This window comes from Numida meleagris, chromosome 2 (assembly GCF_002078875.1).
Source record: "Numida meleagris isolate 19003 breed g44 Domestic line chromosome 2, NumMel1.0, whole genome shotgun sequence".
NCBI lineage: Eukaryota > Metazoa > Chordata > Aves > Galliformes > Numididae > Numida > Numida meleagris.
The window spans coordinates 76,321,348-76,390,987 of record NC_034410.1 but is presented as its reverse complement, the minus strand read 5'-3'; the positions used below and the strand labels follow the sequence as shown (position 1 = coordinate 76,390,987).

Genomic DNA, 69,640 nt, shown 5'->3' with positions numbered 1-69,640 from the left:
TGCCTCTGATGTAAAACAAGATCGGCTTTTGACCCAACTTTTTCTGACTGTTGTGCAGACAAGACTTACGAGCAGCCATTAGGGCTTTCTCTGGTCTGCCAAGAAGTGCGTAATTTAAAAAGAAACTGATTTGGTGTGAGCCTCCTTCAGTGCCTCCTCAGTTTCTCAGAAGAGGCTTTCCTGGTCGTTCAGAGTCTCTGTTTTCAACACCTTCCTGAGCACCAGGTAATCGGTCTGTCCATCACATGCAAACATATCTACTTACTTTCTTAGAACTGCTGGTATAGATACTAGAATGTTTTAAGTTTCTTTTATTGTTGTTGTTTTGTGTTGTTGTTTTGATTCTGAAACGTCACTGCAGTCATTATGGGGTAAAAGTTGGTGTTTTCTTAAAAAAACAACAACACAAAATGACCAAGCCCCCAGTCCCACTCTTTGCTGTTATCAGTGGCTCTGATGTGATGCAGCAGCAGTATATATCCCACAGAGCATGGTGTACAGAAAATAAAATAGATTCCAAGTAGCACGAAGAAAAGGTTTTACTGAATGGACAAAGTATCCAAACTATCCCTTGCTGCAGCAATCCTGGAGGCTCTTTTGAGGCTTTTTATTCAGAGATGGCTTTGGACATAGAATTGCTAAAGACTTGATTTGGAAAAAAAAGGTTAATTTTAATCGGTGGTTAAATCGATATTTAGATGAAGCCATGCTTTATAATGCTACATATTCTGAATAAGGACATCCCAAGCATGGCAAACTGAATGCCCCAAATCAGTGAACAACTTAATTCCCTGCCTGTGTAATGATATTAATTATGCAGAGTATTAAAATAACCATACCCATAAAACTAACTATAGGAAACACAGCCATACATCATTAACATATATAGTAGCAGATTATTTAGCACTTATATATTCATATGCATTTACATGTCTATAAAATATACACATATGAAAGGCCTCTCACCTCTCAGTGATGATGTAGAGTACTCAGATATGCTAACGATGACCGCTGTAGGAAAGCCAGCAGTAAGTAATTGTTCTCTAATAGCCTTTCATTCAGGCTATAAAACAGAGGCTACAAAGAGAAACCAGACCAGCTGCCTTCTCACTGAACTCCACGGAGCTCTTGCATGGAAAAAGGCAGGGCGTTCTGTGAAAAATTGTACTTCATCGGGTAATTAAAGTTACTGTGCATATTAATTTTGCCTAGTCAGGTTTAAATCTGGCATTCTCTCTGCACATTTGAATTCACAATGTTCTCACCATTCTTTCATGGCTACAGAATCGTGGCTATTGAGCAGGCCAAATGCTCCCGTTTTGGCCCACTCTGAGGAAAGCAGAAGAGGCTGGGGAAACGGATTTGGGTGGTTCCTTTTCCCATTGCAGCAGCTTCCAACACAAATGGCATTTGCTGCTTTACAAAGCCATTCTTCCCAAGCCGTTAAAGAGGCAGATGAGCAGAGCCCATGCTAGGAGGCTCCATCCTGAGTGCATTTATCTCATAAAATCGTGTCATCATAGAATCATTAGTGCTGGAAAAGACCACTGAGATCATCCAGTCCAACCATGAGCCCATCCCCCTCGTGCCCACTAACCATGTTGCTCAGGGCCACATCCACACATTTCTTGAAGACCTCCAGGGACGATGGTGCCTCTATCACCTCCCTGGGCAGCCTGTTCCAGTGCCTCACCGATAACCAGTATTCCAATATCTCAGAAGGCTTCAGTCCAACTGGGAGTTCTTGTAAATGCGGATCAAGAGACGGGCACAGGAACTGCCACCAGCTTCTGCGTCTAGTGGGCACACATGTACATACATATGGCATTTTCACAATCGGTGCCATAGTAACCAAGACCTGATGAGGGCAATGCTGGCCATCAAAGGTGTTTTCTGAGTATCTGTATTCAAGGTGATAAAATATTTACATTCCAATCACATCCGGAAGTGGGAGCTAAGGTTTCCTAGTGCTTGTTGCCATTGTGTTGCAGCCAGCTTCCTGCAGGAGCTGGTGGCATTGGGATGTTCTACATCATTGTGTGGCTATGTTAATGTGACACAAATCAATATATGATTCAGTTAAGTAATCGCCCCAATAAAAGCCCTGGTCCAGCATTTCAAAAGCATATACAAATGCAGTTGTATTGAAAATAGACATGCTTTATTGCCAGCTTGGCTGCTTTCCCAGGAAAGGGCAGTGAAATACTTGTCGCTCAGGATTTGCCCAGTTTCCATGGTCTTACATGGAAAGATAAGATATAATCTCAGCCTCCCCAGATGTATCATTATAAGCAAAATAAAACAACTCGCTTTTGCTGAGCAGCAGAACTGAACAGAATGATTGTGCCAGATTAAGCGTACTTTGTTTTGCTCTTGAAAATCTGTTTTGAAAACTCAAGTTCTAGCAGCATGCCCATTTTAGAAAGTACTTTGTGGATATGTTTGACACGTCATTTTTTTCACTTGTGGTTTGTGAAAACGATGGGGTTTTATTCTGCATATAATGGGTTGCATTAGCTTCTATTCTCAGGTCCATGGGCACAATGAGCAGCGTTTGCCTGTGGTTTCCCAGCCACCATGAAGCAGCCTTCTGCAAGAGCTTTCTTGGGCCTATGTGAGGTTTTCAGCACCACAGGAGGAGTGCCCCTTCTCTTCTCTGGAACAAACTGTCTTAGCGGCTGCAGAACCACAGGGAGCAGCCCTACAGGGTGCCAGCAGCCATCCCACCCACAGGCACTGCTTTGTGGTTACAAGCTCATGTTGAGCCCTTCATAGTCTTGGGTAACAACGTCCCCAGCCACCTGCCCATTTATGAACCTTCAGTTGAGCTGTCGTAAGGTTTCTATGACAGACACCTACTGTGCTCTGAAAAAGCCAAGAGTAATGTGCTGGAGTTACACTGCACATCAGCTGTCCACACCACCAGGTCTCTTGGTAAGGTCTGCTCTGAATTTAAACAAACAAACAAACAAATAAATAAAAAAGAGCAAAGAGGTACAATAAGCAGTGCAGTCTTGGTTGGCTGAAAGCTGGCTAATACTCACTTGGCTTAATCAGTCAGAACCAGTTTGAGATTAGAGCGGTAGAAATTATTCATTCTGAACTCAGAGTTTCTGGCCAGAGAGTAGTAGCAATTTAACTAAACTGTTGACCTTTTTTTTTAGTGGGGAGCGTTGCCTTTCCATGGAGATAGGACCTTCCCCTTTCTTCCTGACGGGGCTCTGGCTTGAGTCCTACCCCATCCATTCTGTTTTCACTGCAGCTTCCATTTTTCCAGCAGGAAAGAGAAGTCCTTGCTCCTCATCCACAGCACACTGTCAATGAGTTTTTACCTACACCGCAGAGCCAGTGGCAGCTCCAGCAGCAGCCTCATACTTCCAGCTAATTACCAGTCTCCCTTTTCATTGCCATGGCTTGCAGTTGCCCCTTGCACAGACTCTGGCACCATGTTGCAGCATTGTGTTATGGTTTGGGTTTGGATAACTTTAAGCACCGGCAGTGGTGGGTAAAGAGCCGTATCCGAACAGTCCTCTTTCTCCATCAAGTAAGACACGGGTCTCATCTTTAATTCAAGGCCGTCTTTTGAGGATCACAGCCCCAGCTCAGGAACAAAGTGAGCCTCACAACAGTCAGAGGCAGATGATGAAATATTAATCCACATTTTTGTGACATCCAAGCTGGATTATAGTAATTCCCTGTTTGCAGGTCTTCCCGAGGCCTCCTCCTACAAAACACAGTGTGTGGAGAAGCCAGCTGTGGGATTTATATTTATAGCCACTAAAAAACAAACCTCAGGAACCTCTATAAGAAAGAAATAATGAAGAAAACCTGTAAACGTGGTAGGGAAGCTCTGGCTCTTTCCTTCCAAAGCTCATCACCCCAGGACACAGAATGGACACTATGTTGGCCATCCTCCTTCTAAGGGGTTGAGGGGTTTGCTTAGGGCAAGAACTGGTTAAACTGAAAATCTAACACAATGAGGCAGCAGTGAGGAGCCAAGGGCTGCGTACCAGGCAGCTGGGAAGCAACGGTAGCAAGGAGAACAGGAGGCTGGGTGAGAACAAGGGAAACCATCAGCACAGGGACAAGGCTGAGAGAAGCACCGAGAAGCAAACAGACTGAAGCCAACATCACTGTCCAGATATGTGCAGAAACTTCAGAGCTTCTTGTCACCTCTGTCCCTCAGTTTGCTCATGAATTACACAGAAATATTTTCCTAAATCCTTAGTCATCTCATAACGGCAGTTCTTGTTTACCAGGTAATGAGGGAAAAGGATGGATAGGAAAACCCATAGGAACAAAGCTACACAATGGAAACGTTGTCAATCGAGCCATCAGAGCACATAATCTATCTGCTTCAGAAAAACATGCAAAGCCCTTTGCAGATGGTGGAGGCAGCTCAGACAGCAGTGGAGCCTGGGGCGATCCTACTGGTATTCTGCAGATGCCAAATGACGTTGAGGCCTGACACATTCTGAATGACGGCCATCTGCTGCTCATGGCTGAGAGGTGACCAAACCTGGACAACTGCTGAAAACCAAAAAAGAGTGGGAATACATAAACAGTGTACGGACATTGAAGTTACCATCCTCTCAAACTCATGAGAAAAAATACAGATACTTTCCTCAGAATAGCAATAAGCTGATTGTGTCTTCGTCCTGTTCTTCCCACTGATTCCTTTCCCAGATAAATGACACTGAAAACTTTTTGTTTAGAAATGCGAGGCTAAAAATGTTCTGCCTCATATACCACCATCATACCCTACCACTCCGAACAGCTCCAGATTTTGGGGATTCTAGCGGGCCATTGACCGGATTTATGGAGTCATGAAAGCAAAAGGCAGGTCACCACAGTCCAAATGCCATTAAATCCCTGTGTTGCCATTTCCCATTAGCTAGACTCTTCTGAAAGCCTCGTGCCAGCCAAGAAGACACATCAGAGATGACACTTAGAAGGGATTTAAGTGAGTCGGAGGAAGAATGACACAATGCATGGAGACAAGAGGGGAAAGATGGAGGCAGTGATCCAGCTGCAGCAGTACGTGAGATGAAGCCAAATCCTAATTTAACAGCGGTCATTTCCCACCAGAGTTATTTGAAAAGCACATTAGTGTATGGACAGAACTTTGACTGTTCTTATGCAATTTGGGTTTGCACCCACCTCAACAGCCTTCATATTTCTAGGCTGAAAGCAGAGAAGAAGCAAGGAGCATCGCCTGCTCCCATAGCCGAAGCCCCCTCCACTGCAGCAGGCACATCAGTCTTGCCAGTTATCAAAACCAATCCAGCCATCCAGTGATATGGCTTGTGAAACAAGTACAGGGTGCTCTGAGCACTCACTGATTCACACTTTAGGACAAGAACTGATATTTCACTCCTTCTAGTCTGGGTAAGATCACTTTTTAGGATCCATGCAATATTCAAGCATCATCTTGCCTCAGCTCCTCTGAGATTTTTTATAAGCACAGCTGAGGCAGGTGGTGTTTGGATGAGGCTGAGCAAACTTCCTGAGCAGTGCTGGAGAGTCACAGGTGAGGATGAGGCAGAAGGTGGTGAGCTTGACCCCAGGGACAGCCCGACCAGTTGGGCCCAGCCCTGTCACAAGCCAGAGGAAATGCACCATCTTCTCATCTGGTTTATCAGAAGGTATTTAATTAAATGAGAAAACAAAAGTTGCAGAAAGAATAGGAGCTGGAGATCTTATTTTGATACTTCTTACCCTCCCTTCAGCTTCAATTTTAACGATGCTTTGGCTTTCGGAGTCAACAATGCCACTGAGATGCATGAAGAGTCTCTCTTTTCTCTCAGAAATGGTGTTCAGGCAGCCCACAAGCTCTTATCTCAAGGTGCTGATGACACTGTTCACAATTGCAAGACAACATCATGAAATACACCATCTTGGAAAGGAGGGGAAGCTGCACTTCTTTCCCACTGAGCTGCACCCACACTTCTGGAGCAAGGTCTGTACCTGCACAGTCACTCAGGAGCTGCTCACACCTTTCCTAGGACGGCTTGCAAAGTGTTTCTGCTAGCGTTAATTATACAGGCATTTTTCCCTTGAGAAAACACTTACTGAGTTAGGCAGCAAATGCTGGGATGCTGTCAGGGCATGTAGCTATTTAAAGGCATTTCCACATCTGTTTTCACAGGCAAATTCTATCAAATTGTAACAACAACTGCGTGCGTTTTACTGGTAAGCAACCAGCTTTCATGAAAGACAGCAAAAGCTTCCTCCAAAATGGGCTAGGAATTCAGACCCCTTAAAATCCGCTTCCATACCCCTAAATCATGCCCCAGGCATTGCAGCCAACACTGCCTATTGAGGGGCATGTGTGCTTTTACTTACGGTTACTCAAAGCATCCCCAGAAGACAGAGTCACAGTGGGTGTGTAACCCACAGACTGAGGTCCGGAGCCTAGCACTTGTGTCCCCCTATCCTGTCAGCTGCTCACATGAAGCCTGGACAGCCTCTGCGCTCAGTGCGTCACCAGCACCCCACACCTGAAGGCACCTTTTCGGCATCACTGCTTCTGCTCTTGCCAGAGACTCTCACCCAGGATGCTAGAGTGATGGCGTGGCCCCAAGATGTGCCCGCAGATGGGACAGGTGCTCGTGTCGTGCACTGCAGCCTGCCTGACCCTCAGGGGCTGCGGGCCCAGCAGGTTTGGCTCAGAAGTGAAGTCAGTCTCTCAGGAAGGATCTGCTTAGATGCTGCTCTAATGTTTTCAGCTTCAGAGGCTGGCAGAGGATTGTACCTTTCACCCTGCTCCGGTTGAACAGAGTCACGCCTGTCACAAAGCGCTGACCACCAGAGAACAACATGCGTGGTGCAGAATGGCAGCCGGGAAAGGGCTGCATTCCGTAAACAACTACATGTGTAAATCTAGGAGAGAGGAATATTATGAGGCACAATGAACAGTCAGATCAAGCTCTATACTTGCCATAAATATTTATCTTGGAAACAATTGGCTAACGGCGAACCGGCTATTAGTATGTGAAGTAGAGCTCTTGTACTACAAAGTGTAAGTTTCCAGTGTGTGCGTTTTAGGAGCTATTTGGCACAGTGAAAAGCAAGGCTATGTGCTTAACAAATGTCCTCATAATAAGCTGAACTGAAAGGCTTGTTTAAGGTTTCAGCCTTCCATACCCAGCACCTCCAGCTGTCACAGTTGCCACATCAGCAGTGGACTGATGTTTATTCTGTTCTGGGTGATAAATCAGGTCCTAGAAAAGACTTCTTGCATCTGATCTTCCTTATATTTTATCCAGAGAATAGGAATTAGGTAAGGAATCAGCTTCCAGTGTAACTCACGTTTAAAGCAGTGAAAAGATACCCGCAAGAAGGATGTTAAAGGTGTTCATCCAAACTATGTGTTCCAAGAAATCTGATCTCACATTGCTTAATGCCTCTCGGATGAATAAAACATGAGATCTTCGGTTCTAAAACTGACTACTGTCTTTCTTTGTAGGTACACACACATACTAGAATATTAACTAGATCTCACAACAACTGAAGTAAGTCTCAATTCCACAGCTGATACACAAACACACCCAGTGCTGGCTTTTGCAGCAAAGAGAGAATTTGTTTTGCATTTGTAGATATTCTTCATTCAGAGTTCTCCCATGCAAAAAGATTCAAGGCCACGTAGATTAACAGATCAATGAATTGTGCACTCTAAAATTAAAGCAGTGGAAACTGAGGTATTTGAGCACTATAGGCAATGCTCACCGGTTCTGAAAGGTGATACCTCTGTTTCTTTTCTCTAATGATCTTCTAAGGGCAGTTTCATGGAACACCATCAAATCCACTGCTAGATCTGAAGCCAGGTTAGTTGCTGTGCTTTCCAAAGCATTTGTTCCTCTGAGTGTAAGAAAGTGACGTTGTTGTCCTTTTGAACACAGCAATATGAATCCACTGGCACCTGAGGCAATCTCTACCAAAAATGTCTGGACGTTATTTTACCCACTTACTTTCACAACATGCCGTGTGTCAGACAGACTGAAGGACAAAACCCACCTTACTGAACCAGCTTTAGACACAACAAGGTGAGAACCCAACGAAGGTAATACACGTCTCCTTACTATTGGCTAGAGAAAGCTCTCAGCTCATTATCAGCTAAACAATTTTTACAATCCTTGAAACCACTGTGGATTACAAATGCTTTTCTTTATTAAAGCTGAGAATGACCTGTAGAACACAGGCCACCAGAATTTTCTAAAAATAGCTCCACCATAAGCTGGGCAGCAGAGATTACATTGCGAGAGTCCTTTCAAGGTCACTTGCAAGATTTATGCTTGCAATGGGCTTAGTGTCGGCATTTGAGAGTTGTCCCAGCCTGGCTGGATTGGGAGCGCATTTTCAAAAAAAATTGCCAGCATCCATGCATGCCTGCCAGCTCCAAGCAGTATGTTCTCAGAAAATTGTATTCCTGTTGTCACCTGAGATCAGCAGCCTGAAAGGAAAGGGAACAGTCTTTGTAACAAAACTCAGTCTTCATTCATGGAGTGCTTTGTAAAATATAATGCATTCCATCTCTCTCTGGAGGTTTCCTGTGTAAATATGTGTGCTAAGATTTTATGAAAAGACTCAAAGAGACATTTTGTGAATACTGTTTTTCCAGTGCAGAATGAGGAAAACCAACAAACACATAATCTTGAAGGAGACTGAAGAACACAGCAACAAGCAAAATACAACCTTCCATCTTCCTAAGACAGAACATGTGCATGCCAGAGGTGTGACAGAGAAATTTTGAAAAAAGGAATTCATTAGGCCTCAAGTTGCACCAGGGGAGGTTTAGGTTGGATATCAGGAAGAACTTCTTTACAGAAAGGGTTGTTAAGCACTGGAACAGGCTCCCCAGGCAGGTGGTTGAGTCACCATCCCTGAATGTGTTTAAAAACCGTTTGGATGTGGTGCTCGGGGACATGATTTAGCGGTGGGTTGTTAGAGTAGTATAGTTAGGTTGCAGTTGGACTTGATGATCTTGAAGGTCCTTTCCAACCTGAGAAATTCTATGATTCTATGATTCTGTGATTAGGGTATCAAGTTAAGGATCTTTAATATTTATACATAATACAAACACACACAGCGCTTACCAAGGCTGCAGTGACAATGTGTATTATTTTACCCCTCTGTTGAGGACGTCTGATGATGGTTTACCACTGTAGACTTGACTCACTCTCTTTTCTTCTAGCCTCCTCCAGTCAACGCAGCATGGATTCCTCTTTTACTGAAAGAGTACACAATGCTAGCTGTGACCCCTTGTGCGTAAAGCACATTTCAACGTCTTTCTCTTTCGAGGGAGGAGGTTTGTGTGCAAATAAAGTTAACTCAAACTGAAATTCTCTTCTTTATGTAATTGGAGCATCTGACCTTCAACATCTTTTCCTGCTATAACAGTAACTGTGCCCTTATGGTCATCCCCACATTTTCACAAATGCAATTAACATATCCTAATTCTAAAGGGCATTGGCCTAGACTTAAGTCTCATTTTAAATTTGATATTCTGAAATCTGAAGGGGACACGAGAAGTTATTGGCAATACTCATACACATTCCTTCTCTGTGAAGATGGTGGAAGTTCAGAATGTGTTATTCTAAAATTACAAAAAATTATGTCCAAAGCAACCCCTTCACCTTTCTATGAAACAGATTGTTGTGAATATTTTCACTAAAGAGCCAGCAGCACGCAGTGATCATACTACCACAAATAAAAGCACAAGACTTCTGTTTCAGGCCATCCAGTGAGAAACAGATAAATCATGTTGTTGAAAGGAGAAGTAAATAAACTAATTACTAATAACTGCACGTAGCAGAAATGCTAAGTCATGGCTTGAAACAGTGATTGAGCACCTGATGGGAAGGCGCATTCATGCAGCTGTACGTAATATTGCCTACCTGATGGATACAGAGTAGGGAGACAGAAACCTACCATTGTGTCTTAGACTTGCCAAATGCATTCTTCATTATTCCATCTATGAAGAATCATTAGACCAGTTTGCATTTATGTGGGAGGCAGGCAGTGGACCTTTCAGGTCCTGCCACAAGGGTATATGTGTTTGCCCACCTATTGCCATAACTTAGTGGTGTGTGATCTAGCAGATTGGAATAACATGATTAATCAACACCAAACTGTACTCCTATACTGATGATATCAGGTTGATGTCTGACTCACTGGAGGCATTAGGAAGGGCAGTAGATTCACTGACTACTAACTTACAAGGGAAAGGGTGGGCTATAAACCCACAGAAGGTGCAAGGGCCAGGCTTGTTGGTGAAATTCCTGGGTGTAGTTTGGTCAAGAAAGACTGAAGTACTACCCAGTGCAATAACAGACAAGGTTCAGACATTGCCAGTCCCTACCATGCCAAGGCAGCTGCAGGAATTTTTGGGTATACTGGGATGCTGGCATTCCTTTATACCCCACCTAGTGCAGCTGCTGAGGCCTTTATACCAACTCACAAAGAAAGCTCAGAAATGGGACTGGGGCAGAACAGGAGGCCTTCCAGCAAGCAAAACTAGCTGTTAAACAGGCCCAGGCACTGGGTATATTTGATTCCCACCCTTCCAGCCAAACGAGACGTCTGTGTAACTCAGGATGGGTTTGTCTGGGGGCCTACGGCAGCGCCGGAATTCTGTTTGAATCCCAGCTGGGCTCTGGTCTCAGGTCTGGCATGGACGGAAGAGAAGTACAGTATGACTGAGAAAGTTATTGGCTGCCTACGCTGCGTTACAGGCAGTAGAGTCAATAACCCAAATGTCTGAAGTCATAATTAAGACCACCTTGCCAATTCAGGGGTGGGTGGAAGATCTGACCCACCTTCCTAAGATGGGGTGGCCCAAGCACAGACAGTGGCATGATGGGTCGCCTATCTCAGCCAGAGGAGTAGCCTGTCTTCATAATCACAGAATGAAGAAGTCTAGAAGATCCTAGGCCTGGTGACATATCACAGTGATGTGCCAGAAGAGACAACGGTTGCTCCGCCGGAGTCGAGTCCTGTTCAGGAAGAGAAATATCCTATTCCTGAAGATGCCTGGTATATGGATGGGTCCAGTAAGGGCAACCCGAGCAAGTGGAGAGCAGTGGCATATCATACAGACAACATGGGCCTCCCCTCTTAGGATCCAAATTGCAGGCACTGACAATCGGGTAAGACCCCAAACTGGTAATGAAAATAACCGTCTGCTCCCTGCTCCTGAAAACGTAGAACCCTGTACCCATAGAATAGAAAGGCCTTGGAAGGTGCAAGTAGGACCAAAGTGGTGTGGCCTACTTGCACCTTGGGGGAAATGACTGGAGGATGGGGGATCAGTAGTCCGCTGGTAATAGGTACATGGCCTGCAGACATTGTGGTCAACACTCTGGTTTTCATTGCTAAGGGGACCTTAATTATGCTCCTATGGCAGATCAGGACACCCCCCCCCTTTGATACCTGATATAGTTATGCATCTTCAGATACTGGGCCAAAGGGTGTGGTACAGATGCCCAGGTTATGCCCCAGTGCAAGGTGATGTCTTGACTCAGGACAGGAACATGGCCTGTATCTTGCCATGGAGGGCGGACCTACCCCTTCTTGTACCTCTGAAACATCTGTGCTACTCCCTGTGAGTCTTTGATTCCACAGAATCACTGGGAGGATTAACATGGCATCAAGATGCTCCAGTGTCACTGTAAGATCAGTGTGATGCCCAGTGGTGGACTATATGGGACTGATGGAATGCAAGCCAAACCTTCCCTGGTCCAAGCAACTTTGTCCCTCCAGAAGAACTGTAGAGTACTGGTCCACAAAGGAACATGAGCCTCAACCATGAACCAATCATCAGTTGTTCCATATTCTATCTATCTACACTGCAACAGACAAATTGTACCAAGTGTCGTGGTGTACTGATCGCTGTAATGGAATACCTTCAACCTGCTCAGTCCCTGGTTCATGCTGTGAAGGGGTGGGGTGTAGCAGAAACGCTAAGCCACAGCCTGAACCAGTGATTGAGCACTTGGTGGGAAGGCAGGGCCAACCCAGGGGAGCTCAGGTGCATGCAATGTGCCTGAGTGACTGGAAGGGGTGGAGCCAGGATCCACCCCTTCCCAATCCTCATTTAAGGGTTGGCAGTGGAGGCAAGGGTATCTTGCTAGAGATCCCTGCCTACTGGAGGCCTTCCAAAGGTAAGCAGTTTTTCTTCTTTTGTTTCTGTGTCTGCGACTGCTGCACTGGGGGTTGTTCTAATTTGCTGTAGCCTAGGATTGTACCACTCTGCTACTTCTCCTGTGCTTTGCTTTCCATAACGTTATAGCATTACACTGCAGAAAACAGGGCTTAGAATAATTATAGACAACTCAATCAACAGCATGCCAGACACCATGCTCATGTATTTTCCCAAAATTTTAATGAAAGAGAACAGTTTTTAAATAATGTAGTGTATCATTACATGACTGCGAGTCTAAGGATAAAACACTGCAATACTCACAGGGCCGTAAATCTGTTGTATTTGTACTGAGGCATCACATATGTTTACTGCATACACATTATGTATATACAAAACATAGAATGCCAAAAGTATCAGCTTCCAAGAACTCTGTGGTCACTTATTTCAAGTCTTCTGTGAATCATCCGTGTTATGCAATTCTACCAAATGTTATGCAATGTTGTGCTATGAGATGCTTGTCAACTCTTCCGGTTATAAAATTTTCTTTTCTAAAAGACTAGAACAGTCATCAGAAAATGTAAAATCTTATTTCATTTACTGTACAGACTTACTACCAGACTTGGATTTTATACCTTCACCAAGACCTAGTGGGGCTCTCCAGTTTTAGTGGAAAAGGGCAACTCACCTTCCAATAGAACCCAGGAAACTTCATCACGTGAAACTTCCTAATCATTTTCCCTAGCTATAAATTGTGGCATTCTGCAATAAAATCCCATCGACCCCACCCTGCTTATTTATTTTGTACTTATGGAAAAACTAGCCCAATATACAACCTCAGGTTTTATTGTTGTGTTACTGCCGCACGGGCAATTTCAGGACACTTCTTTTGCAATAATTTCATGTAACATCTGAACATATGCTGTGCTTGTATGTTACTGTGACATACTTAATTACTTAAAGTATTAATAATCATCAGCAGCCATTCCAGATCACCAATTATGATTCTTTATTTTCGGCAAGCTATGCATAAGCATGGATATCTTCCAACCATATATAATATGCTTTCATACAGAGACACTTTCTAATCATATAGGAAATCCTGCACTCTGAAAGTGACTAAAGACATCTTGAAAATCATACTTCATTGTACAAACTTATATACCTATCTAAGGAATCAGAGACAAAATTGTGATACTGTCTATATATGCTGTGTATATCGCATTAACAACCAAGAGTGGTTGTTTCTAACTCAAAAGCTGGAAATGTGGTGTTGCTTGCATAAGGTAGAAACACACAGAGTAGAGCTGTCCAAACCCCCCAAATGGTGTGCAGCTACTCTGAAGTACTTTTAATTTTCCACTACAGCCAATGAATGGAGGCGAGAGCAATTCAGGTCATCTTGAAACATTAGCCAGAAGTGTCATACCTCTCCTCTACTGCCTGTTTTGACTACAGTTAGAGTCAACACACTACTTCAGTTGTAGACATAAAAATAGGAGAGCTGAATGCCACCATTCTTAAGCCAGCAGCTACCAGCATCAAGTGACCATGACCATCTGCTGAGGCACTGATGCAGCACACTGACAACTAACTACTGGCTGCGTCAATGAGATGATAGTCTCACTGGCCTGAACCTGCTGGTGAATTAGCTCATAAATACGTTCCATGAGGTTCAACAGTTCTACCTTTAAGGATAAATTACTCATGTGTGAATCACTTGTACACTCATGAGTGGCTAAGAACAAGGCCTCAGAAGTACCGACATCAGAAAGCGTATTTTAAAAAAATATGCATTTTGTAATGCAGATTAATTCTTATAAACAACACTCACTCCTTAAGGCAAGTACAGTTATCTAATTAAACTGAAAATAAGGACTTCATACCCAGATCATAGGTCCCTTCCTTGGTGCAGAATAAATACATCCATGCCTATCTTTTGTAATATACCCTTTGCATTTCAAGCCTTCTAATAGATGGACATACCAGGTCCCTTTCACTCATGGGACATGAGTTATTCCATCTGTGAAATGGGCCGTATTTCTCAGCATTTTGCTCCTGTACTCACTTTTTTTGAGACTGTTCGAAGTTTTATAAACTCACAGGGCATTAAGACCTGTACTGTATTTATAGTCAGTCAAAAACAAAAGTACATTTTTAAAATGTAGGTGGAATATTTAAAAAATTACTTTCCTGGGTTTTACAGAGATGAAGAAAGAACTGGACAGGGTTTGTGCTTTTTTCATTTCAAACCGTGTAATGGGAATATTTAATTATGTGGCCTAACTTAATCCAACTGCTCTACCTGAAAGGTAACTTTTATTCCCTATAATAATTTTTAAAAAGAAGCGTAAGAGAGCTTGGCTCCTGAAGTTAAACACAATAATAGCGTCATTTAAAAAAAGAAAACAAATTTTCCTCCAGTTTAAGTTCAATTCTTGAAGGTCCTGAATTCCTTCAACTTGTTATTGGAATTGAGAAATCATCACCTCACCACCTGGCCTGTCAGGTCAGAGCAGCAGCATGCTTATTACTCTTGACTACTATTTCGTACCCATAGACCTCCACATGTGGAGAGCCTGCACAAAAGAACTTCATCTAGATTGGGAGTGCAAGTAAAAAAAAGATTCAGCTGGATTTCTGCCCACTTGAGATCTAACATCTCAGGCTACTAAAGACTGCAATACTGGTTCTGGGTATTCAAGACAATCACTAATTTCTGTCTCAACACAACAAGCTCCCTCCAGATAGTAAGAGTACCAGTATAAAGGGGCTGTTCTCAACTGGTTTAGCATAAAAACTACATTAACTATCTGCTATTGCAATGCCAGAACTAAAAGCACAAGTTTTAAGCTCACTGGTCATAATCATAATTTTCATCTTATCAGACAGTCTTATAAAAAAACACCCTTGATCAGCACTTAACATACTTAACAGAAAAGGTAAAATTTTCCATTTGGTGTATCAACTCAATACTGTATTTGTTCTTATTAACCCTTGGGAATTAAAGTAAGAGAACAGGACAGGATATGATTTTAGAGGTCAATATTACTGATTTGATAGCGTGAACCATGAAGGGTCAATGTCTTCTCTCGAAAACATATTCACTGATGGCAGTTTGGTTGAGATTTCAGTGGCGAGCTCACTTGCGAGGTTGGTGGATATGCTGCTTGACATGTTGAGGGTGAGGGAGCTTCTCCACTGAAGGATGTGGTTTCTGATGAGCCACTTGAGCAGCTGCTGGAGGGAAGTCCTTATCACCCTGTTTGAAAAATACATCAGGAAAAACTTAAGAAATATTAAAAGCATATGTTCCGGTTCAAGTGGATATAAGGTTTTTCAAGTGTGAAGAGAATATTCAAAACAGTGCTGCATACTCCTCTGAAGTCCCCCATACATGTACTATTTTGCCATTCTTGCAGGCAACTTCAAAATTGCATGTGCACAAATCTAACTTCTTCCCATAACACACAGCACCTAAGAATGCAGTATCTTAGAGCGATTCGAGGAGAAAAAACCAAACATTTTATCTTCAGCACTGAATAGCTCCTTGCGTTATGTCACTTCCACTGGCTCCATATGGTCAGATCTACTTGATGTATTAGTTTCCACAAGGCAATAAAATAGAGGAACTATTTTACAAATAATCCAAGGCAGCATGAAAAACTACCCGCACAGGAAAACCAACTGCAGAAACACTAGTTCTGCAGGAAGAAAGGCAGTACCTGAAACTTTTCTTGACTCAAATCTTCAAGCTGCCTACCTTTTAACTTCCTCTTATACAAGGTCTGCTAGTCCCTTGCTACTGTTCTAAAGTATCAGTTCACGTGTAATACCTACGCCACTGACAGAACTATCTTTTCTAAGGTTAGTGCCATGTGGTTTTCAAGAAGTAGTGGGAAACTATCAGTCCTCAATGACTGAGAACAGCACCACAACTTCCCCACTTAGAAGGTGGGACAGACACAAGCCAGAACTACCTGTATTCCAACTGGTTCAGAGGGAGACAATGTTACAGAGATATTCTGTACAAAGCAGATGCCTCAGACTGCTTGTTTCACACCCCATCCCACTTCAACCTACTCCAAATTCTTCCTTTCCATTCTGACAGCATTTTTTTTTAAATCATCTTGATCACTAGGTTAGCACTTTACATGTTTTTCACTTTGTACACTATTCCAATCTGCTTCTAATTTTCAAAGATCTTTTCTTCTCAGACTTGACATTTTCTGCCTTCTTTCTCCTTGATGCTGATGTTTTTCTTCTGCATATTTCTCTGGGACCTTGCACCCTGTTTCCTTAGACAGATGATGGAACAGCTGCTCTTTCTGCAATTTGAGTAGATGGGTGAACCACACCATGCACCCCAGTGATAACCATCATGACTAAAGCCCTGTCACAATGCACAAGGAAGGAATTGCAGATCAGACAATTAGTAGTTAGTTAATACTAGTGATTCAGCTTATGGATTTCCAGGTGTTGCAGGCATTTTTCCCCTGGATTTTAACAACAAGCAATTCTACGTACCCCAAGGCACACGTGGCAGCTCGGTGCCTTCAAACACATACCATCGCTGGCAGAAGTGCTGTTCACAGATCAAGGTATAGCAGCAAACTTAAATGCAACTACTTTCAAAGAAAATCAATGCTGTAATATCTAGCTTAGATATGAAAAGAAGATCAAATAAGCTTTAAGTGCTAAAATTCAAAGTAAAATGGTAGAAGCCTTTTCAATAAATGATCTCAATTTCACACACACACAAAAAAAAACCAAGAATGCTCAAAGGGACTTAAACAAATATACAAAACATAAGGACTTTTGTCATAAAAGAGAATGGGGAACGAAAAAGATTAATTTTGCTCTGATCAGTGATAATTCTGAAAAGCCGAAAATCATATTTCCATGGTTAAAAGAAATTTAATGGTAATCTTACCCTTGCTATGACACCGGAGATGAACACTGTTGGTTTAGGTGGGCTGAAAAAAAATAAGAGGGATTAATTGTACAAAATATTTATAAGGTAAAAATGAAAAGCACATCACATGTACAATGGAAAAAAAAAAAGGCATTCTTGGCAATTAATGTTTCAAATAAACAAGATACATTTCCTCTTCAAATGACTTTTACCTTAGTACCGCTTACTACAGCCAAGAACACTGATACAGACTTGCAGGTTTGGGCTGCTATTACTTAATGTTAATTGACAGACAACAGTAAAGGGCTAGTCCAAAAGCTCTACGTTCCTTTCTTAATCTTGAGAGTCATGGTTTGTTTGCATTGGCTTATTAATCCTCAAGTTTTATATGTAAGCTGGCAGCAGTAGACTTTAGACTTTGTTTCTTATGGTACAATATACTATGAAAACTGTAGTTGGAGTAAACCCACTTCTGTCACAGAAAATAAAATAAGATTCTGAGTCTTAAAAAAAAACAAAACCCAATACTTTAAATCACAGACTTTCAAGCAGGTATTTATCTACTCTATTACACAGAAGGAGAACCGTGTCTGCAATAAAAATAAACGTTAAGAATAAATAAATAAAGCCTGCCCCCCTTTTTCATTTGCATTTCATTTCCACATCAGTGGAATCAGACCCAACAGTACAGAATTCGACTCTGAAACTTGGTCAACACATGGGACGCATTCCCTGGTCCACGGATCTACTGACTAAGTCACGGCACGGCCAGAGTCTCTGAGCATCCTAGTTCCCTATCAATATTCATCGCTCTTCTTGAAATTTTTAAAAAGCAAGACATGATTAGAAAAAGAGAAAACAGAGAGGAATTTCTGCTTTAAAATACTTCCATTTAAGAGCATCAGTAGCATTTCCTGCAATGAGAAAAAGTATTTTGATAGCTGTATTAGCACTTCTTTGATCTAATTTTCTGCCTGTATAAACTAATAACAAGCAAAGATCAATAGCAAAACGCTTTCATTTTATCCTGATTTTGCTGAGCCAATTAGGACATTAGTCTGGATGAGAAACACTGTAAGATGAGTAACAAACTCGAAGAAAACTCAGAGAAAATACTGACGTACTGCAGTGGCTGCTGGTTCCATTCATAAACTAACACAATGATATTATAATGGAAATGAACAAGAAACGGAGAAAAAACATGTAGCAAGTTGTTTTTCAATTATACACGGGATCTGGCTTTAATCACACTCAGAGAAATAGCTATTTGTTTGGCATCACATTATTAACAATACTGGATAGTGAGAAATTCAAATCAGATGGATTTTTTTCTTATAGTCTTACAATAATCTTTGAGTGTTCACTATGCCCACACGATGCATGAAATTCAAATCAACATTTCCTGGAAAAAAGCCTGCGTATGCTGAACGCGTTATGGCTCGTCTGTCTACCACCAGACTGTATTATCTGCTCTAAGTTCCGTACAAATTAAATGTTCCATGGTTTTGGCCAAAAAATAAAACCCAAAAGCATAACAGGTGTAGCATTATGGGTGTTTCAAGGAGCTTCTCCCACTGCAAATTTTAGGTCTTCTCAGGAACTCTGGTCTCCTATTCAGAAATGTCAAGCTATTAATATTCAAAGGAACTGAGCTTACAAGTGCTAAGTTCCCTGGGTACGCAAAGTTGGATAGAGTTAAAATACTTGGTATGTTTCTGTACTTAGTTTTTACCAGGAAAATAGCATTACTGATTTTTGTGGTCTTTATAGAGATAGGCCAACTACATCTGCTGTACTACCTGAAACATAGAACTCTGACAGGCTTTTATTTGTACTTACTATGAAAATGATCCCTGAAGGGCCTTCAGCCTAGTGCCTTAGACAACAGAATATACAAGTAAATGAAAACTATTTCCCTCTGATATAAAGAATTTAACTAGAACTCTAGCACAAAATTACAAATTTAAACTTGTTTGTATGCAGTTGGTTCTGGGACTTAATTGCACTGTCTTAGGAATAACATACTAACTAGATCCACCAAAATGCCTCACACTAACTTGCCCTAAGTTAACACAGAACATTTCAGGACAGCACAGGGCAATTCACTGGCACGAAAGGAACAATCAACTTACTTGGAAACCAGAGTTGTAAAAATCTATGTCCAGACTCCTCTGGGACAGACGTGACCCCCATTTCCTAATGAAGTTCAACAAAGCAAAGTGCTGGGTTATGGAATCGAGTCAAGGCAATCCCAGATACGAGTACAAACTGTGAGAAGAACTCAGGCAGTCCTGGTTGATGAAAAACTTAATGTAAGCCAGCAGTGTATGCTTGCTGTTTGGAAGGCCAATGGTATCCTGGGTTCCATCAGAAGATGAGTGGCCAGCAGGGACAGGGAGGTGATTGTCCCCCTCTACTCTGCACTCATGAGGCCCCCTCTAGAGTACTGTGTCCAGGCCTGGGGCCTCCAGCATAGGAAAGATGTCAAGCTTTTGGAGAAGGTCAAGAGAAGGGCCACGAAGATGATCCAAGGGCTAGAGCACCTCCCCTACGAAGACAGGCTGAAGAAACCGGGCTTGTGCAGCCTGGAAAAGAGAAGGCTGGGGGGAGACCTCACTGTGGCCTCTCAATATTTAAAGGGAGTTTATAAACAGGAGGAAATCAAATTTTTACACAGACAAATAGCAACAGAACAAGGGGGAATGGTTTTAAACGAAAGGAAGGGAAATCTAGATTAGATGTCGGGGAAGGTTTTTTACTGAGAGAGTGGTGAGATACTGGAACAGGCTGCCCAGAACGGTTGTGGATGCTCCATCCCTGGAGGTGTTTAAGACCAGGCTGGATGGGACCCTGGGCAATCTGATCACGTGCTTGGCTGGCAATCCTGTCTGTGGCACTGGGGTTGGAACTTGGTGATCGTTGAGGTCCCTTCCAACCCAGGACATTGTATGATTTCCACCCTTGTTTGTCCTTTTCCTGGCTTTTTGATCAGAACTTTCCAACTTTCAGACTGGAGAACTAATGGGAATGCTGATCTGACTTCCACCTCAAGCACTTCCATTATTTTTTCTGGTTGATCTGAGTAACCATGCTCAATAAATACTGCAATAAGGCCTCATCTCTTGGAGAACTGATCACAAAGGCAAACAGCTGAACACTTTACTCCTATGGAAGAAACATAATCTGACCAGTAGGTTTATTTTTGTATGTTAATAACATGTTAAGGTAAAAAGATAGCAAGCTGGCCAGAAACATCAATGATTGAGTGTATCTCTATTTATGTTCTATGCTAAAGCCACTGGCATTTTCCTTATTTCAATCAGATTACAATGTCCCACAAAAATCTTTAAAACATTAATATTATCAATTATCTTGGATGATCTATAGAACCAGAATCAGGCCACAGCATATATAACCATACGTCTATGCTAATGAGGAATCCAACTGATTAAAGAATGGCCTGGATAATCAGTCATCGATTCAAGCTTCAATTTCATTTTTAATGAGAGAAATCTTTTTACAGATGAACTTCTTCACAATAAATTCAATCTCTACTGCCAGACTCTCAGATCATTGGCTTTGTCAGACACAGATTAGCTGCCAGGACCATAATTTTGTAATCACACTCCAGGACATCTAGTGCAGTTGTGGCATTCCAGCATCACTCACTATCATTCCAAACAACCTACCAAAAATAGACACAAAAACTGAGAATCTACACAAGCCATTATTGCTACATTTGTAAAATATTATCAAGTACTTCAAGTTCTGTTGGTGTTTTAAATAAAGCACAACCTACATTTCTATTATTTCATAAGCTGCAGTGGTTGCTTTGAGGATCTACTTAATCTGATGAAAAGCGGTTTGACAGATGTTGTTTTGAAGATACAGCATTCCTTTGTCTAGGCATCAGTAAGCAAGAAAGCAAGAAAACATTACTTTGGGATAAAAAATGCGTTTGTTTACAAACATATATGTTTTTAAGATATTTAATGCACACATTTATTTGTAGTTTAATAATAGCCACAGCTGATATTGTACAAGGAATACAACAGTAGATTTGCCAAGACAGCTTGTGTGTCAGTACTTTCAGAGTCAACACTTCCTTGTTATAATATAACACAGAGAGAAAAGGAACGCATCTGTCAAGATTTCAGCATTTAAAGATCTTACCCTGATTTTACATGTGTGATGCTGTTAAGAACTGCACCTGTTCAACATCAGAATCTTGACTAGATTCATTTATCCTGACTGTATTCTAATAAAATTAAGATTTTTATTATTTCACGTTAAGCTTAAATAAGACCTTTATTTGACATTGCAAGTAAATCACCAAGAAGATGGAATACTTGAAAATATCATTAACTAGATGAAATAAGGCATTAATAATACTAGAATCTTACATCTTCTCCTTAGAGAGATTGGTTGAGCCCAAGTCTGACAGAAATATTGTAAAAACAAACACAACGGCATTAGAATTACAGCAAAATCTCCTACAGACCACAGAAAATACACACAGATTATGATCGTTTATCCAATTCCTTTTAAATATAGAAACTGAATAAAGCAGTTTTCCAAGTTACTATTTTTATAGCCCTTAACTAATTTGTTATACACATACCTCTATATGTGTATGTATATGTATGTATATATATGACATATTTAATATACTATATACATATACAGAATACACATATTCTCAGCTTTTTAAGAGTGGTCCGAAGTGTAGGAAAGAGCATAGCACATTCCCACATCCCCTCTCCTGTTTGCAGTACCTAGACTACCCAGCCCAGTGTTACCTGATGAGATGGATGTGAAGCCGAGGCCACTTTCCATGGCTGGCTGAGTGGCAGTTCTAATCTGGATGAAGGACTGTGAGCATCACTCAACTTGCGATTCAGAACAGGAGCCTACATTTAGAGTCGACTACCTGGGAAGCAGAACCACGTGTATCCTCCACAGGAACCATAAGAGCTCGTGAAGGGGAACCAGCTCTTACTGCGGTCAGAGTACAAGCTTAGTGCTCAGTGTCCACTATTGATCAGAAAAATCAAAACAACATGCTAAGACAAATGAAGAACAGAAAAAAGCAACCACAAAAATAGTAACTCACAGAATACCTTGTTTAAAATACTGTATGCAATCCAGGAAAATCAGAGAATAAAGATGGAAGAAATAGCTGGGAGAGCATGGAAAAACCTCTATGTGAGGAAAGAGTTAAGACATATTTCCATACAGCGTATGGAAGAGTGGAGAATATTGTTCCTATTTCCTTTTTTGTAATGTATGTAGGAAGTGCCACAAAACAGAAGACAAACATTAAAAACTAGTAACAGTAGACACCTTCAAAATGTCACAGAATGAAACACAGAACCTCCTGAATATAAGGCAACATTAAGATCAAGAGTTTAGGGAGATTCAAAATCAGAATTAAGCATTTCTGTGACTTAAACACATTCACATCAGGATAAAAAGGTGTGGAAGTTGTTAGACAAATGCTGATGCTCTGTGGCTGAAGTTAACCTCAAAGTGACAAGGCCTACAAAGAAACCTCTTCTGTGCAGAGGTTAAACTGTCATAATTCACTTTCCTTTCTGCCTTCAATTAAACAGCACAAGAGATTATTTTCCTGATTCATCTGATTAATCTAAAATTAATCTGAGAGCTATAAATCAGAGTACAAGCATAGACACAAGATTCCCAGTATGGAAACACTTAAACAGGCTAGCCTGCTTTAAAAAGGATAGAGCCATACCGATACAAGTCTTTTGCTAGGCTAGAAGACTTTCCTGTGTCAAAACAGGTTAAAAAAATTCCAAGTAAACATATCATACATTAATAAATTGCTTAGGCAAGCAAAGTGAAAAACATTGAACAGTATGATCCACTCCAACCGTTCCCTCATTAGAGACAAATTTTGCTTTTTCATACCTTGTCTCACCAAAGTAGTCACTCTATCAACAGAAATTCCTCCAAATATTCTGATCATCTTCAGTCAATGAAACTTCTGAATTTAATCCTACCCTTCTCTTCCTGGAGCTAATAACATTATGGCGAGCTGCTCAAACCATCCAGCTTAATCTTCAGCGTTACTTGGGAACTCATCTATTCTGATTACGAAACATTAAAGGCAACTGTTCTTAGTTTCAGTTAAATTCCTTTTTAAAAATGTTCAGATACTTCTTCATAGCGGAGCTTATCTGAATTTACACGGCTGCTTTTAATTTTGGCATTGTCTGTGAAAATGAAGTCTGAGATGATTAAAAACACACCGAGATGATTAAAAACACATTTCTCAGCAACAGAGAAAGACTAACAAGCACAGCGCTCATCAGCTTGCCTGAGATACTTTCCAATTGGTTATTATGCATTTAGGTTATTAATTTTCTGGACAGAAAAGTAATAATTAGCCTGACTGACTACCACAGGGAAATATGCTAGTTGATTGCACTGGGACATGCAGTATCTGATATTCTATGATAATTTATCCTGCTGAGGTCATTTATTTATCTGCCGTAACTTTCACACCTTTAGGTTCATCCACAGGATGGCACTGTTGAACCTCTGCTTACTGCGTACGTACAGTAAGGACAGAACCTCAAAAAATTCCAAGTGCTGTGGCAAATACTAAAACAAGTAGAAGCAACGCTTACTCGATGAAATGAGGTATATACATTTATAACATGTATATATCCACATACAGACACTACAACGTTCTTTTCTCCATGTATTAGTCTGTGTTCCAATATATTCCATGAGATGGCTTTCACTCTACTGAATGGTTCTTCCTATACAGGCAAATGAATGCAAGTTTTAAGGTAGCTCTTAATACCCTATGAGGGCATTTTAATGACTACTTGTTTGGCTATTCATATACAAGCAAATTGGGTGTCCTGATCTTTTAATGAGATAGCAAATCACTATTCATTACATTTAATAGACACTGATTGACTTTCATTGTTCTTACATCCACCGTCAACTCACTGCAGCACGTGGCCTGATTAATCTCACCAGCATCTCATTCGTCTTTCTTTTTAGAGCACGCGTTAGTCACAAAAGAAAATTATTTAAGAAAGCTATCTCTCATCTCTTATCTGCATTGTTGCACAGGCTGTACAGAGAGTGCATTTCTCCTTCTTGCCTTCTTCTGACCACAGAATGAAGGTTTAAGTATTTCAGCTTTCCTACAGACTCAGAGGATTTAGAAATAGTCCATAATTCCCCAGCTGCTGGTTCATTTATTAGGGTTCAGAGCTATCATCCCAGTAACTACATAGCACTTAGTAAACACCAGTGACAAACTTCACACAGGCAGTAGTAACTGCAGCATTAACCCACTTAGTAGCCCTTTAACTGGAAAAATGAGAGCTGTGAAAACAGACACAAAGCAAATTTCAATAGTGGCACAACTCAAAGGAAACCCTAAAACAAAGAATTAAGCAGAGTGGACTCCAAGCATTTGCAAGGTAGCCAAAGGTTGTCGTGCAAAGGAGAGGATCAAGTCATCCATACTAATCAAATGCTGACGTGTATTTCAGTGTACGTTCTCATGACAGTAACATGCTTCCACACTGAGAATATGACGACTCTGGGCCTGCACTGCATCACCTCAGCTTCCAGCTGTGGCCCTGCTGTAGCTTCTCCTTCTCCCAACACATGAAAGATGGAGTGGAATACACCATGTCAGTGCAATGAAGGAGATGTAGAGATTAGAAGCTAGTGAGAAGGCTAAAATCACTCTGGTGAATTTGTGTTTGTCTCAGACACACAGTGGTGCCTTAGAACATTCCAGCTACTGCTACTGGAATCCACACCTGACTCTTACCTTTATATATCTCAGGACATTAACCAGTTCAGTAGACGTTCATGTTTCACTTTCCTATTGCTTTCAACAACTGCAATACCATTTCTTGTTAATCCAAACTACACAACAGACACGTTTGTGTCTCCATTTGTGTAAATACATCCTCTTCCTCATCCCCAGCACTAATACAAGAAGCCTCCTTAACCCTGCTTTACACCTCACATTCTGCAATTTTCAATCTGCAGTAGTACCCCACCGTTGCATGAAGCTCTCCAAACCAAATGCAGATGAAAATCAGCCATTTTGTTACTTCCCCTGCAGAAAAACTGATCATGACAAATTTTCTGTCCATTTCTGTACCTGGAAAAGCTCCCAGCACTACCAAGGGCATTTTGGAAAGTTACTAACACACTCTTACAGTATCAGATCCCATGCTGAAGATTATGTGAGCTGGGTGTACCGGCCAGGAACATGCTTTAGTTCAAATCCTTCCAAAGTTATTTAAACAGTTCTCCTTACCCTCCAGTGGCAAGTAGAATTTCTAGAGGAATACATCTTGTCACAGGAATAAGAAACTAGCAAATCTTGGAACCTAAAACTCCTCTTAATTCAGCCACAGAAAGCAAAGGAATCATTCTTTAAGTATCTGATCTTGCATTTAGAGCTCATAAAGGAGCAAGAGAAGTCTGAATTCAAACATGTTTTCATCATAATAGCACACTTCTAATAGTAAAAAAACAAAAAACAAAAAACGCCCACAAAACCCAACACCCTATCCTCTTAGACCAGAGAGGGTTTTATTCTGACAAAAGACAAGGAACAAAGTTCTCTAGAAGGGATTCAGACAAGAGCATCTCTCTGTTTAAGTGAACTCTGAGAAACTGAATCTCCACAGATCAAGCGACGACCTTCACTGACCTGCCAGGATGCAACTGCCTTGCTCCTCTACTACCATTACTATGTCTGCCCTAAGCTGCAGTAGTTGGTAAGGCAGAATCTTCATTTTTTGTCCAGAAACATCCAGTCACCTGAACACAGAACAGATTGTTCCTCCCTTCTGTGTTTATCTTAAGGGTTTAATCCAGCAGGTCAACATTTATTACTAAAATAAACTGCAAACATTCTACTAATGTCAACAGGACTGGAACTTCATACTGAGGAAAGACACGGGAAATGACCCCGAAGAAATCAATAGCAATGGGATTTAAAGCATTACAGTCTGAGGATTTCAGGAGTAGTTCTTAGATGGTAAACTTTCACTCTGCGCAAAATAGATGTTCAGGTTTTTAAGTGATAATAAAATCTGTGACAGTGCAAATGGATAACAGATCAGCGTGCTGTTTAATCTGAATATAGTTCTGTAATAGTATTCATTCATTTAAATGGGGTGCACAAATCGTAAAGCAACTAAAATCTCCTGAATGTCAATACCACCAGTGATTTTTCTGTTAATCTAACAAAAATGCATGTTAATTTTCTAGTTCAGTCTGTTAGGTCTGTCACACCCTGGTGCTCCACATGTTTGAATGACATTTAATTGCTTCAATTAAAATAGTTAAAGCAGTTCATTTCCTCAAACAAGTACTACAGAACCTGCAAGATGGCAGATAACCACCTGGCTAAGTTGGTTTCTACATACATTATTAAACAGTCATTATAACATAGTCAGATCACTTCTTCTTCTGTTTGTGATGCATACATAGCTCTGCTTCTTCCGTCTGCTTTTACAGGACAAATAGATCAGTCTGAGGAAAGGAAACAAAACAAGCATCCACAGTCTCAGCTGAATTTACACTTATTAAGCAACAGCAATAAAGCTGGTACTTTATACTAGTAGTTTGTAATAGTACTTTATTCTGCTTGAATGAACAGTTTTTCCACATGGAGGACAAGAGAAATAAAAAGACTGTAAAAAATGACTCCTCCTACCTTACCCACTACCCGGCAGCACAGTTCTGGCTACAGCACTGTCTGCAGTTACGTTTCTGTGACTGTAGCTGAAGGGCGTCCACAGCAAGAACAAAGCATCAGCCTAGTGGTAGTACCTCTGGCTACTGTCTGCATAGTATAAAAAGTGACAATATAATAATGGGAGTTGACTTAGTAAGTTATCAGCTTTCTCACCTTTGAAATCGGGGACAATTGACCTAAGTAGAATGTACTACTTATTTAAAAAATAAATTGCACCTACCTGAGCATCAATGTAGATTAAATTAGCAAGAAAAAATGTTTTTCAGAAGATCCCTTGACTCTTCTGTACACTTCAAAGGGTCACCTCTATCATATTGTGTTTAATTGGACGTACAGACATTTTATAGTTTTACTTGCTAATGAGATGGGATATAGCTTTTATAGAAATCCATCAACATCCAGAGGCAGAGATCCCTCCTGATTCAGAATGTCATTTTACTCTGGATGCGTCAACAGATTAATGGAGTCCCAAGACATCACTGTGAAAATTAATGGAAATGTATGACACTGGAATGAGATTTTCAACCAATTAAAAAGCAGAAATAGTGATTAACAGAGTAAGTGCACCTTCTACCATACAAGCAACCACATGTGCCCATTTGTAAATACTACAGTGCAGGATTTTTCATAATGTGTCATGACTGACAGCTTATTCTTTTCAACTTCCACATTTTGAAGAAGTACTTTCTAAATATGAGACATTTCTACTGCAAAAATACACTTTTTATTTCTTGGGTCTGTTACATTTTCTTGGGCCCCCTTCCACCGAGACTCTTCAGGCTATTGCAACTTACAGTGAAACAACTGTGTAGTAATGCTGACTCTAGTTTAAGAATTCCATATAAAACATCTCCATTTAGTTTTCACTACAAAAACAAGTGCTCAGAGGGAGCTCAACATCTGCAGAAGCAGGAACCAGAGGAAATTTTTAATGGTACATTTTGGTAGAAGGTCCTCTCCATTGCCTTCACCTCTAAGCTACCTCTGATAGCCCAGCTCCCAAGGGCCGGCTCCCAAACCAATCGTTTTTTGCTTGTTTTTAAATGGTAACTCATTAAATGTGCACAATAGCAAATAAATTATCAAATACTGTTTATTTTCAGAAGAGTGATGACTTTAAATAACATTGCTCCAAACCTGGCACTTTCCAGGAGAAAACATCTCTAACTTACAGCATAATCACCTCACTTGTAAATAGAAAAAATACAGGAATTTGGAACTTCAGCTGAACTCTTCTCAATTCAAATCATCACACAAATAGCTGAAAATCTCCGAAAGGAGAAGTCTTAAAATATTTTAGAAGAATTTGACTATTTTGGATCTTACCTTTCTTTTTTATCAAAAACTTAGGGACAAAATTATAGATATACTGGCCTGAGATGGCTAAGTCAAAGAACACCAAGAAAGTATTCAGATGGTTAACTTGCTTGCATCAGGAAAGCAGACCATGAAGGAACATGAACAGTAAGGGAGAGAGAGAGTAGAAATCAAATTGAGGGAAATATGCATATGTGAGGAAGGTCTCACACCCCATTAACACCCTAAATTCTGGCTTGGTAATTTATAATACATGTAAATCTTAAAAAATGGCATGAAAAATAATCTAGATTTTCACTTAACTGAAAATTAGACGCATTATTTGCATTTCTTATTCAGATTCAGAAACATAAAATAGCAAAGGCTAATGAAAAGTAACAAAGCTGGACTAGTGTCCAATGAAAATTAAATCTATGTTGGTGACTGGAAAGAACACCCTAGCAAGTGGATTACTACAGGTTTCTGGTCAAAACATGATAGCTATGTTTAAGAACTCAAAATAAGAACATAGAAAAAACGCCAAAATAATAACTGATAGCTTTACTGCTTGTCTTTGCATTCACTTATAATCCTCCTTTTGCATTCTTTCCTGAGATTATTTTATAAACTGTTTGCTTTCAACCCACAAACGTGTCTGCACACTTTTCATGTCAGATACCCATACGTTCATTGTGACTTTACCACCTCAAAAAAAAAAAAAGCAAAAAGACCAGGTGTAAAGAGAATATCCTTAATTTATCAAAAGACCAAATCACTTTCTAATATACAACCTCTGTATTTATGGCAAAATTTTGTATTACCCAGTGTGGCATTCCTATTATTAACCTGCACATTCAAAAGAGATGACAGACCTCTCTTGTGCACACTTGCTCTGAATTCTTGCTGCTATGACATTAAAATTGACAGAAGGGTATTGGGCTCCTGTCGTATCTATTTAAAATCTTTATAGAGAAGGAGTCCATTGAGACATACCCTAGGCACCTAGATGACAGCAATGCTATTGCTGCTACATAATGGCCAGCTGCAAACTGAAGCTTAATTTTGTTTTTGTCTATCAGAGGGATCTTGTCTAGATACTTCCAGTTACAAAGAAAGAAATATGCACACATTTTACAGCAGTGATTCTCATTCATTACTGTAACATATCAAGGGAAGTAGAAAACTGTAAAGGAGCTTTAAGCAAGAAAATAAAGCTGTTTGTTTTTTTTTTTTCCCCAATGAAGCTCAGCTGCAAAGAGCAGCACTGAACAGTGCAACAGAGGGGACACAAGCACAATCCACAGCTCAGAAAAAAAAAAGTGCGAATTTGCTACTGTCTGTCCGTGGAAATAAGAAGAGCCTATTCTTCCCAATGACCAGATAGCTCATATTATTTATTTATAAAGTAGCGGGTAGAAGTACAGAATAGGAAACAGTAGAGGCAAGAAGAGAGAGGCAAAATGGGGAAATAGGAAAGAAAAAAAGGAAAAAAGTGGGGCAGGGGGGTGGAGAAGTCCTCTCCTTTGGCAGTACTGCTGAAAAACTATCAAAAAGAATTTCTTAGAAGGTGGTGGAAGGATAAGTTCCTGTTACAAGCCTAAGTGACAGGGCAGGAAGAAACATTCAGAGAAGCGCTTCTTGTTACGAGATATGAAACCTGCAGGCTCAGATGTGCCTCTGTTAGGAAACAACTAGGAAGACAGTTAACAGGCTGGTATTGCAGAGCACAGCTGATTGCAACGGGATCACTGAAGCAAAATAAGAGGATTGGTGAGTTTTGCAACAGGAGACTGGAAATCCTAAATGTCAGAAGTGAGGACAAGCAGGTAATAATTAAACTGCCTTACCTCCAGATAGGCAGCAGAGATCTCTTACAAGGATAATGGAGGACTAAATCAAAAAGGAAATTCATTCAAACAACCCTGTCTGTTAGCAAGTGATAGGAGAAGGGGAGCCAACCACTGCCTCAGTCACACAACGCCCATTAAAATCCAGCATGGCATATACGAGTACAGAAGGGGACAGATACATATTTGATGCTATTTCTGCCGGAAACATGAAAGCAGGAAGTTTGATCTACCTTTAGCTTCAGTCATTTGGAAAATACACCTGGGCACAAGTTCAGATCCCTCTGCAAAGTAATATCTCACATATGAGAGCAAGCAGCTCTGATAACCTTCTCAGCAGCCAATGAATGCTCAAAGACTCTCATATTGATTTCACTTAATGCTATCTCACTAACACTTGGCATACAAACCAATCTGACCACCTGTTATTACCATTTCTTTTAGGTAGGGTAATCTAGAGGAACAAATCAATTAAGAACTTGCACCAGGCTGACAGGTGTGACTATTTATTTCTTATTTTTTAGCCAACATATATATTGAGAACTTCTGGAAGACTGCTTCATGATGAGAAGACTCAACTATTTCAAGTAGGTCAGGTTTTTGTTTTTTTTTTTTAATCAGATCAGTATACTGATACAGCAGTGTGAAGCTGTAAATTAGCAGTATTTATGTATCCTGGAAAATCTAGGGAATAGCTACCTATCCAGTATCTCAGTCACTGCACACAAAACGCAGCAGTTTCAAAAGCAGTTTCTAAACTTGGACTTGAAATCTGGGTTTTTGCACTAATGTAACCCGCCACAGTTTCCAAATAGACTAGGTATTCACAATTTCACTTAATTTAAATAGTAACACTGTATCTGAAAATTGTGGAAAGTCTCAAACAAGTAGGGTACTTGCCCTCAAGAAACTATTTCTGAATTTTCAGTAGAATGCGCAACTTAGCCTGAATAACCACTGCCGAAGAAGCACAACAAAATGGAAACATTCCATATAATCCTTGAGTATAATGTGAAAAGAAGTTGAGCAAGAATGCACAGATAAAAGAGGGCAGAGCAAAAGAGCTGGTTGTCCACAACCACGTACGTGATTTTGGTTTTGTTTCCAGTCCATATATGCCATTTTTCTACAGCTAAACATTATTTTTCTATGAATAATTTGGCTGTGATAAGGAAATGCAACATTGTGCAAAATGTGGACTTGACAGCCCAAGAGATCACAGTCCTAAGGACAGAATGGATAAAGAAAGCAGAGGCCAACTCGTACATCAGTGTTCCTGTGACCTTGTCCCATCTTCCCTAGTGGCTTGCCCGACTGTTAGCTGAGGCTCTGCTAGCCACGCCAACAGGCACCAAGTTACAGAGAACAGACTCATGGCTACAGAGTTGCACTGGTTCAGTGCTCAGGGCAGAACACCTCTGGAGGTTCAAATGCCCATGGCAATTTGCAGTTTCACTTGGAATATCACTAGGTTTTTCTTGCTTTTCGGAGCATGTCACTGCACACGCGTGTATTTTGTGAACACGCTCATACTGGCACTCCTGTTGATCAGAAATTAAATCAGACAGTTTGGACCAGTGTGGTTGTGGAGCTGATCAAGAAGTGGCTTCCAATGGTCCCACCAGCCTAATTAGTAACAATCCAGGGATGTGTACGTGAGGTTTCACCCTGAAAAAATCTAGGCAACCCTACAGGGCCATCCTGACTCTACAACTTGTTGCTTAGGTGTCTCCTCCCACACAGCGACACAAAGGAAAGTGCTTCTTCTCAGACTACTCTTACTGAAGTTCACTACACTTTGGATTGCTTTAAAACTGCTGTCTTGGATTATATTATCCCTTTAAAATGATACAAGCGTACATACTATTTACACAGTTCATAAAGCAAAACTGTCTTCAACGATTCTGTCTATTTTTGAGAACTAGAAGAACCACCAACTCTGAAAGACAAACAACACTGAAAGAGTAAAAACAAAATTACAGAGTTGTAATTCTGTAATTGACTGCTCTGTAATTACAGAAGGACTGAAGTTGGAAGGGACCTCTGGAGGCTCTCTGGTCCAAACCCCTGCTCAAGCAGAGACACTCAGAGTTGCTTGTCCAGGACTGCATCCAGACAGCTTTTGAAGATCTACAAAGAGGATACTCCACAGCTTCTCTTGGGAAACCTGTACCAATGCTATGCCACCTGAACAGCAAAGAAATACCTCCTGATGTTTAGACAGAACTGCCTGTGTTTCAGTCCATGCCCACCGCCTCTGTTAAGTTTCACCGCCTCTGTTAAGTTTCACAGATTGACCATCACTTGCCTGATCAGCAAGTAAGGTTCAGTCTGGGACTGACTGCTCTGCCAGTATGTACTTGTGAAGGATATTCTGTCCCAATGGGGAAAGAATGTAGCAAGAATTGAAAAGTTAAACCAAGAAGGAATTTAAAAAAAAACAACACAACACAACAAAAACCAACAACCTCACAACATTCAAACTCAGTATCAATCTTGAGATAAGACTGCAGACCCTTAGGAGGTCAAATGACAGATGGCACAACAAAATTAACTATGGTATTTTCTCACAGAACCTACAATTATTAGTCATTTCAATCAAGAATTGTTTTGATCATGTTAACAGCTGGATGGAATGCTCACCTACGCAACTGTCACTGGAAGACAAAGGCATTACACAATTTTAAGCGACAGCAACGAAACCTGTAAATCACAGTCCCTCTGCCCAGTAATATTTTAATACTGTAAACTGCTTCCTACCGGGATGCAGAGTAGAAGTTGGAAAGTATATTACACAGAGAGGTCAGCCTTGAGAGATCGCTTATTTTCTCATTTCTCAGAACTAGGCTGTGTATCAATACTAAAAGATTAGTTACCAACTCTAAAGAATGAAAAGTACTTCTTAGGGACCAGCTTCATGGTTCAATCTTCATGTATAAAAATCAAGATTCCCTGGCCACCTATTTCCACAGTCATTCAGCAGAATAAGGTCACGCATTACTCCTAACTTCCTCTATGAGAACTTCATCCAAGATGATGTCTGCGTCAGTGAGAATGAATCCCTTAACCACTGCAGGAAATGTTCTCTAAGTCACCAAACTGTTCAGCCTCAACAGAGGGATGACAATCCCACATGCTCTGGGTTACCTACTCTCCAATTTTAATTAAAAAAAAAACAAAACAAAACAAAAAAAAACCTACACAAGATAAACTACCTCTGCTTTTTTCCAAATACTTCAAGATCAGTACAGATTAGCTGAGGATTGTTTTCTGCAAACAGATGGTTCTTGGAATTCAGCAAGTAATGGAAGGCAAAAGATAAAAAGGTAAGGACCTTGAAGAAGCGCACAACAGTCACAGAGTAGGATTCACATGAAATTATTCACTGGAACACCTCTAGCTGTACAGAAGTCAGAGCATATTACCTCTTAACTTTTAAAAAATTCATCCTGATGCTTCTTGAAATATTCATGCATGACTGACAGCAGAACTGAGACAGTTCCCACCAGGACTTGACTTCCTACACAGCAAAAAGGCTACCTACCCTTTTGTAGGTAGAATTCTCCTCACAGGAGAAGATTAAAAAAAAAAAAAGATGTAGCCCTGCTTAGAAGAGAGCCTCGGCTGATGCTTCTTTGTCAAGAATCTTCCCTTCAGTGTTTTGAGGGGGCAAAAACACGTAAGGGGTCCTTAAGGTGACAGCAGACAACATTTGTCCCATGATGGACAAAGGACACAGACAAGGCAAGATTTGTAGGAATTTTCAGGTGTGTGACGGAAGTCTGAATATTTCAAGCCTAAAAATGGCCATGGGCTCAAAAACATCTATTTGTCCAACAGTGCTAAGTGAGGGACTAATGAGATATTTCATCTGTGGTTGAAAATCATGCTTTGAAAGCATTTGTGCTTGCATGTATCTACTCGGCATATGCTAAGGCACAGCAAATACAGCTCACCCTGTACAAGAGTTCTCAAAACTTCACGGGCTAAATGGGACTTCCTGCATTTTCCACAGACTGCAATATCCTCCCAAAACATAATGCACCAGCTCTGCTTTATTATCATTGCTTCTCTGTGATGTCTCTACTACATACCCCTATAGAGACAAATCCCAAGAGATCTAAGTGCAGAAAATATGAACTTGACAGGTCAGGCAGGAACAGATGAAGACAGAAAAAAAAAAAAAAAAAAGACAGACTGGGATTTGTAAAAGAGAGGAAAAGACACCTGAAGCTAAACTGGAGAGAAACCTAAAACAGAGCGCCAAGTGATAAAATACAGGTTGTACATAATTAAGACGAAAAAGAGATCAAACAAAGTTTTACAGCTAATTTCCTACATTTTTCTCCCAGAGTCCTGGTGAACAGCAAGCTGAATGTGAGCCAGTAGAGTTCCCCAGCAGCACAGAAGGATGTGGAGATCGTGCAGGAGATTATCTCCCTCTGCTGAGGCCTCATCGGACCACATCTGGAATACGGCATCCAGTTCTGTGCCTCCAATAGAGGACATCAATACTGTGGAGTGAACTTAGTGGAAACACCCAGATTATCAGGATGCCAGACCACTCAACCTGTGAGAAAAGGCACCAGGTAACTGGCTTTGTTCAGACTGCGGGAAAGGAGGCTTTGGGCCAAGAGCCTGCCACTACCTACAAAGGAGGCTGTCTTCTGACAGATGAAGTCAGGCTCTAAATAGTGGTGCATGGTGGCATGGCAAGAGAAAATGAGCATAAACTGAAACAAGGGTGGTTCACACTGGCTACAAGGAGAAACTTTCTCACCTTGAGAGCAGCCAGTTCTGTGGCCTCCATCTTTGGAGGTTTTTAAGACCAGGCTAGATAAAGACCTGAGTATTCTGGTCTTTATAGTTAATCCTGTTCTGAGGATAGTCTAGAGATCCTGAGGAGCTCTTGAACTTGAGTTACTATATGATCCAGACCCTGGGCCGTGTTTGTAACATGCTATAGTTCATAAGAAACATAGAAATATAGTACTCTAAACCAGACAATCCACACCAATCTGGTTCCAGTGATCAGCAACAAACCTTTAACAATAGTGCTAATAACTAATTAAAGTATAACATGATCGCTTCCCTGCAATTCATCTCATCAACAGCTCTTTGTCTTCATCTGTTCCTATTCAGTTAGATAATCCGCAGTAGAGAGCTTTCAAGTTTCACTGTTGCCTCTGCTCTCAGCATACACCTGGAATCATCTCCAAAGTGTAAATAACACTTCCATCTAACAATGATCTGAAACAGAGACAGGTTTTCAACATCTCCTGCTACTTTTAGAAGAAAATCAGTAAATCAAAGCTCGATTAAGGTCAAAGATTTATTTTTATTAAGCTTAGTTTCAACTAGTAACATTACTACTTGAAAATCCCTCTGGTAGCAGGATAAATACAAATAAGACAGTTTTTTTTGTTCTTCTGGAGGTCACTTTCACCAGGTGAAAGGCCGTACACAGGTCATTAGATGGTACATCTGCATGGAAAAAAATTGTCTCCAAGTTTGCATTTAAAAAGACAACTGGAAAAACAGATTTGATCACACATCACCAACCCAACCATCATAATGATGAGCACTGGAAGATTCTTAAATCCACTGAAAATATTTGTTATTTCAGTCAGAAGGGAAAAAGATAGTAGCAATGAGCTGTCATCCTTTGCTCTGCCCAGCAATGCATGAGGTAAGGACACTGCTAGTATTTTATACCGTATTCCTGGCCACAAAGCAACAGCACAATCAGAAGCAAATACACCTTTCTCTGATCCTTTCTGTTCTTCAGGTTTAAATTCTTCTGCCACTCTAAATCCTCCTTCCTTTCCTTCTTTCTACCTACTCCACATAAATCTCAGCAGGCCTCTCACTCAGTCCTGTGTCTTACCTAGTGCAGTTCAGGTCTCTCATACTTGCACAGCTCCACCTTCCCATTATCTTTTCAGATAATTACAATCTCTTCTTCCACGTGCCCTGAATCTCGCTTCTGTCCTAGAAAGATACTCATTCCCTCAGGACCTTTAATTCTTCTCCTATTAAACAGTTCTGATATATTACTGCTTGGAGACAACAGTCCCTACATATTTCTGCAGCCAGGATCCTCTGCTGATTTAATTCTTGTTGCAGAATCAAAATGGAACTTCAGGAAATGGCATATTTCCCTGCTGCCAATAACTAGTACCGCTCCAAAGCTGTTGGCAGATTGTGAAGAGGAAACAATAATTATTCGGGAAGAAAGAAATGCTTACTTTAAATATGACAACTTAACTTGAAAGTTTTGCTAGAATTCTTTCTGGTACGGTTGTACAGTTTTGCCCGCTATCACAAGGAAAGAGTTGATAAGAGCATAACACTTCTTCAGAAAATCTGTACTGCTGGAACAAAACAAAGATGAGCAAGTGGCAAAAGTAAAAGCAGTTGTCTACAAAGACGGTGCTTAATCCAGATTGGTGTCTGAAGTGTCTCACCTTTCTGAGAAAGCATTGCATTTCTAATTACAAAGCTAGTCTCATAGCAGCGTCTGGCAAGCTTCATTTCTTTTTGGACAGAACTAAGTGCATTCTGTGACTGCCTGAAACGCGCTGCCGAACTGGACTAGCGTGAAATGGTAACAACAGAACTCTGATCATTCAGACAATTGGCTCCAATTTTATCTATGCCAGTTGCCAAACAGTTCTTTGCAGCCTTTGCTTTGATCAGAGAAAATGACCTTGCCGTCCTTTTAAATCCAGCTGCAATTAGTTCTTTAAAGTTCAAGTGATTCTAATGAAATCTCTTATGACCAAAAATGCAAATTAATGCTTTAGTTCTAAATCTTGACAGTTTAGGGAATTCAGATTGTTCTCTGTCCCAGATACACCAGAGGAGGAAAGAAAATATCAACGGGACCAAAAACAGAGGGATAAACATGCTAACAAGTCACCAGAACTAGCAATATTTTTATATGCCCATGTTAGTTAGTAATGATTATGAAACAGAACAGTTTTTAAAGTATTTGATGAAAAGAGCACAAAATCTTACATTATTTCTACACAAGCATAATTTACAGCAGCTTGTTCCTAAAAACATGCATCTTTTAGCTCTTCTTTTCTCTTCTAAGTCCAACAATGGTTAGAGAACAGAGCTGAAAATAATTCTGGTGCTGATACATTTATTGCACTTCCCAGAACATCAAGCTGTCAGACTAACAATTAATTTCATTTGAAATTAAATCTGACAGGCAGTTTCTTGATGAAAGAACATGTGTTAACTCCACTAAAACACATCTCTCTTGGAACACCTCCTTCATCAAGCACACAGTTTTTGCAACAGCCTCTTCCTGCTAGGTGATTCTGCTCTTCCTGTGAGCACAGCAAACCTCTCACTTACCCTCTGGCAGTACACAGAAGTTTCCCCTCCCTCCCTCAAGAACAAAACACAAAACCTGAACTCAAGTATTTCTACCATTCTCTAATGTAGCAGCTAATACCGTATAAGAACAGATGGAATATTGAATTTTTCTTACATTCGTCTGCTAAATGAGGATAACAATATACTCTGAGGAACCGATGCTTAATAAACATAGCATTCTCTATACTTCATTGCTTATCCTCAGATTCCTCATCTATCTGAGCCCTTAACTCTTTTGGAAGTGAGGTCTACAAAGCAGCTCCAACAGAAAGGAACAATAACCAAAGTAACACAGTAACCGTTTAGCTACCAGAAACAGAGGACACTCAAGGACAGCAGTCTTCCCATATCTAAAGAAGGAAGGAAAAAAGAAAAAAATACACACAAAAAGAAATGCTGGAAAAATTAGCCTTGAAGACTTCCTCTTTTTAATTCAGTATCAGCCAGCCTTCCCTCACATTCATAGACTCATCGTGCCGCAGGAAAATGTGCCAGACATACAACAGTAAGCAAATTATACAAGAATCTGATAAGGAAATTTCTTTTTCCTGCATCAGATGGAGGTGCTTTTATTTATTCATTTTTTCTAAGTCAGCTGATAGATAAATGATACTATATAAGTACTGCTATTGTAAGTCTTTTTAAACCCCGCAAAACTCTTGCTTGCAATGACATCAAGTTTCTAGCTCAAATGTGCTTATGTCAAACTTTTTTTTGCTTGGTCGTTTAAAAATATTTTAAGCTATCCAGTTGCCTGAAAATTTTCCACACCAATTAGAAAACAACATAATTAAAGTACTCCCTGTAGATATAATCAACCTCAGCTCAGTCCGTATGCTCTTAGACAGGAAGTTCCACAGCATCTTGCAAAGCTGATCGTTCTCCATTTAACAGACTTGCATGTGTCAGAGATTTTCACAACTTCCTCAAAGCACTCTTATAGGACATTTTATACAGGAATCTCAAGTTCAGCAGTTATGTTTTCTGCATGCCATGTAACAAAGAAAAAAAACTATTTATGACTTCAAGATGAAAACCAAAAACCCGCATCTGGTTCATGAACTTAAGGAAGAACTACCACAGATCTGCACAGAACACTGCCATATTGAAGATGCAGAAGTTTACTTCCTAAGTAGGCTGTAAAACTGCACTGGATTCAACTTGTTAGTGGTCCCTTACGGAGCACACAGTGGCAAAGGAGGGATGTTTGTACCTCCACAGTGATAACCCTGCACGGGGGAGCAATGGTCCTAAGTTTAAAGCCAGATATGGAGGGGAAGAGAAAACTGTGAAACTACAACCTCTGCACGTCAGCTTACCCTAAAAGCGTAACAGGATTCTGATTGCCTTGTAGGGCTCTCATTTAACTAGGCCTTGCTGAAGATAGCTTACTGTGCTTAATATGAGGCTCAGTCCTTGAAGAACATGTTAATAAATTAAAAAGAACAGGAGTTGCCGCAGATACCTGTGACTGAAATATAAAATGGTCGTTAAGGCAAAAGAACAATGGCAAGTAATACTTCTTTAATGACCACAGACAGGTGGGAACACAATCCAGCAGTATCTCATGACAACTGTTTTTCAGAGGCTGCTCATAGAACTGAGCATATACAGCTTTTGTTTACTGCTATGAGATCGTAAATTAACACGGCTGTTGCAGTTTCTAACTTGCAACCAGGCTTAGCAAAAAAGAATTAGTCACATCAACAGAAACATGAGAGAAGGAAAAAAGTCAGCTCTGTCCTGTCACAAGACTCAAAGCTTTTCTCCTCAAGAAAGTTATCAAAAGGTAGAGATGCAGGGTTAGCAGTATCATCTGTACTATCACCTAGTACTTGATCTAGCAGCAGCATCCCCGCCTGTGGCGGGGGGGATGGAACTTGATGATCCTTGAGGCCCCCTTCCAACCCAAGCCATTCTATAATCTGTGACTCCAAAAGAACAAAACAGCTTCCCTGGTTGGCCTGGAGAGTAAACACAGGGCTCAAACTCCATTCCAATAACATCAGGTAACAACTTCTTCCTTGCTGGTGGAAGCAAGATAAAGAGGCTAATTCACATTCTGGCTGCAGCCTACATTTGAGTCATTTTATCTGTTAGCTAGCACTAAATTGTGTTAGCCTATGACCAGGGATACAAGGTGAAACTTCTAACAGAATCAGAGCTACTGCTACAGAACAGAGAGATTTAAGCATTTTACCAGCTGTCTCACTCTGTTCACAGCATAGTTTCTAACTCCACCTTTCTTTCTCTCCCCACTATCATGCCAGAGACAGGAATCTAGCAAAGATGGCCAAGTACCACATGAATATTTCAGACAGCAGCCAGACTGCCAGCCTCTCAGAAGTGTTTCGGTGTGTGAGACAATACAGAGACTACAGTGCAACTAAAGGAATCTTTATCAGTTTTTCACACTGTTGTGATATACGATCATAAAAAATTTTCTACACACACAAATCAGTTTGTTAAGAGATTTACCAGCTCATCTGATAAAGACCACATGTTCAGTATTTCCTTTTATTACCTTATATTTTCACTGGATATGCCAGCCTTGTGTTATGAAAAAGAGTAAATAAACGCATCCCACACCTCCCCTCTACCAGATTTACTGATAATCTCTATTGTATCGTTTTTATTTCATAGTACTATAGAATAATTTAGATTGCAAAGAACTTCAAAGTGACCAGTCTGATCTTCTGCTCCAAGTGCCACCACTTTGCTGCACCCAGACCTATCAATTTTTGAGTGCTTCCAAGTACCTCTTCACCAATCACGTGCTGGTGAAGAACCTTTTCCTAACCCGCAACCTGCCCCTCCCCTGAAGCAGCTCCATGCCATTCCCTCGGGCCCTGTCGCTGTCACCAGAGAGCAGAGCTCAGCGCTGCCCCTCTGCTCCCGCCTTGAGGAGCTGTATGTCACCGTGAGGCCTCTCCTCAGCCTCCTCTGCTCTGGGCTGAACATGAACCTCTTCTCATTTGTCTCTCTCTCCCGACCCTCCACCATCTTTGTAGCACTCCTCTGGACCCTAATAATTTTATACCCTTAGAAGAAAAGAATGGCTTGAATTTGCTTTCTTAAACTACTCCTTCATGTCATTTTACCACACATTTGGAGAGGTTACATTTTTACTTACTTTAATTACCTTCTTCAACTTAAAGCTAGCTACTACCAACGTGGATGTTAAAGCATCCACATTAGTACAAAAACTCACTACTGTCTATTTTCCTAAATAAGGGTACATTTGCTTTACTGCAATGACAAATATGTAACATTTTCTTAAAGGAAACTATTAGTTGGGGCTTTAAGGCCTAGAGTGCACCAACAGGCACTAAATGCTCTTAATCAGCCTCACCCAAGTCCCCATCCTTGCCCATGGGCTCCATTTCAGACATGGCCCAAGTAACTCCATGAGTCAAGTTGTGCCCAATTCTGTCCCCCGCTGCCAACAGGAGCACTAATCCCTGGGGCTAGGGTACTGTGAGGCTGGGGGTATTATGCTGCCTGTGCCACAGTACCAGCTCGAGGGCAGGTACGATGGTATCAGAACTGGGTGATTTTGATCTAGTTTCCAGCGCATACTACCATCCACACAACAAGCACTAACTTCCAGTGCTTACTTTGCTAGCACTCCCAGAGACAAGAGGCTAGATGTCTTCAGAAGGCACTTGTCACAGGAAATGCTTGTATTACACTAGCTCACAGAGATTTACTTTTAACAACGTTGAAAAAGTGCCTGTTCCCAACTACTGTGTAAGCGACGAACATCAGTTCTGATAGTTACAGCATTGTTTGTAATTACCAGTCCAGGAGTGCTACTGCAGAAGTCAATGTTTACTCTGCCAAAACTACTTCTACTGAATAGGAATTCTTCCAGGACACTGTCCCTAACATATCATTTCCAAATTATTTCAAGATGCCTAACAGCAGATGGACCACAGACCTGCATCCTAAATGAGAATTATCACACCAGGTGTGCAGTGAGGGGGCAAGAGAAGCTCACTACTGAGTAGGAAAAGTCATAAATGTCAAGTACCAAACACTGAATCATAACAACAGTTTTCTGCATAAAGATTTTTCCGGTTTCTTTATGTATACACTGGTATTTCATCTATTCCAATAATTTACGTTAAGGAAGTCAAAGTACATGAAGGATGTTCAGAAGCAAATAAAGCTTCTAAATCAAAAACATCCTTCGCAATTATCTATAGACTGATCAGTTTCACTGCAGGATTTATTTGCAAAGACTATGCTTGTTAGACTAACATGTGACACTTAAGTTTTTGATCTATATTTACCATATATTTAGTATATTTTATTTACTATTTACTTTATTTTTATATTCATATTTAACTTTTACCAAGTTGATCTCCTCAATCTTCAACTGGGAGAAAAAAAGACAAAGATCCGTACAAAATCTCTGCCAGACTCGAGGTATTGTTTTTTTTTTCTCCAGCCACTCTTATTGCCTCCCTTTTACCTATTTTGAAAGCTAAAACATAGTGTTGGATTTTTTTCCTCTTTTTAGCCAAGTTGGATTTGGCAGATCATGAATCACCAACTAACAGCACAACTCATATCTTAAAAAAAAGAGGAAATAAAAATGTGTAAATCAAATCTCCTCTTCTCTTTGCTTCAATGACCATTTTCATTCTTTCATGTGCTACAAAAGCTCAGTTCATATTTATGCAGGTGACTGTAGCCTGAAGAAAACAGGAAAGAATCATAAAATTTACGCTGCAGATTAAAGATAACGGAAGCAAATCTAAATAAATTATAGAAGATTTAAGGTGCTAACCCCAGCATTGCTACACCAAAACTGATCTCCAGGAAGCATTCCCTGGTAATTAAATCTAAAAAAGTCCAAGAAGTAAAAAAAAAAACTGTATCCTGTTTCATGTTAAAGAAAACTCCCAGCATGTCAACCTTGGAATTTCATCGTACACCGCAGCAAGAAAAGCAGCTCCTACTTAAAAGCATTATCAGCCCTAGGCGTAGAGTGCTATATATATTCTAAGGAATTAGTCCCAGAGAAACTCAAACCCATCAGAATTGAGATTTGTGTGACTCTCGCTGAAGTATTTTTTTGCTAATTGCAGTTTATTTAACAGGATGCCTCCAACCAAGCTGCAATCACTGAAATGTTACAATAAATCAGAAGGCAGCAAATCTACTGCAGTGAATGCTTTCTAAGCAAGTAATCTGCTGCAATGGAACAGCTCTCCCAGCTGCTACAGCAGACTAAATAAAACTCTGATAATAATGTAACAAGTGTTTTAGTGGTGTCTTTAATTCTCTCTCATGTGTCTCTGGCTTCTAGTACCAGGGTCCTGAGAGCAGCCGAGTGAAAACCCTTCCTATTTATCCCAACGACAGTTAAAAAAAAAAAAAAAAGATAATTCTAAAGTTTAGTATTCAAATAAACTGCTTCAGTGAGGTTGAAAAAAAAAAAACCCAAGGGAGAAGAAGGTGCTACTTGAAAAAACTAGATCCCCCCTTGGCACACATGGTGTCAATCTCACACACCTCCTACTCATTTTTAGCTCTTGGTGGCTTCACTTCCAACATAGGTTTTTGATTCTAAACAAATGAGTAGCATCTGGCTCTTTGGCAGCTTTGTCTAATAGAAATTCAGACACTTAGCTTTAGAAAGGATCCCAGAGTTGCTGAATACTTAAGTAATAACAATTTGGGCTTAGTTGGCACAATGAAAATCATTTGATTATACTGTTCGGATTTGGAGATTTTTGTGCATTATGACACCCGTGTAACACCCTCTTTCAGCACTATTTTCTACCTTCAAGCTAGCACAGGGACCTTCATCTCATGCATTACATTAGGATACCAAGAGAAAAGCACAATGCAAAATAACTGCTAACGCTATTAACTTAGATTTTACATTTTGTACAGACATGGAATGTCATGCTAAATAAACTCTGTCACTCAAACCACTACTTCCCTTCACATTCATTTTACTCTCACATATGACTAAGCTTTCTCACTTTCTTCATCACACAGAATACATATGAATACATCCCACAGACTCATTCTTTTATAATCTTCTTACACCAGCTTGGCTGACAAACCAACTCCATTCCAGTTAATTTCATAAGACAACATATGTTTCTTTGAGACTGAACAAGGTTCTCACAGAGATGGATGGTATATCTACTATTCGCTTTGAGTGGGGGAATATCAGATCTTTTCTTAGATCTTTTCACACATGCACAGAGTACTTGGAATATGAGAAGAGCTCCCCATACAATAAGATAACTAGCACTTTGATGGATTTATCAACTTACTCTTTCAAGCATCAAGAAATATGGAAGCATGTTCCTGTATGAGAATGCTTCATTAATAATCTTGTCTAGCTTCTCCTTTCCATACATGTACAGACGTTTTCACTTAAACAGAGATATTCACAAACACTTTTCTTGCTTTACAGAAGTTCCCCATTTAAAAATCAGTATTACATATGCTATTTTAGGTATTTACAATTACATGTGTAACCATACATGCATTTGATAAAGTTCAACACAGGTCATAGTGTTGTCTTGTTACTTCGCTGGGTGACTGGTCATCAGGAAAAGTTATTCTCCTGAAACAGCTGCTTGAAAATTGCTAATACTGTGTTTATGTAATTAAATTATGGATAGCTTAACTTTATTAGGCTTGAACATCTGTTAATCATAAACGCTCTACGCAAAAGATTAAGATACGAAGATGGAGAACGAGGTGGAAAAATGTGCTAAGGAAAATATCCTTACATAAAGGAGAAGAATGTAACACTTAAGAAGCTGTCCTCCTAACTGTGAATTTCAGTCCAAAATAATAAATATGAAGAGGATCGGAGGAAAAAAAATCCACAAACAACAAAATCTTTCAGAAAAATAAAGATGTTCTGAAGAAGTAGAAACTTACTTCTCTTACTGGGCTAAGTTGTTCTGCACTCTTTTTAAGACTATCACAAAAACACAATTGCAGATCTTTACAGCCTCTTTGATAGCAAAACTTCCTTTTAGCCTTTGGAATATTTAACCAAGTAAAGAAAAAATTTGAGTCACAGCAAACTCTAGTATGAAAAGAGGATAACACCCAACATTAGCTGCAGTTTGCATTTTTCCCAGAAACTGCAAGCATGGTGTTCACAGCCAGGCTGCTTTTTCCATTTCATTTCCCCCAGATATTTCTAGATTCCTCTACGGCCAACTGTCTCCAAAATTCCATACCTGAGTAATCAGAGCTCAAAGACCAAAGACATGAATAAAAGCCCTCAGGACTCACATCTACTATATCCACATAGTTCATCAAGTTTCAGTTTTCACACGGTCAAACAAAATAATACTCTCTTTGGACATCATCTTTGCATCAAGCCACCTCAGCTCACAGAGGTAACAGAATAAGGCCCCAAAAAGATCATGGGGAAAAAAAAAAGTGGTAAAAGAAATGTGAATTCTGTCAACAACAAAAAAGAAAGATATGGATACTGATGACAGATGCTCGTACATATTACCAGTTTACTCCAGCAAAGCTGCCTACGCTGATATAATAGCCCAAGGGGCCTTTTAAGGCAACAAGGTGGCACCGTCCACAGAAAAGCGTGGGTCAATCCTTGACCCATCCAGAGTTGCATAACTCCTCTCCAAAAACTAAAGTAGATGATACAGTATCTTATCTGTCCCCATCCATTTTATTTTTTCAATTCTGTACTGAGTCAATGCTCACTTTTCCAACATTCTGGCTTTACAGATATAGGGACACAAACGAAGAGGAGTTCTTTCAGATTTATGGTGGTGAACTACACATGATAAACATTAATGCGCTGTTCATTCTGAGTACGTATGGAAGTAGAGTTGCCCATTCTTGTGGTTTGGTTTCTAAGTTTAACAATCTGTAAATTGTCTTTTTTTTTAACCTGTTTGGAACTTCCAAGGTTTTCTTCCTTCAAGCAAGTATGGTCTCTAAAACAGACAATATTAGAACAAACTTGACTGATACATCTTCACCCGTGACATTCGTTACCTCCTACAAGCCTTGTGCGCAAGTGAACTGAATGTCAGATGATGGCATTTTCAGTTCTTGGCTATGATGAATGGCAGCTACTCTGAACCTGAAGGGTGAAGACTTCAACTCTACAGCTTCCACACCAGCTAAATAACCAGAACAGGGTAAAATGCAAGAAATAAAAATAATTTCAAAGGTTTCTATGCTCAGGGGGTTAAGAAGCATATACGCTTGTGCTAATGGCTTAGATGTATAATTACTATGTATTTTTTTAATTCTATCATAAGTTTGCATGAAGTGGGCTATTACATAGCAAAAAATTTCAGTGACAGAAGACTCCTCAGTGAAAAATGACAACAGAAATACTGCCTACAGCTTACTTATTGATGGTTCCAAGAAAGCTAATGGAGGGAAAGGAAAAACAAACTTATTTCTGAATGAAGGTATATTGCCATAGTCTAGACTTCTGAGATTTCTACTGCACTTCCCCCCCCCCCCCAAAAAAAAAGTGTAATTTAACTAGAACATTCAGACTTCAGACTCTACTGCATTTATATTCAGTAATTAAATCACTGTTATTAACCCACCGTGTATCAGAAATGAAGCAGAAGCGAATAATCTTTACTCCTGAAATCCTTGGCAGTTTATTGTTTGTTAAAATAAGAAAACGAGCCGGATATTTGCCTTATTTTTTCCTTTTAACCATCCAGATACCAATATATCTTATTATCATTTCTTCCTCTCGAGGTTCTAGAGTGACAATTAATGAAGCCCTTGCGCAAAACTGAACACTTCAAGTTATCTGCCTTTCAGTATTACAGTTAGAGTCAAATTCTGGCACAGAACTGAGAGTGATATTGCAAATCTCAGTTAAACATGCATTCTAATAGAATCTAGAATTATGAATAGCCTATTTATTCCAAATGACAACAAAGAGTCCTGAAAAATGACAGTTTCTGTTCATAAACCTACTTCTAACTGCATGGTTCACCTTCACCTTGTACCAGAACACTTGCCAACAGTCCTAAGAATAACTGTTAATCAAAACTGCAAACTCATTAAAAAACAATAATAACTGATGCATATCTGTAGCAATTACAGAAATGCAGGATAAGCAATAAGCCGTTTGATCAGAAGTTTACCCAGACTGTATACTATCTCCAACCAAGCTTATTAAAATCACTGCTGTCCTAAAGAATACAAAGGCCAAGGGCTTCACTCACACATTAAGGTTCATCACCAACATGCCGGCCACAGTGGCACTACTGGCTTTGGATTCCACAAGCACAAGTTTTTAGTTCACCTAAACCCAGCAATGCAGTTTCTCCTTTCTTCACCAAGCTCTTCTCCACAGAATCAGATCAGCCATTCCTCTTCAAGTAAAACTGTAGTGATACTATGACCGTTCAAAGCTGAGAACTATCTTACAGGAAGAGTTTAAAATTAGTACAAGACCATCTCACCACGTTATTTTAAGTGATCACAAACTGCCATGATGACAAGTCAACCACAAAATGGTAGGCTGTCACCAAAATCCTATTGTAGGAAGCAGGACTGAATAAAATATTTTCAAAAGTAAATTAAAATAACTGGACTGCAAAGTGTTGAACAGTTAAGTAAAAGAAATATCAGAGATATACCTGGTGAATAGGTAGCTTTGTCATAGTACTGTTAATTACTTCAGTTATCTACATCAGCTTTATTTACACTAACTCTAGGAATACTAACCTAATGCCTTATTCTTCAAGCACACTACAAAAACGACGTTAGCCTCTCCAAAGCCACAAGTATTTCTATGAACACAAGCTGAATGCTTTCTTGTTAACCAACTATTTAGATTCCCATGCTGATGCGCAATCTTGGAAAGGATTCTCAAAGTTCCCAGGGAATTCTAGGAGAACTTGAAATTCTCTGCCACGATTTACTGCCAGCTCCACTAATTTGTCCTCAACTAATTGATGATTGAGATTAAAATAATGAGATTAAAATAATTGCTAGATCACTGTGCCCTCCCTGTGAACATACACACTATTACTCTTTATTATTTTCTCTTAAATCATTGTGAGCTGCTGGTAACACATGCTAAGAGCTGCTTGAAGGCCTGTTTGCATTTTTGGCTCTGAATGCAACAGGGAGTACAGATTGCATCATATCAACAATACTGCCTTAAAATGGTTGTCTTTAAATGGCAAAGATTGAAAATTTAACAGTAGAAAGTTAAAAACATCTGTTTAGTGAAGAGACATAAAATACCAGTAAGCAATGACAAAAAAAAATACACTGATTCCAGAGAAACCACAACGGAATGCTAGCGGCTTCTTCTACTGCAGTTGATAAACCTCTCTCCACTGGCATTAGAAATCCAAATGCTTTGGAAGGTCACCACGGACCATCAAGTGCAGAGGCACCGAATAAGGGACTGCGCCTTCCAGAATGAAAGCAGCTATGGTGCTGCAAAGCATGTTAATTTAATTCTGACAAGCAGCCTTATGTACTATGACCTTTGGAACTTGCTTATCCTGTCTATAGCTAAATAATCTCTTGCTCACATCTACAGCATGTACAGCCATCAGCTACAGAAGTATTTCTGCAGAAACCTAAAACAGGCACATTAAGCTCTTTACCCGCACAGAGAAAGGTTTCCCAGTTCTGCTAGGAAACTTAAAATTTTATAATCCATGCTGGTTTCCACCTAGGTATGCTCCTTATATTCATCCTGTCACTTTCTTTCACAAGAAGACTTAAAGAAAAAAATTCAGACTAGCATCGTTTGCATTAAAATACATGCTCAAGAATAACTATGTGCAAGTGTTTGAAAGACAGGTAATGGATAGTCTAAAACAAAAGCAAAGCAAAGAGCAGGCTTCAAGTGAATATTTTCACAATAAAATGACCAAGCTGCTAAAGCAATGGATTTTATGAGGTGCAACAGCTAACTATACCCTGGTTAATAAAGTAGCTACAAAAGACATCAAACTTTATATTTTCCTTTAAGCATTAAAATTGCTCCCGGAGACCCTTTACAATATTAACATAGGGCACATATTTGTTAGCATCTTAACTAAGGCCAGGAGGTGACTTGCTCTCCCGATCTGCTCATCATTCTATTGTCCATGCTTCTCATCGTGAATTGACCTCAGGGCGCCCAACCTGGACTCTTCACAGGTGAAACTAAACTGGAATATGTACTTTAAGGACACACCTAATATGTGCCGGCTTTTACTGGTCATTCAGTCCAGACTACCGAACTAACCAGTCTCCAGAACACACATACACAGTGTGAACATTAAGTAGAGGGAAGCATTGCCGAAGACAACTTTGCTTCCATCACGCCACGCTACTTGCTAAAGCAGACACAGCCACAAACACCAAGGTAAAACTTCAACTTCTCCCTACACTGTTTGACTGAGAAGGGAAAATGACAATCCTGTATAAAGAAATGATTTAAGCAGACAGCTAAACTGTACCAGAGGTTTACATCTGTGAACAAGCAATAAAAGCCTTCTTATCTGGACCCTATTGAGATTCCCTCACTAAGATGCTGGCACACCAAGGAAATGGAAGAAACAGCAGGTATAAAACATAGGCTAAATAAAAGCATGTAAACCCAAGCAAAATTTAAATTAGCCATAAAACGCGATTCCTTCCTTTGGACAAAACTCAACTGCAACATAGACTCTGTTCCAACTTACGCTCCATTAAAAAGTACAGGATGACTAATTTGGTTAATGAAGAAACAGCAGAAACTTTTGTTTTCTAACTTTTCATTTGAAAATGTTAATCAAAATTATGCTCTCCTTCTCGTAACTGTGCTACTTCTTTCCAATGCAAAGTGTGACTTGGAACAAATTAGTCAGTTTTCATTCAGACATTTTGCAATGCTTACTTCTTCTTACCATTGTTTTAGATGTTAAATAAACATTACGTAAGTCAGCCTCGCTAAAGCACAAGAATAGTGCTCTGATTTTTTTTTTTTGCTAGGAGCAAATTGCAAGGACAAAGCAATGCTGCTAACTAGTACATAACAATTCTAGGTAAATACAGTGTTGGCTATAAAAAAAGAGCAAGTCAAGGAAAGCAGCAAAAAAAAATTAGTTCACCTTTGTATGAACATTTTGAACATACAGCTTAGTTCATTGAACCTCTCCTGCTTTCATTTCTATACAGCAGTTACTTAGCATTTTTTAAGCAGATGTAGGTCTTGGTATCCTCCACCACAAAAACAGCAGAATTCCCACCTAAAGTGGCTCATATTAACAATTTCATTCTTATTTGTCTTGACACCATATTGCCAAATACTTTACAGAGAAGGAAGTACAAACTGAACAGTAGAAGGATTCCACTAGCACGCAGCAAGAGAATCTCATATGGAGATTGACAACCTAATGCTTGCGTCCAAATGTGCCTAGCCTCTGTTTCTGCGCAGCCTGAAATGATGTTCAGAGACTTTTAGGAAAGACGATGTCTTACTTAAACTGCTTTTTTTTTTCCCCCTCTAACCTTCTCTTACCTGATAGGATCAGGTAATGGAGGCTCAGCGTGGAAAAAAATACCTGAATTTCCCAATTCTCTTCACAGAGCACATAAATTGCTTGCTTAAAATCAATTTCATAATACAAAAACAACCGTACCATTCCTTTACTATCTGCAATTAAACAAACTGCTGATAACGTTCAAGGCAATGGAAATTAGCTGTAGCTTATTCACAAAACCAAAACACTCACCTGCTGGTTTCCCAGTCTTGATCATCCTTATCTTTTTCTTCTTTGGTATCAGAACTGTGTGGGTGTTTCTGCACAATCCGCATCCCACCCGCTTTAACTGGAACAGAAATGAGAAAGACAAAACCTCACTCAAACCAGCACAAGCGAATAACAAACGCTTCATGGATGACCTCTCCACACACAGTATTTTGCGGAGTAACTTATAATAACCACTGTTTGAGAAAGGGGCCCAAACTGTTTCAACAGTGGCAAATCTGAGAAGCATATACTTCAGGACTGCATCTGCCATTCTCATTCACATCGCTGCTCATCCTGACAAGCAGCAGCTCATTTCACCACCTGCTTCCAACACTGTTTTACAATATTCAAGTCTGTTTTAACTCTTTCCCCACCTCTGTTAACTTGCAGTACTCAGAAGAAATTGACACCACAGCTTGCGTAATAATATCCAAAAGGCCACAAACTCTGAAGTTTAATACTCCCATAAAATAAGAGGGGCAGAAGAACCTCATCTGTCACTTCAAGTCAAAACTACAGCTAAAATATTATAGTAGTAATATTTATACAAAAAAGAAATCACAAGTAGTACAGTAAAGAGCAAATTTTAGGAGGACCCAATTTGCATTAAGAACAGAGCTTTTTATTTTGCAAGAACAATCATAATCACATTTCAAATCCTTGTCACAGTTCAGTTTTAGAAATGACATAATCGTGAAAAGCATCCCTTTGAAACACGGATCAATTAGTGAAAGCAAATCTTTCTGCTCCAACAGCTTGATGTGCCTCTTGTGTTGGGGGCCCCAGATCTGGATGCAGTACTCCAGGTGGGGTCTCACAGGAGCAGGGCAGAGGGGCAGAATCACCTCCCTCAACCTGCTGGCCATGTTTCTCTTGATGCAACCCAGGATGCAGTTGGCCTTCTGGGCTGCAAGCAAATACTGCTGGCTCACGCTGAGCCTTTCATTACCCAACATCCCCAAATCTTTCTCCTCAGGGCTGCTCTCAAACCATATTCCACCCAACCTGTATCCGTGCTTGGATATAAGAGGATGCATCACAGCAAACTGGGAGAGTTCCATTCCAGTCAGTAACCGCATCAGAAAACCACTACAGCACTCAGTAGTCAATAAAAACACCCACAGACAGGCTGCTTCGTGCTCTATGCCTACACAAGCGGAAGGTCCATGGGCAGCTTCAGCAGAGATGGCACACTGAGTGAGCACAGCACCAGGGCACACAAGTGCATGACTCGCAGGGAGATGAAGCACCTTGCTGTTGTGGTTAGGGGAGCTGGGACTTCTGACAGCCCCTTGCTACCCAACTACAGAGAGATTAAAGGTCAGTGGATCAGTGCTAATCTCTGAAGACTAGAAACAGGGTAGGTTCTTAGTTCTTAACTTAGTTCTTCAGAGCAGCAATGAAACAGACACTCCTGCACTAAGTTTTACAGCCTGCATCAGGGAAGGCAGAGAACGTAATCAATTCCAAGGAAAAGTGCACGTGTTTGGTCCTTGGATTTGTTAAATAGATTTTTAAGCTTCATGTAATATCTGAAAGATAGAATTTTGATTTGATAAATGACATTAAAGACAAACAACCAACAGAAAAATAAAGAACAAAATGTATTTTAGAAATTATCAAAACTACGTCCACTTATTGTGCAATAAAAAGCCACACAACACATGAACCATTTTTGCATTGTCCTCAGCATAAAACTGAAGTATTTAAACTTGTGAGACGTGTTTCACCTGGGACAGGGAAAGAGATTAGGTAACAAATAAATGGTGTTTTAGAGATGGAACAAAACAGCGTTTCTGGACAACATCTGCATGTTCCCACATTGCAGCTTTTCACCATCTAATAGAGAACCAGGTGAAACAATACCCAAGGATTTAGCTGGTCTAAAACCCCTCTCCTCTTCCATTACATATCATTCCCATTCCTGGATAAAAGTTAGGTTTAGTTATTAGTCTGTCTGCTCTCAGCTGCAGACAGGACCGTCTTGTTTATCCTATGACTGAAGCCTCCATTCTTCTTAAGGGCATGGCTACTCCGGACACCTGGAAATGCACTAAGCAACCTGTTTAATATTCAAGGTGACCTGGAATCAGTAAGCATTCTTTTATATACCCTTTCCTCCCACTGCTGTGCTCCTAGACTTCCAAAATAAATCACACCAGGCCAGAAAGCAACGGGCATCAGCAGAAACACTGCAACTGGGTGACTGCTCTGATCACGCCTCATTCAGATGGGCAACATGCAGCCCTGTGGCCTGGGGCAATCCCCTCTGGGCACACCTTCCGGTTCAGGTGAAATAACCCTGTTCAGAGCCTCCACAAATCAAGAGCACAACCAAGATCTTCAGCACCTTCCTGTTCACCTTGAGCGTAGTACTAAATATTAATAGAAAATTTATTTCTCATGAACCACATCAGTATAATGGAAGCTGTTATCGTAAGATGTATGAAAATCCGAGACCAAGAGAAACCTTAAACAAGCCTTTCTGTATGCTTAAGGGAACATACATTAGTGTCTGACAAAACAATAGAAGTAAGAGTTATTATACACCTTCATTTCATAGAAATCCTGGCTTAGAGCTATTTGTTCTAATGCAGAACTAAAGCACACCACTATTTTCATGAATCCATCGTAAAGCTTCATAAATAAACTATTACCACAATCACCTTGCTTTACTCATCCACAGTAGCTACTGGAAGAAATGAACAGCTAAAAGCATAATTACACAGCCCTTTTCAGCAGCTGCAAGCCATACAAACCTACACAGCATTGTATTACAGATGCATTGATCTTACTGACAGATATATATGAGGGCCTCAACGTAAGCTTTATTAAGTTTCAGAAAGGAGTTCAAAGCCACTTCACGTACCCTGTTACCAACCTGAGGTCTTAAGGTTTCTATTTCATTATCCTTTCTTTTTTCAAGTGTGTTCCTTGTCTTTTTTGTTTTTCCTATGGGAAAAGATCAATGCAGAGAGGAAGCTAGCAGACTGCATGCAGTCAGTGAGGGCTCCCAGGGCACATGAAATATAATCAGTTTGTCAATTCAGCTTCAATTTCATGATCCAAATCTTTCCTAACTTTTATGCATGCGATTCATACTCAGTGAGGTAAGACACCCCTAATTACAGATACAACCACAGGCAGCAAATCCACAGCTTTCAAGCTGTTAGTCAAAGAAGTTCTCCTATTTACAGTTTTGCTTTGCTAAGAACTATCCTATTTATTTAGGAATACAATTCAAACTGCATACAAGTTATCCTTTCATTTTTTTTTTTAAAGAATTCTTGACTTATTAAAGCTTCTGTGCACACAGCCATATGGCATTACATTATTATCCAAGGATCTAGAACAGCTTGGGATAGAGGATTAAAACCTAGCTTCAGTCTCTACAGTAAATATAAACTGCTATTAGTCAGCATGTTCATTGTGGATTTTCCAAGTCTTCAAAGGACAACAGATCAGAGGCACTCTCTTCTGCCAACCAGTTCAGAACCACGCTCTTCCTGGAATGACTTGAAGATTCTGTGAAACATCCGTTTCCCTCATCTCACAGACAGACTTGGCAATCCCCTTCCAAAGCTGAATTGGTGCACACTCACAGGACACCCTCAGGGTTGCTAAAGATCTTAAAAGGTAAACAGCTGAGCAAGTTCTTCAGCTCATGGGATTACACATCTAACAAAGGGAGAAAACACTGAAACACTCTGACAGCAAGGAAAACCTGTTGTATTCCAATTACAGTTTTGCACTGTACACCGTTCATTTTTAAGCTGGCCTACGGAGATTTTTAAATAACAAACCACCTGATTCAAAACACAAGCTTTGAAACAAAACCTTCAAACAAGCAACAATATAAAAAATAGAACTACAAGGCAGCCAGCTGGAAATATCCACCATTCTTCCTTCCTCCGCCTTCTGCTGATAGGTTAGGTGTGTCCTCTTGTTGCACCGATATAAAATCTCAGTCATTCCTTCACCCTGAACCAGACATTCATTTAAATCATCTCAAGGTGAGTGAATTTCAGGACCTATGGCTCCTGTTGCCTGAACCAGCTCACTGCATGGAGGTGGTCAAGGCCAGGCTGGATGGGACCCTGGGCAGCCTGAGCTGGTGGGTGGAAATTGTGCCCATAGCAGGGGGTTGGGGATGGATGGGCTTTAAGGTTCCTTCCAACCCATGCCTTTCTGTGATTCTGTGAATTCTGATGAATTTCAGCATTTCTGACTGAAACACTTGAAAAACTATTCCACTAGGAAATGCTGGAAAACATGGGAAAAGTCTGTGGTTGCAATGACTGAAATTCCCATTTTAAGAACACTGTAATCAAGACAAAGAAGAAAGAGCAGTGTGTGAAAGAACAACACTACGAGTGATGGGCCCCTGCTGCACAGAGGAGCTCCTGTTCATGGATGGAGACAGATCAATGCCACACCAAAGCTATGACTCAGCTTGGCCTGTGCCCGACCACTGCTCTGCTCATCCCTGAGCAAGCAGCACCAGGTGGAAATTGCCAGAACAGCTTCAGCCACTGAGCATCTTGTCCTGCCTCCTTCCCTACTCATCTCTAGAACTAAAGCTCATCACTGCACGGCTTCAGTCACCTCAACCTAATGCAGTACTAGAGCCACTGCACAAACACAAAAAAAGGATGTAAGGAGCACTCTGAGCTCCTGGTTTGCATTTCTGCTTGGCATGCAGGGCCTTACAGATGGCAGGGCGATTAGCTCAGGCTGCTTGTTCCCACTCCTGCGCAGTCAGGGCAGCCCTGTCAGCCCTGTGGCTGCTCCCAGAGCTTCCTCACCTTTCAAGGACAACACATGCTCACAGATGAGCATCCAGGTCAGATCCTGAAAGTGTCAACAGCAGCACCGACCAAGCCTGAAAGCATGTGCAAGCAGAGACCTTTCTGGGAAAGCCCGAATAAGAGGAGGGTGCAGGAGGAAGTGCAGCCTCTGTCGCTGAGGAAGGAGGGCTGCCAGAAAGCCAGCGAACGGCTCGGGGAAGGATGGCAAGCTGCTGGTTGAGACCTGGACGGGGCCCACGCACGCTTCCACAGCCTAAGGCACAGCAGGGGGCGGAGGCCGGCGAGCTTCTCAACAGGCAAACACGGAGCGCAAACAGAAGCAGCCTTGAACCTCCTGCCTGCGGACTTCGCTACGCGGCTACGTGGCGCCGGAGGCCTCTGCGGAGGGCCGAGCAGCCACCTCCCTCCCTCCCACCCCCGCCGCGAAGAGCCCGCGAGGCCGGGGCACAGGGGAGGCCGCCTGGACCCGGCCCCGGCCGGGTGCTGCCCCGCTGCCGGGCGCGGTGCGCCCCTCGGGCCTCCCCGCTCCTCCGCCACCGCCCCGGCCCTCCCCGAGGCCCGCCCCGAAGGCGATAAGAAAAAGAGCAGAGAGACGGGACCCGGCGGCAGTACCAGCAGGAGGGTGTCCGGCCCGGGTCTCGGCTTTCTCTTTGGGAGGCGAAGACATGTTTACCCTGACAGCGCCCACACCCCGCTCCCGCTCCCGCCGCCAGCACCGCCTGCCGCCCGCCCTGTCAACGTGGCCGCCCGCCGCCGCCGGGACGCGCCCAGAGAGGGTGGGGGCGGCAGCGGGCCCGCCCTGTCTTCTCTCGCCGCGGGGCGGCGTGTACCTGGGCCTTAAGTTCCGCTCCAAGGCGTAGGGCGAATGTTGCCAAACCACTGCCGCGCTGAAGTTGGCCTGTTGTTTTTTTTCGTCTCCCTCAAGCAATATGAAGGCGTTTTTATGCAGCTGGTGCCAGCAACAGGCTGCCTTTAAAAATTGTAGTAATCAACTGCATTACCAGCAAAGTGCAAATGCTATGTGCTGGTTTGGTTCTCTTTCATAATTTGACACAAGGAATAGAATCATGGAATCATTAAGTTTGGAAAAGGCCACTAAGATCATCAGTCCAACCATCAACCCATCATCCATGCCCAATAACTGTGTTCCTCAGTGCCACATCACATTTCTTGAACGCCTGCAGGAGGAGTGACTCCACCACCTCCCTGGGCGGCCTGTTCTAGTGCCTCCCCACTCTTTCTGAGAATTTTTTTTTCCTAATATCCAACCTCAGCGTCCCCTTGTGCAACTGAAGGCCACTACCTCTTGTCCTGTCACTGGATGCCTGAGAGAAGAGGCCGACCCCCACCTGGCCACAACCTCCTTTCAGGCAGTTGTAGAGAGTGATCAGGTCTCCCCTAAGCCTCCTCTTCTCCAGACGGAACAATCTCAGCTCCCTCAGCCACTCCTCATAAGGCCTGTGCTCCAGACCCCTCATCAGCTTTATCGCCCTTCTCTGGGCATGCTCCAGGGCCTCAATGTCTTTCTTGTAGTGAGGACCCCAAAACTGAACACAGTATTCAAGGTGCGGCCCTACCAGAGCTGACTACACCGTTTCTGTTACAAGCCAGGATGCTGCTGGCCTTCTTGGCCATTTGGGCACACTGCTGGCTCACATTCAGATGGCTGTCAGCTAACACTCACAGATCCTTTTCCGCTGTGCAGCTTGCCAGACACTCTGCCCCAAGCCTGTAGTGCTGAGTGTGAGTCCTCAAAAACTGAGCTTATGATGGTTGCAGTTGAACCTCCCAAAAGTACTGTAGCAGTACTCTATCCCAGGTATGTTACAGGGAAATTAATGTAGCTATGTATGTAGCATACCTTACTTATTTGCTGTCAGTCTTTCTAACAAATATTACCATTGCCAAAATATAAGTAATAGGTAATGGCATAGGTTTTTTTGGCAACAGATCAAAATATAATCACAACACAGTATCCTTAACAGTCTGAATGAACAAATGCTGTCAAAATGCTGTAACTAAGTCATTGCATTTTGCTGCTGTGTAATTTTATTTTCTTACATGTACAGCACTTTGAAGTCTCAGATTATGTTTTCAGTTCTGCCACCTTCTGTGTAGTCTAACACTCCAGTTCACCTTCCAGTCTTTGTCAAAGTCTATTCTGATTTTCTTTTTTCTAGAGTAGAATTATCTCCTAAATTGAGATTTTAGGATTTACTTGTCCACTTTTCTCTTGATTTGAATGAAAAGATTACACTTTTGGTTATTCTTGGTTTTTCCAGGTACATTTGGCGTGGAACTTCCTCTGCTGCTTACAGCAGTCAGTATGAATCTTTGCTTTTGCACATTTAATATAAACCAGCAACTATAGAGTTGGAATTCAAGATAACATGCTTTATGATGTTAAAAAGAAAAAAAGAACAGTTCAAAGTAATGTTTTTTTTTTTTTTCTCTGAGAATCAGTAATACAGGTAGATACTGATAGGACAAGGGGAAATGGTTTTAAACTAAAAGAAGGGAGATTTAGATTTGAGGTCAGGGGGAAATTTTTCACTGAGAGGGTGGTGAGGTGCTGGAACAGGCTGCCCAGAGAGGTTCTGAATGCCCCATCCCTGGAGGTGTTCAAGGCCAGGCTGAATGGGACCCTGGGCAGAGGAATTGATTTCTTGTCAAATCTAAGGCAGCAGGCATTCCTTCTGCTAGAGACATTGCCCTAACATTAGCAAGAATATCCTTCTTGATTATGCCAACATGCATATACAGAAGTAAGTAGTACACATTAAAAAAATGGGAGTTGTCAGCCTCTGTGTCATTTCTAACAGCGTTGTTATTTCTACCAGAATGCATAGAGGTTGACAACTATGGGCAATTGGAGAGGAAAATAAGCAAAGCATTTTCAAAATGTGGGCAGCTTCCCTCACTAAGTCAGCCACACCTGGTGTGACATCCAAATCTCAGAAGCTGGAACAAAGGCACGTCTCAAGTGGAAAACCAGTAAAGGAGAGCATCACAGGACAGGGCACTGAAGTGCAGAAGCACTGTGAGGGAAGAGTATATACATCAGACTGTTTAGAATATATAAGAGCTGTTCTGAAGACCAGAATTTCTTTTAGAATAAGAGCATTTCGGTGAAAGATTCCACAGAACACCTCTTCAATTCATAGATAAGAGCTCCTAAAAGACATCTCAAGCATCTGCAATGCTATCCAGAGCTACCAAGGAAGAGCACTTTCCAGCTACTATTAATCTTAGCTAAAATAACAAGCAGAAAGAAGCTACTTCTCTTCTGATAATGGTAGAGGCAAAACCCCAGCTTTCCATGCTCCATCCCACATTTAAAAAAATTAAAAAATAGGAAAAAGCCCTTTACAGATTTTAAAGGCTAGGTTAAAAACAAAAACAACATGTGAAGAGATTGGATCGGAGAGCATGCTAAAGCATGCCTATAAAAGCTATTTTCAGTTGCACTTGGCCCTTCACAAGACTTCTGACGATAATAGTAGGTTCTTATTTTTGTGCTCTATAGCCCAACGTATGTTCAGCAGTCTATTTTAAAAATAGGCAGTCTGTTGAACTGTGATTAGAACACCATTTATGTCTGTTTTGAAACTATTCCACAGTACCTAGCAGATGGCTACAAATTGTTGTGCTTTCACTTGGACCTGCAGCAAAGCTTCATGTTCTTTCTGAAAATGTTAAAACATGCAGAAAAGCCTTTACTGGGTTTGGGTTCAATGGGAAATTACAGTAGTGCAATCTAGAGTCACTCAGCACCTGAAAGTCAGCTAAATACTTTGCTACAACCCTCTGAACTTCTGCCATCTTTTCCAGCACACATGCATACATGTATGCTGTAAACCCCAACGAGCATGATAAATTGCGTTCACTTACAGGATGGGCAAGACTCTTTTTGGCGATGGGACAAGGGGAACTGGCCACAAACTGAAGCACAGGAAGTTCCGCACAAATGTGCATAAGAACTGCTTCACAGTGAGGGTGATGGAGCACGGGAACAGGCTGCTCAGAGAGGTTGTGGAGTCTCCTTCCCTGGAGACATTCAAGACTCGCCTGGACACCTACCTGTGCAACCTGGTCTGGGGAGCCTGCTTTGGCAGGGGGGCTGGACTCAATCATCTCCAGGGGTTCCAGCCCCTAGAATTCTGAGATTTTGTGATTCTGTGATACAGTGAATAGGCTTTTGCCCAATTCCTGGATAAGTGTACGGAGAGTGAAAATAACTAGCTGAATTTGATATACATCCAAAATAGTTTCACCTGAAAACAGTTGTTTTGAAAGTTGAGCTATTTCATTTTGATGTTTTAATATTTTGCTATTTTTTAAAGATTTAAAACCACTGAGAAAATCAACTGATTTTTCTCTTTTGTTCAGTCAGTTTATCAAATCAGTTCTCCATGCCATTCTAATCCTTTATGATATTTTCAGGATAGCATGATAGTTTCTGATAAATGGTAAAAAAAAACAAAGAGTTTTCTGCATACAAATTATCCTTCTTCGCTTTTGTACTTCTACAGAAATACATAAAGCCTTTATTAAAAGGCCAGTATTGGTCATATGAGCTCTGTCTACTGTTACTCTGCATTAAGAAAAGGATATGGTTTTTAAGACTATGATTTTCCAGGAAATCTGCAGAGATTTTGTGAACTACCATTCAAAAAAATGATTTGGATATAATGTACAGATGTGAGAAATCAGTTTATGTAAGAAAAACAAGCAAATAAATTTGGGGCAGTGAGTTACACGTGCTTTTCCACTCTTCCCTTACTGACTTTTGCTGTACTGACTTAATGATCAAAGTCACTTGGGATGCCACTGTTCGCTGCTTTCTCCATACCTTGATGATATGATTGATTCCATGTTGTTACTCCTACACCGTTACTCTGACAAGAAACACAAATTTATTTGCTTGCTGGATTTATTAATTCCATTTTCCAAGGAAACGTATATATTTTTTTTCTTTAGAGTTAAAATAGATCCCATCTGTGGCAAACATAGAAATTTGTAAGCGGTGTAAGTTACTAAACTGAATCATAATGTAATTGAAAAACTCAAACCTTCTTTTATCTTACTGTTTTATTAAATTTTCTCGGAAATGCTTTTGTTAAAATGTGTACAACAGTCTATCTCATCAGAAATGTGGAATAATGTTTTCATAAAGGAACACTGCAACCTTATGTAGTCACTCTTTTGTTATATTGTCATAATGCTCAGACTTATGTGCTGTTATCAAACATGAAATCAGCACAAAAAGCCATTTCTCTGTGTGATGGGTTACTGCTGAGATGCCAGTCAAATTCGGGTTTCTAGCAAGTGAAGAAGTTGTTCTGTATGCATTTTTCACATAAGCATTCTATTTTTCTGTAAGTAATTATCTTAGAATGATGCATGTCCAAACAGCAGCTCACAGGCCACATGCAGCCCAGTACAGCTTGCACTGCGGCCACCCCCTGCCCTCCTCCATGATGGCAGTGACTCTTCCCACCAAATGTCCTGGCCAGGGGAGAGCACCCATCACTCAGCAACAACCAATGCAATGTTAACCCTATCTGGGCTGAAACCAGGGAACAGGATGCAGTGCAGTGCTAGCTGAAGTTATGGCAAATAAGTTATGGATTTTGATACATTGGCTAAACACAGTACTGTGAACAGCAAAAAATATGCAATCATGCTTTCTCTTTCAGTAAAGGAATTTTAGAACAGGATTCAAGATTGCAAAAAAAAAAAAATCATCACTATTTGGTCTATTTGCAACTCTATTTTCAACCAACATAAATACACAACGTGCAAATTTTCAAATGGAATATACTGAGTTGCAATCAGACATTCAACTCAAAGAAAAATATGATCCTGTCTCTTTACGAGACTTTTGTAAGACCTCTTGCCAGAAAAAAACATCCCTTGCCTCACAGTCATGCCTTACTTGTGTCATCGCTTTTGGCAGTACGCACATTTGCGAGCAACTCTTTTCAAGGATGAAGCAGAGGAAAATATCATCAGAAATCTCTGACAAACACCTTGAGAGCTCACTAAGAATTCCAACCACTGCCACCGAATCAGCCTAGTGCATTAGTTTCAAAAAACAAAGTCACATATCCCACCAGTTTTATGGTTTTGTTGCTCTCCTTTTGTATGTTTTAATAAAAAATATTAAAAATTAAAATGTTTTGTTACTTATATACATTAACTGTATTGTATATCTTCTGAAGGCTGCACTGAAAGTAATGCCTCCTATTTTATTATGTTGGCCCACAATGTCAGAGGCGTGGTGGTATGGCAGTAGAGGTGGAACTTTCCTGCCAATATTCTGTTACATTTTGTTGCTGTATGACAGATGGCACCAGAGGGGCAGTCTGACAGAATGGCCTGAGACAATTCCTCTTCACTCAGTGTGGCCCAGGCAAGCTAAACGTTCAGACAACCATGTCTTAGATGTAATTGCTACTTTTTACATTTGCTTCTCCTCACTGTTTTTTATGATATCATTCTATTAAGTTTTTGGCATTGTGCATGCTAGAGTGACATAATTTGTACTATGCGTCTTTTCTTTCAAGACCACTTTCAGGTTGTTTTTTACTGAAGTAGAAATTTGTTTTGACCTCATGGGAGAATTGTGCCTTTAATTTAAACCCAAATGGAAACCGCTATCACAATATAGCCTCACATTAAGCTAAAAGGTAGTGCTTTTCATTGAAATCTTTATAAACCTCTTTGAGAATAGATACTGAAGGGAAAATAAAGCAAAATAAAGTGAATAAACCTCTGTAAGTTTCCACAGATGTTGCACTGTAAAATAGCACTGTTCATTCTTTCTCCAATTCAGTTCAATTCAATTCTACCATAGGACACTAACAGCGATAGTACTACAAAAGAATTGTGATGTTTAAGATTGATACAGCAATTTAAAGATTCAGTGGAAGGAATGGTAGAAGGAGGGAAAGGGACAAAAGGAAAAAGGGAGGAGAGAGAACAAGAGAAAGAGGGATAAATGAAGGGAAACAGAAAGAAGGGAAAGGGTAGGGATAGGAAAGGGGAAAGAGAAAGGGGAAGGGCAGAAATGGAAGGGGAGGAAAGGGGAAGGGGAGGGAAGAGAAGGCAAGGCAAGGAAGGCAAGGAAAAAAAGTAGGGTAGGAAGAAGGAGAGAGAGGAAGAAAGATGTTCAGTACAACAGAGAAAGTAAGAGCTTTCCTCTGGAGTCTTTTCAAAAACCTTCTGCAAAAAGGCCATCATTTTCATTATCCCCCACCTTACAATGGGTAAAAGCAAGTACAAAGAGGTCAAAATAAGTAGCCAAAGCCAAACTTCAGAGTAGCAGCAGAGGTGAAAATGGAATCCAGGCTCCTTGGGGCACAGTTCTCTCTCCATTAAGTCTCATTAGTCTTGGACCTATTAAAGAAATTGCAATACGTTGTCATTACAGGTAATGGGTACATTAGTACCGCCCAGTTAGAGGGCCTTGCTGCTCGCGCTCTGTAGATGACAAGTGTGAGTGCTCACAGCCTCTTGGATTTCTGAGTCACATGAAAGCACCACTGCCTGTGGAAATGGGGACTGTGAACTACTGGTATGCTTCCCAAATGAGACTCAAGAGTATTAGGCTTTTTCTCAACACTGGGTCTTAACATTTATCTGTTCTTCTGTTTTCATTTGAGTTGTCTCTGAGATTGCAGTGGAGTTGGAATGTTCAACCTGTGGAAACAATACTGTTTCAAGAAAGGAAAGAATTCATGTTGATTCAAAAGTAAAAATGAAAAAAAGGTCAAACTAATTTAAATTCTTTCTTTTTCAAAGCTCATTGGAGTTTGTGTTTTGTTGCTGTTGTTTTCCTACATTTAATTTCTATAAAGTTAACATCAGATTTTCTTTTGTGGTTATGTTAGAAACTGAGAATCTTGACTGAAAGCCTTGAAGTGAGCACTTAGTACAGAAGTGACAGTTGCTTAGTGTCCTTACGTCTTGTTTAGCATCACGTGCCACATCCACAATAAATAACACCAACCTTCATTTATTTTAATATCTTCAGGTTCTTTCCATTCTTTCATAGCAATTGTTCTTGGTGTCAGAGGGAGTTGTTTTGTGTGTACCCAACTATGGGCTGTTGGGCTTTGCTTCTAGGAAATAACCATTTAAGACTGTAGGGTTCTAAACTCTTTTTTGACTGTTAGAGGTGCTAAACAGCTGCCATTAACACCAACTCATCATAGGTCAGCAGGTGCTGACTTTTAGTGCCTGACGCTATTGGAGCTTAGGCACAAACAGCCACTCCTAAGGGGTGTTAGAGAAGTTGGTATTTGGCTTCCCACAATAACAAGACCTGCCATTGGCTTTATCTAGCTCCACTCAACTTCATTAATCCAAGAGATAGCCCTGTTCTAAAAAACCCTTTATCTCCTGGAAGAGCCTTAGTTTCAGATTTCTGGTAGTTGACCTAAGATTTCTGTTAGCTCTGCAGCAAATTTATCAGTTGCAAAGTTCGTGTCTTTACTCCATGCAATATTTATTTCCTTTCCTTCCAGAGAACATTAACTAATAGACAATAACTGATTATTTATTGGAGTATATATTTTTCCCAATGTGTCTTTCTCTTGAGAAATGTACTGTTTTTTAAATCCTTGAACAGATCTTAACACATAACTTGGTTGTTAAACAAGCCAATAATTTTCCTTTAGAAACACTGGTTAACCTTATAGAGAGAACAAACTGATAAACAGCAAAATTTCCCTTTTCAGTTAAATCCTAGATGCTAGATTTCCAGCCATAATTGTACTTCATTCTTATTAGAAGGAGTCTGAGTGTGTCAACATTCTTATTGATGTTTTCTGCTGAATACTTTGTTATAACCTGAACATAATTAAATGTACATAGACTGGTATTTCATCACAGCTCAAGGGTATAAGACTAACACATTCTTTCTCCTGTTATCTTTCTAGCTCTTTTTCTCCTTACATGAAAAGAATGCAAAGTATCACAGTTCTTTAGGGCTGCAAAGTCTTATGACCTCTCTGCAGGAATCTGCAGTGTTTGAACAATAGTGGAAGGGAAGGATGAAATGTTTAATGTGTGCATATATATATTTTATTTTTCTTTGCACAAATATTCATTTGTTTATTAATTTTCAGCTTTTTTTCCAATTGCTCCAACTATGTAATATAAACTACTTTATTTTTGTTGCTATCATTACAATTTTTATACTGAACACAGAAGTCTAGTTTGATGTTCAGCAGTTCTCTTGTGTGGAGCATTAATCAAAATATGAACAGGTTTTTACTGTTTCATGCTTATCTCGGGTCTGGCAGGGATGAAGTTAGTTTTCTTCCTATGGTGCTGTGTTTTGGATTTGTGACCAAAACACTGTTGTTAACACACCAGTATTTTGGCTGTTGCTGAGCAATGCTTGCACAGCATGGAGGCTTTCTCTTTTTTTCAGTCTACTCCCTATAGCAAGTAGGCTGGGGGTGGGCAAGTAGTTGTGAGGGGACACAGCCAGGGCATTTGGCCTTAACAGAGTAAAGGGATGTCCCATTATATTCTGTCCAGCAGTAAGAGCTAAAGAAAAGAAGAGAGATGTTTGGGACTATGTCTTCCACTAAAAGGAACTTCTCCATAAAGTCTTTGTTTAATCTAACAATAAGTTGATAAAAAATTCTGTAAGCTGCTAAATGCAGAGTCTGACACATAGCATGATGACATCTGTCATCAGACTGTGTGTAAACACATTTTTATATATTAAAAAACTAGAATAGCCATTTGTGAAGGCAAAAGTCTGTGCAGCCTAATCAGTGACACTCTAAATGTCCATAACTAGGGGCATGTATTCTCCAGTTGTATCCAGGAAACCTAAGTTTGACCATCTCAGTCAGAGCCCAAGGTGGGACTCCTACTCAGGTCCATGAAATCCATCAACTCTGTTTTCAGAGCAGCAGCTACCAACTGACTTCTTTAGTGGATGTTGCCAGGTCCTACTCAATGAGGAAACCCATGTTGTACTGCCTTTAGGCGTTACAGAGGACATTTTTTTCCAGATTTACCTTCCCTGAGTACCTCAAACTCATCAGAATGTGCTTTTATAGACCCTTGGTATCTTTGGTAGAAAATAGATCTGCCTTCCCTTGACTTAATCTTTACTCAGAATCCATAGCAAAAAGGCATTGCCCTGAGCAATTCATTGAGGAGATAGTTTCCTAAACCAACCTGTTGTCCTGAAATTGAAATTAATTGTCTCAGGTTCATTTACTCAGGCCTGCAATATCCTCATTTGGAATAAGATGTAATGCAATCAGCACTGCACAACAAACTCCTTCCAAGTTAATGTGCTGTGGCGAATCATGTTGCTCATTAGCAGATGCATCCCTTTCATATATATGGCCGTCAAGTTTTGCAGTGGTTAGAGCACAGTGCTATTATGCAATTGCCACCACTATGCATGCAAGATCTAAGTGTCTCCCAGGAACACTTGATCCTTCTCAACCCTCTTATCTTTCTGATTTTCATCCTCTCCTTTTGTGGGAGGAGTTGCTCCTGTATGGGTTTCTGCCTTGTTTACCTTCTCGTGGCAGCTTCTACACAGAAATCCTCTATCTTCTTACATGACCATAGGGACTCCTTGCCTCCCTGCTACCATAATCTGCCACAGTATTGTTGTGGACTGTTGTTTGTCCTTTCCTCCCTTTCCAGCAATGTCCTCAGGACAGTAAGATTCCAGAGGCATTCCTCTTTCCATTTCACTGCTTATACTGTTTTTTGATGAATTATGAGAAACTGCACTGACCACTGAGCAACCTATTGACATTGCCTTCTTGAAGAAATACTGTCCCCGGATCTTGAATCCCAGCAAACTGTAGCTATGATGGTGAACTGGTAGTAGCTGAAATACCAATTTTGTGTCACAATTTGCAAGTTGTGTTACAAGGCTGTGGGAAAGAATGACTGATGGTGTTAGGTCAAAGAAAATGTATGTCAAAGAACTTATCGAGGGTCACTACCATCATTTATGGACTCTGCAAGGATAAGAGAGGAGGGTTGAATGGACCATTCTGAATTCATTACATCCTTTTGTCAATACCTGTCCTAGAGGAGTAAAGGGACTCATAATCCTCCTTGCAGCCACCTCATTTATTATTTCTTGATAGGCCATTTCTCCACTGATTTTAAATTCTTGGCTTTTGCAGTATTCCTGATTCCCCCTCAAGGACAACTCTGCTAGAAATATTGTCTCTTATGGTCATCCTTAAACTGAGCAGATTAACTGGAAAAGTTCTGGCTCCCTACACAGCCTTCTCTTTCTTCTCAAGGATTAGTGTTCCTTCCTTGCCCTTTTCATCTGCTCCTTACTGTTTTTCTTGTCCTTTTCCCTGGCACAGACCTAGCCTTAGTTTCCAAACCTGCATCTCATATGGCAGCACAAAAGCTTATAAGCTGTCAAAAGGACAGCATTCTACATCAAAACAGAATGACATAAAGAAGCTTCCCTTTATTCCTCTCCTCATTACTTGTCAATACAGACTTATTGTCTGAAACCTGCTGATCTGTCCCTTTTGCTGTCATTATCAACAGCCACAAGTCACACTTCACTTTTCTGTCCTCTTGTCAACAGTTAATTCTTGTCTAAACTCAATCACAGGTTAAAAGCCCATCCTTCAGAAGACTATCTGGCCTGCCTCTGTGTCTGTAATGCTTGCTGTTAGCTCTGGTTTATCCTTTCTCTGCTCTGTTACTATCTTTTCCCAGCGAAGCAATGAAAATAGCTCTGTATGTTCCTGTTCCAAATGTTGTCTTTCTAGAAGATTAGCCAGTCCTTCATATTGCTACTAGCTCTGAACGTGTGATGAAAATCCCTCCACCAACAGATTGTTCAGGAAAAAATGTGCTATTGCTTTACTCTGCTCAGTTCCATACATCAGTTAAATACCTATCGTTTTGCCTGCCTTCTGCTCACATAATCCTCTGCTCATCCTTCAGAAATAACCATGGAAGACAGTCCTGCAGCATCAAGCCTCAGCAAATGAAAGTTATATGGAAAATAGATGTTTTCTAGTTTCATGGGACCTTCTCATACCTCATGACTCCCAAGCCTGTAGGGAAAAAAAAAAAAAAACCCAAACAAAAAATCTCACATAGTCCCTGAGTGCTTTCATGCCATCTGTTGGAATGTTCTCTTGTGGCCTACTGTCCACACCCCTTGTCCCATCTGGGCATCTCTGCTGTCCTCTCAGCTAAATGGGGCTTTACGCTGAACATCTCCTTGTCAAGTGCTGGAACTGCAGCAAAGGGAGCCCGTGCCTGGAGAGCACCTCTGTACTAGCGCCCTTGGGATGCTACTGTGATGCCTGAGAAGTGCTGGGTGAGAATCTGTACCCTGCACTAAACCCAGTTAGCTGGATCATGGACCAAAAATGAATCAAACCCCATGCTACAAATGTAGTAGTGAGCCAGGGCTACTCTTCAGACATCCCATGTAGAGCTCAGCTGCATCTCTGTAAGTGCATCTGGTATCCAGATGTGGCATAGTCAATTGTTACGCTTGTATAAGTCATGGGTGAAACCTTATGGGAAATAAAAGCTTCTGATGAAAGAGATACTTCACAGTGATTTTCTGAAGTATTTTCATTTTGATCGGGTAGGAAGAGAGTTATACCAGTTAGCTGATTAACAGTTTGCTAATAACTCAAGCCAAGGGGTTGACTGTGTTTTGCCAAATAAAAGCTGCGGTTTTCAAAGGGGCAGGAGTGATTAATAGCCAAAGGAAAATCCAAAGTGAAGCGTCACTTTTCACCTAAGAGGTGAAGGTTCAAAATTTTGTAGGAATAGAAATTTGATTTTGAATGCATTCTTAAAATGTGTTTTTATGGAATGCAGTATAAAATGTAACATTCTTCCCTGAGTTAAAATCCTCTTCCATTTGAAGTCTGGTTCCACAGCCAAGAGGGTCTGAATTTTTAACAATCTCTCAGCTGCATTGTAATGTGTAAGAAGAAACTTTAAAGGCAACATAAATAATGACCAGAGATCTGCATGCATCTTCCATTTCCTTTTTGCTTGACTTCAGAAAATTCTGCAACCACCTATTTAAAATTTCACAGACAAACATTTTTCATTCCTTTTACTGCTTGCTGGCTTGTTTTAAGGATGCTTGTGTGGTAAATAGTTCATGACTTAATTCTATAGGTGCAGTTATTTTTGGAACCATTTTCCTGGGATATTCTTGCAATGCCCAGATCCCATTGCGTTTTTTGCTTCCTGGAGTCTGTACAATAGAGGTATAAGTGGAAGAAGAACTTTCTGGTGCAAGTGAGGGAAGTGGAAGAATAGGGGTGAGACTGCTTAACCTAAGAATTCTGCCAATTTGAGTGTGAGAATATTGCCTAACACTGAATAAAGGGATTTTTTAAATGTCGACTTTCATAAAATGAAAGGCATGCAGCACTGTGAGAAGCAGTAGGAAAATGATCTGTTATAAATATTTGAACTCTTGCAGAGGTATTTTTTCTCCTTTGTCCTCCCTGAAATAGCTAAAACTAACATCTCTATTGAGCTTAAAGAACCAGGCCAGTCAACTATTGAACACAGAACATTTGTCGCCTAGAAGAATGAATAATTAATGTAGCCTCACTAATCTAATATCAAAGGGAAAGAGATGTAATAGTAAATATGTCTATGCATGAGGAAAAAAAAACAACAAAAAGCAATAGTGGTAACATCCAATCATGTGTGAATAAAAGTGCTTCATACATATGAACCTGAGCTGAGGGTGCAAACTGAAATACTTATTGAAAATAGGCTAACAGAATTTTTTTTTTTTCTGAGAAAAAAGAGAGATGAAGGCAGAAAAGATTTCTGAGCCTGTTCAAAAGGAAGCAAAGGAAGTATTTCCAAGCTGAAGATTTTGGACTTAAGAGATAAAATCACTGCTGCTATGCTTGGCTATTCTCTAAGCCTTTCATTACCTAGTTAATGAAAGATTCAGGCTTGCTGTATTTCTTTAACTTCTGCAGTATATTCTGCCTCTGAGTATAACTCAGGCAAAACTAGAAGCAGAAACCCATTTCATTTTCTATTCACTGGTAGTATATTTCTTGTAATGGTTCTTTCTCAACTAAAAGATAGGAATGTATATACATGTATATTTATGTACATAAATATACATATATGTCACTCTATATATAAATATTTGGAAGATATTCCTATAATTTTTACCAATTGGAAGCTTGGTTGTATTTTTGAAGGAAGGTACTGTAATCTAAATGTTCAAAAATGCACTAGAGCCAGTGCATCCACAGAGGGAGTGTGGAAAAAAAAACGGTAAAAAGGGAAAACTGCCACTGGTTTAAGCACAAGAACATTTCTGGAGATAAGTAAAGTCCCCAGAAGGTGCAATGAATTTTATGCAAGTTTCTGTTTTGGAAACAGCTGAAAAAATATACTAGCAATCAGAGACGGAAATGTGGAAAAGACAGGGAACTGACAGCACAGAGAAAAAATAGTATACTCCACTCTAGTGGACTGAATATACTTTTTTATCTTACTGTTTATATTTCGAAGACTTTTCTATATAAGAAAGTTACACCAATCTATTTAGGTACGCAGTTTTAAATAAATAGCCCAGGCATTCAGCTTAGCTCTCTTTTTTTTTTTCCATTTCTTTTTTTCTAAATTCAGGACAATAAAGAACTTGCACATGCTATACCAAGTAAGAAAGTCAACATAAGAGTTTGAA

At 40.5% G+C, this 69,640-nt stretch overlaps 1 protein-coding gene across 1 annotated transcript; it reads right to left on the bottom strand.

The window, feature by feature from the left end:
* Positions 13,125–55,682, bottom strand: DAP (death associated protein). The gene is made up of 4 exons (XM_021387310.1): positions 55,525–55,682; positions 50,087–50,183; positions 17,073–17,115; positions 13,125–15,401 (listed from the first exon to the last, which is right to left on the bottom strand). Exons 1-4 carry the CDS (start codon positions 55,577–55,579, stop codon positions 15,282–15,284), a joined length of 315 nt encoding a protein of 104 aa, XP_021242985.1. The 5' UTR covers positions 55,580–55,682; the 3' UTR covers positions 13,125–15,281.

Bases quoted from the DNA above. Each gene is read 5' to 3' on its own strand.
- DAP (XM_021387310.1), bottom strand. From the start codon at position 55,579: ATGTCTTCGCCTCCCAAAGAGAAAGCCGAGACCCGGGCCGGACACCCT. The intron at 17,116-50,086 runs GTGAGTGTTTTG...ATTTTTTTTCAG, and splicing joins CAAGACTGGGAAACCAGCAG to CCCACCTAAACCAACAGTGT. The intron at 15,402-17,072 runs GTAAGATTACCA...TTTTTCAAACAG, and splicing joins TCTCCGGTGTCATAGCAAGG to GGTGATAAGGACTTCCCTCC.